Raw genomic sequence first — 72,089 nt, 5'->3', positions numbered from 1 at the left:
TGTTTTAAATAGCTCAAGCTTGAAATGGTGATAGCTCTCTTATAAGGCGTTGGTTGTATGCTCATTGCACCCACAGCCGATTTCAAGGACGCTCCTCATGCGTCACCATGTCGGCTGAGTTCTTGTGTTTGATGCGTATATCGACTGTACTCATTGAGAGTAAGGCTAGTTGCACGTAACTTGTTCCATATATAATTTGTTTTAAAGCTAGCCGGCTGCTTCCACCATATACCAGATGCATGGTGGCTGGGATGAGGCCGGCTGCATTCATAGCAAGGCTGGATGCATATGCAAGACGATACATGTGCTGGCCGGATGCCTTGGTATGGGCTGATCGCAACATTGTAAAATGTACTTGCAGCCGGCTTCATTAATGAAAATCATGCGCCACTCCATGCAGCTTCCTACTTTTATGGATTGGCCGGCTGCTTGCTTACGTTTTAATTCTGCCACCTATGCTAACCCACAGAAGCGTACCCTTATTCATGCAAGGGTCGAAGATTGTTTGGTATGTAAACATCGCATACCAAGCCAATATTGTTGGAGCTTATCGGCTAGGATAGTGCCGGCTGTATTTGGAGTTAGCTTGGCACATAGTTGCCGCTTGTATGCATGGAGGTGGAGGCTTGCTGGTTGCATGGCGCCTCCTCATGCGTAATATTGCCGCCTCCTCATGCATCATAATGTCGGCTCCTCACTCACCATATACTAATGCAAGGAGTTATAGGCATGGATGGTGCCGGATGACACCAATGATTAAGCCAAGGAGCTTGACCGGCTGCATGCTTTGAGTACAAGGCCGGATGTACTGCTTTGAGTACAAGGCCGGCTATACTACATTGAGTACAAGACGGCTGTACTGCTTGAGTACAAGGCCGGATGTACTACTTAGAGTAGAAGGCCGGATGTACTTCTTTGAGTACAAGGTCGGCTGTACTGCTTGAGTACAAGGCCGGATGTACTTCTTTGAGTACAAGACCGGTTGTACTGCTTGAGTACAAGGCCGACTGTACTGCTTGAGTACAAGGCCGGCTGTACTGCTTGAGTACAAGGCCGGCTGTACTGCTTGAGTACAAGGCCGGCTGTACTGCTTGAGTACAAGGCCGGCTGTACTACTTTGAGTACAAGGCCGGCTGTACTACTTTGCTTATTATTTGCTCGAGTAGCTTTCCTCACTCGTGATAAGGGGTGACTATAGCTAGCACATATGCCAACTGGAAGCGGTCGGATGCCCTCCTTAGGAAGGTGCATGGTCTGTTTGTAAGGGAGCTTATGGACGACTGCGTATCAAGCAGCCCCTGCTCACAAACATGGAAAGGCCCTTTGGACTTTAGCATTGAGGCCGTCTGCATATAGCAGGGCTCGAAAGTATTCGAACTTCCTTAAGTCAGCTTAGCTACCTCTTGCATGCCAATAGGCCTGAGCATGCCGGCTGACTAAGAGGCTGCTTGGTGGCATGATGCCGCCTGTATAGTTATGGAGCAAGCTTGACCTTATGACGGCTGCAGCCCCGGACCTTAAGCCTCATGGCGCCTGCTGTGCTTGTCAGCAGGCTCGATGACACCTGTCAGATCACTTGTTCGACTAGCGCTCTCGTAGCAGAAGGTTACTTCCTTGGAGAACATGAGGGTTGTTCAACAAGTTTCCGCAGACAAAGCTGTCTGCCCAGATGTTGGACGCTTTGTGCCGCCTGTCCTCCGAGGAGGGTCGGCTGCACGCTTAGCGCTCCTATAGGCAAGTATGGCTGTTGAGGCACATACAATGCCGGCTGGATAATCTGAGAGCCAGTACGTGCGGTCATGTCGCATGACTGACTCTCTCGGTTTGTTTCCGAATACTTCATTGAAGTATTGCGGGAACTGTCTGGGTTAACCGACGTAATGGCCGACCCAGACATTTAGCGACTTCTCTTCTCCTGGATGAAAATCCGGGAGTCAGAGTAGTCTTTTTTGACCCATCCGGCAGTACTTTGCCGGATGGCCTTCCTTTGCCCTGATTCAGGGAAACGAAGTCTTGGTCCGTGTGGACCTCGGTCTCGGCCATAGGCTGTTTGCCTTCAGCAGGCGGTATAGAGTTAGAAGTCATCTAGGAAGTACTTTCCCCACAGACGGCGCCAAATGTTTCGGGGTTTTTTATGTGTCCTGCGGGAGAGTTACAACACCTAGACTGACCTCCGGCTGTCTGTACCTGCAAAACCACGAAACTCCCGTGGGAGTTCCGCCTCCGACGATCAAGTTAGAACGTGTGTAAGGAGTATATTGCGGAATGTAAATGTGTTTTTTCGGCTGCGTAAGGCAACCTCGAAATCTGAGTGTTTCACTCTCTGATTTGAGGATTGGAGGAGTATTCATCATGAATTCAATGTGAATTCTATGTGAATGAATCACTCTCTAAAAATTTTCGTGATCCCCTTGCAACTCATGCAAATGATTTGTATTTATAGAGTTTTTGGGAGGGGAGCTTGATGGGCTTAGGGACACGTGTCACCTTAGCATTGGCCCATCTGTCAGGGGTATTTTTACCCCTAAACAGGAGTAACATATAAAAATATGTTTGAAAATATCCAATAATTGTAATTTAATCGTTGCTTGTTTATTGCCTTAAAAGTTTAATTGTAAATGATAATTATTTATTGAAAAAAATGATACACAAGAAGATGTCACTTGTCACTATGCCCGATGTGCCTTTTACTGCGTATTTTATTTATAATGTCGAATGTAATAGATTTATCATCTCAATAACATGTTTCAGCAAAAGACAATAATCTAAGATATAAATTTATTTGATTACGTAATAGCAAAAAAGTGACTGACATTTCATATTTTCCTAGAATTAGACATATGATATAGCTGTCGATCATATGTAATACTCCATTAGTCTAAGAAACAAAATATTAGAGGTATTTGAAAAAAAAAATTAAAGTGATGTTTTAAAGTAATTTCTTTAATATCAATTTTATGAATCAATTTTATTATTACTTTAAGGGCAAAATTTCAATATTACTCCGGCTAAAAAATGTGCAGGCGGTAATGATAATATCTTGTATCTGAACCAGTGGCTCACTTTTTCTATAATTAAAAAAGAGTTAGAATAATATTTTAGGTAAATGTGTATGGAAGAATTAAGAACACGAAATAAAAAGAAATATGGAGTACATTTTATGTAAAGATAATATATAAGATTTGGAATATTTTTATAGTTGTATTATACAAATTTTTCAAAAATAAAAGATTTTTTGCTAGCTAAAAGGGGAGGGGGAGTTTTGGAGGGTGAAAGCAGCACCAAGAAGTGACACATATCATTCCTGGTGTCTGTTTTAGTATTATGTTATTGATAATAAAGGTTAATATTAATAAAATATACAATGAGACGTATCTAGTAAGACCTCACGTCTGTTTCAAAAAAAAAAAAATAGTAAGACCTCATGTGACTATTATTTCTTGTTGGTTGATGAGAAACTATGGTCAAATTTTTAATTGTTTGACCCATTAATTTGCAATGGGGCAAAAAAAAAATGAGAACAAAGAGAGTAACAAAAAAAAAAATTTTGCTTATCTAAAGGTATAATTATAAATATTTGCATTTAACTATGGGTAATTTTGAAATTTCAAGCAAAAAAGAGGTTAACGTTGTCAACTTAACAACGTGTAATGAAGGTCTGGCAATGGACGAGTTTCAATGGAGAAACCACGTAGATATCGAACTCATGAATTACATCAATGGGGGAGGACAAAAGTCGTACCATTTTAGGGTTTACCATGCCCTTTATTTCTCTATATTTATTAGGGATTTTTAGCGGTTTCACCACCGGAAACATTGTGGTGGAAATGGTGATTAATGGGGAAGATGCTTCCATGAAGGAGGAAGCTTCAATGGTTCCATTTCTGTGGAGGATGAAGCTTCAATGGAGCTTAAAGCTAAGCTTCGAACATCGTCAAAAATTAGTACTCTAAAGATACGATGTTAGCCATATACCAATTATTTCTAATGACTCACCATATACCTACTTTTATCCCTATCTTATTAAAAGTTTAATCAAACACTTCTGAATAGTATTATACCAATTATATCTCTAAAAATTTCTATTTACATATATACTTTCATTTTTGTATGCATATCACATGTGTGACATTTGTTCCTTTTTATTTTTCCTAATTTTTTACTACATGTGTGGCATAGTTTTTTTTTTCCCCTTTTCTTCCCTACCTTTTAAAAAGATTGAGATAATTTTATAAACAGTGTTTGAACAATTATACTCTTTAAAATGTTTTCTACTTATTTGTCCCCATTAATGTTAGTTGACCCTTGAATTCTTAAAATAGTGTGCAGATAGTTAGCCTAAAATTTTTTGTTTATATATTGGGAATTACTTTAAATAATCCAACCTTTACCCCATCCTCCCAAAATAAATCAACTTTTGAATTATTCCAGAATAATCCAACCTTTATACCCCTTTTACCTAAACAACCGATCATCCCTTTCTCTTTCCTTCCTCCTACCACTTGCCATCATTTTCCTCCATTACCACCACCCAAAAGCTCATCCTGCTGCCCCTCTTATCCATCACCTCCCTGCCACCACACACTAACCCCCTCACAGCTTCCCCTGCTATCACCGCCCAACCCACACACCAACTCCCCTGCTCCACCTCCAAACAACAACAGCGCACATCGCAACAAACAACAGCAGCACCATCCTCACATTGCAGCCACCTAGTAACAACACCACCTGTTGAACCTCTATGTATTTTGATGATAACAATTGCAAAACAAACTTAGACTAATAATGTTTTTGAGTCGTGGTAGATTAAAAGATATTCAGGAAGTTGTTCCGGATTAGGAGCACAATTATTCAAAGTATCGGAGCGCAAGAAATTCAAAGCAAATATCTATAAGCGTTCAAATTGACACAACTCCATGTTAGTTTAATGTATACAGTATTTAGAAGGATTACTGCAAAATAGGAGCTCAGCTTTAAAGTGGTTAAGTTTATTTTACGTTCAAAATAATTTTCAAATGTTTTAATTCAACTTAAAATAATCGGTTTTTATAAAATAAAGAATTAAAACTGTTTTTAGATATTAAAGAAATAATTAGCTAATTTTAAGAAGATAAAATTTATGTTTTTAAATTAAATAATTATTTAAGTAAAATTATATTTTATAATAATTATCTTTTTGATTTAAATAGATTTTGAAAAAGATAAATTTTTAATGTTTTTAATTTTTAAATTAGAAATTAATAAGATAAGCATTGACTTGATCATGCTTTGCCTTAAATGTTTGCTAGTTTTTAGGAAAACGTGTTATACTGTTTTAACTCCACTACATTGATAATTCAGAATATTTCATACGTGATTTAGTGGTGTTAGTGGGAACTCTAGTTGGCAGTTTCTTTTACTCATTACTTAAAGCAGTTTGATTAACGTTTTTCAAACAAGTTTTTAAGAGTCTTAAGTATTTTAACTTCTAAAAAGCTGAGCATACTTTCTTGCATTGTTCTTTCTAAGTACTTTTAGGAATCCTTGTAAATTACTTTGTAATTTAGGATTGGGGGCGAGTGTTTGTAATTAGACTTGTGTGAGTCACAACACTGTATGTAATTCAGAGTAGAATTACTTAGAGTGAAGAGGCTGTGATTGAGGGATCACAGTCAGGGTAGCTCAAGTTCCTAGAGGAACTTGATACTAGGCTATTTTGTAACGTTTCATTTACATAGTGAATAAATTCAGAAAAGCCTACATGTGTGTCTCATTCTTTCTTAGTTTAAATTCCGCAAAAAGTTTACATAGTCGCTACAAATACAATTCACCCCCCCTCTTGTATTCCTTTAAGTAAGACATCGGACTAACAATTGGTATCAGAGCAAGGAACTCGGGAAAGCAGGACACCCTGTCGAGTTTAAGTTCCTGAAGAAACGATGTCTAAAGACGAAAGACTCGCTAAAGGTTATTCCACCCAACGACCTCCACTGTTTAATGGGAAGTACTATGCATACTGAAAGTCTAGGATGGAGATGTTCATTCAGTCAGAAAATTATCAAGTCTGGAGAGTGATCGAGGAAGGTGATTATCAGGTAACTACTAAAGACGCTGAAGGTAAGGTAATTCTTAAACCCATTGCTGATTATGACAAAGCTGACTTTGAGAAAAAAGAGTTAAATGCAACTGCCCGAAAAACTCCTTGTATGGGGATTAGGGCCTGATGAACATACCCGTGTAATGGGATGTAAGTCAGCTAAAGAAATCTGGGACTTACTTGAGATAACTCACGAAGGAACCACTGAAGTTAAGCGTTCTAAAATTGATATTTTATTATCTAAATATGAACGTTTCGAAATGGGTAATAAAGAGACAATTCAAGATATGTTTACACGTTTTAAAAATATTACTAATGAATTAGCTTCTCTTGATAGAATTATACCCATAGATGAACAGGTGAGAAAAATCTTAAGGAGTCTCCCAGAGGATGAGCGATGGAGATCCAAAGTTGCAGCCATCCAGGAATCAAAAGATTTCACCAAATTCAACCTGGAACAACTCGCTGGTTCCCTCATCACACATGAAATTCATTTGACAAGCAAGAATCAGGAAGTTCCCAAGAACAAGGGACTTGCCTTGAAAGCTGACCAATTGAGTGATGAAGCGACGGAATCAGATGAAGAAGAAGTCGCAATGTTGGTCAGAAGATTAAGAAAGCTGTATAGGAACAAGAAGTTCTCTGACCAGAAAAGGAACTTCAGAAAGGGCCAGAGAACAAAAGAAACAGGAGGTTGCCATAAATGCGGAAATAAGGATCACTTCATAAAAGATTGCCCTCTCTGGGAATCAGAAAAGGGAAAAGGTAAGGTTAAGGATCAAAATAAAAATTACAATCCTAACTTTTCAAAATCTAATTACAGGAAGGCTATGATTGCCGCATGGGGAGATCCGAGCTCAGAAGATGAAGAGGAACCTCCAGAAGAAGAAACAGCTAACCTGTGTCTTATGGCAAAGCATTCCGAGTCTACCGACTCTTTTAATGAGGTAACTCTAAAGCCTAGTTATCTAAAATCACTTTCTAAAGACAAATTGATTTCAATACTTATTGAAACACTTGATGATTTTAAGAATATTTGTGATAAATACAATGCAAGTGAAAAAGCTCTAGATGTGTGCAAAGATCACGTTAAGTATTTAAGCTCGACAAAAATTGATGTTCAAGGTAGATTCTTTGAATTACTTGATACTAATACAATGTTAAAAGAATCACTTGAACGAGTCAAAAGCGAAAATTTTTTATTAAATGTAGAACCGACTCAATACAAACTGTTATGCTCTACTATTGATTCTAGCAATTTATCTTCGTTGCCATTGACCTCATTTAACACTGATTTTGAAAAATTAAAAGAAGAGGTCAAGATAACGAAGGATAAAAATGAAAATTTGCAAAAGGAACTTGAAAGAGCTAGAATTAATAGAAGCGCAATACAGATGGGAGTTCCCAAATGGATTCTTGAGGCTAAAACTAAACGTACTGAAGGTTTAGGTTTCAACCACAAGAAAAAGGAGAAAAAGAAAAAATATGTGGATCTTCCAAGCGAGATGGTGTGTTCCTTCTGTGGCAAAGTTGGTCATGTGAGTAGTAATTGCACAAAGAAGGTAACAGTATCTGCTAAAAATGTAAAATATGTATGGCAAAAGAAAAATGATATTACTGTATCAACACAGGAACCCATGGAGGATGAGGTTCCTGAAACTAACGCTTAGTTTCTTTTGCAGGTCGTAGTGAGGGGGAACAACCAGTGGTACCTCGATAGCGGTTGTTCTAAGCACATGACAGGAGATGAATCAAGATTTCTCTCACTCACGGCCTTTCCAGGAGGAACTGTGACCTTTGGTGATAACAAGAAAGGCAACATCGTTGCAATTGGCAAAGTAGGAAGGTCAAGTTCCCACGCAATTGATAATGTTTTCTTAGTCGAGGGTTTGAAACATAGTCTGCTTAGTATCTCACAATTTTGTGATAAAGGAAACTCTGTAAGTTTTTCTTCCGAAAAATGTAAAATCATCAACAATAACACTGGAAAATTAGTATTGGAAGGAACTCGTAAAGGGAACACGTATACTGTGGATCTCAATACAGTTCCAACTTATAATCTGTCGTGTTTGAGTGTTATTGAGGATGATCCACTTTTATGGCACAAACGTTTTGGACATGCTAGTCTTTCACTACTTGACAAGTTAAGGTCAAAGGACTTAGTAATTGGACTACCACTTATCAAGTTCCTAAAAGACAAAACTTGTGAAGCCTGTATTAAAGGAAAGCATGTTCGATCGTCATTTAAATCAAAGAAAATGGTAAGCACCACAAAGCCATTGGAACTAATTCATATGGATTTGTGTGGCCCCGTTAGAATACAAAGTAGAAGTGGAAAAAGGTATGTCTTAGTCCTTGTAGATGATTACTCTAGATTTACGTGGGTCTTATTCTTGCACAGTAAGGATGAAACTTTTGATATGTTTATGACCTTCTTGAAAAAGACACAAAAATCTTTAGGTAATCAACTTATTCATATGAGATCTGACCATGGAACGGAATTTGAAAATTCCAAGTTTGATGAGTTTTGTAGGGAACAGGGAATAAGCCACAATTTCTCGGCACCTAGAACACCACAGCAAAACGGTGTAGTTGAGAGAAAGAATCGCACATTGGAAGAAATGGCAAGAACGATGTTGATAGCAAGTGGGCTTCCAAGGAACTTCTGGGCGGAAGCTGTAAATACAGCATGTTACATCATCAATCGAGCCATGCTTAGACCAATGTTGGACAAGACACCTTATGAATTATTGAAAGGAAGAAAGCCTAATATTTCTCACTTAAGAGCTTTTGGATGCAAATGTTTTGTTCATAATAATGATAAAAGAAATCTAGGAAAATTTGATGAAAGAAGTGATGAAGCAATTTTTCTAGGATATGCATCTAACAGTAAAGCTTATAGAGTATATAATAAAAGGACTATATGTGTAGAAGAAAGTATACATGTTATTTTTGATGAAACTAACAGTAACACTTGTATACAGGAATATGAAGATGGAGATTTTGAGATTGGTCTGGTTCGTTCAACAGATCAAGATGATGAAGTACCCCATAAGCAGCCAACAAGAGTAATCGAAAATCAGGAGGAGGAACTCACTGAGCAAGCTGAAGTTCCCACTCCTGAACCTCAAAACGAGGAACCTGAAGAAGAAAATATTCCAGAAAATAATGACAATGAGGAAGTTGAAGGAACAGAAGAACAGGAGAATCGTGTTGATGCTCAAACCTTCCAACCTAAACCATGGAAGCATCAAAAGTCACATCCCCTTGATAAAATTATAAGTGACTTGAGCAAAGGAACACAAACCAGATCACAAATGAGAAACTTCTGTGCTTTCAAAGCCTTTCTATCAACTCTAGAACCTCGCAATCACAAAGAAGCCTTGGAAGACCCTGACTGGATAATTGCCATGCAAGAGGAACTCAACGAATTCGAAAGAAATCAGGTATGGCATCTTGAACCTAAGCCAGTAGATAAGAAAGTTATAGGTTTAAAGTGGGTCTTTAGAAATAAACTAGATGAGTATGGTACAATCATTAGGAACAAGGCTAGGTTGGTTGTAAAGGGTTATAACCAACAAGAGGGCATTAATTTTGAGGAAACGTTTGCTCCTGTTGCTAGGTTAGAAGCCATTCGTATTTTAATAGCATTTGCTGCTTTTATGGGTTTTAAACTTTATCAAATGGACGTAAAATGTGCGTTTTTAAATGGTTTATTAAAAGAACATGTTTACATTGAACAACCCCCTGGATTTGAAAATCCGAATTTCTCAAACCATGTTTTTAAGCTTGATAAGGCTCTATATGGGCTGAAGCAGGCTCCTAGAGCATGGTATGAAAGATTTTCAAAGTTCCTTCTTGAAAATGATTTTAAACGTGGAAAAATTGACAAAACGTTGTTTTTAAAATCTAAAGGAACTCATCTTTTAGTTGTACAAATATATGTTGATGATATAATTTTTGGTGCAACTAACGAATCTTTGTGTAAGTATTTTGCTGAGTTGATGAGCAGTGAATTTCAAATGAGTATGATGGGGGAACTCAATTTCTTTCTTGGACTGCAAATCAAACAAACTGAAACAGGTATTTTTATACATCAGCAAAAATATGTCAAGGAACTATTGAAGAAATATAGCCTTGAAAACTTAAAGATCAACAATACTCCTATGGGGACAAATGTAAGATTGGATGAAGATTCCCAGGGAGTTAGTATAGATCAGACTAAGTACAGAGGTATGATTGGTTCTTTGCTATATTTAACTGCTAGTAGGCCTGACATTTCTTTCAGTGTAGGTCTTTGTGCAAGGTTCCAATCAAACCCAAAGGAATCTCATCTAACAGCCGTCAAAAGAATATTGAGATATTTAAAGGGAACGGGTGATCTAAGTCTCTACTATCCAAGAAGCGACACTTTTGATCTTAAGGGATTTGCAGACGCTGACTATGCTGGGGATCTGGTAAATCGCAAGAGTACCTCAGGTATGGTTCAATTTTTAGGCTCTTGCTTAGTTTCATGGAGTTCCAAAAAGCAGAATACCGTTGCTTTATCCACAGCAGAAGCTGAGTATGTAGCAGCTGCTGCATGTTGCTCTCAATTGCTATGGATAAAACAACAGTTAAGAGATTTTGGCATAATTCTTGAATGTGTACCTATTTACTGTGATAATAGTAGTGCTATTTGCATATCTAAGGATCCAGTACATCACTCTCGTGTTAAACACATTCACATACGTCACCATTTCCTTAAAGATAATATAATGTTGAAAAAGGCTTGATTAAAATGGACTTTGTTAACACTGAATTTCAAATAGCTGACATTTTGACTAAGCCATTGAGTAGAGATAAATTTGAAAAGATGAGGTTGGAACTTGGTATGATCAAGCTAAATTGAGGTGGGTCTCCTTCACATCCCAAGGTACGTCACTTTCAAACCTACACTGCCATACGTAACTGTAGTGTGCATGGCATAATTTTAAATGATGAAATATGGAAGCATGCAATTCTATTCTACGTGAGATTATGTGATGTTGAAGGAACTGGAAAATTGAGCCATGAAAATTGTTATGCATACTGTACGTTGTTATGTATTTTAATTTTGTTAATTTATTTTCCTTTTCTTTGATTTATTTATTATTATTTTATTTTTCATTATCTTATTAAAAACCAAAAAGATTTTTTATTATCTTATTTTATTTTTTCTTTTAGTATTTTATTTCTTAAAAGATATTTTTTTAATTGAATAAGATCAATTAAGCTTACAATTAATAATTATCTACTTTATACCCAAACCATCAAATCAATTTACTACTTCACTATTCATCCTCCAATTTTAATACTTCTACTATTTACATTTTCTCACTCCAACAAACTCTTCACTCCTTCTTCTTCCCTAAATTCGTCCAACTTCATTCTCTTTCCTTCTCTCAATTTTTTTTTCAAATTGCTTCAAAATTCCTTGAAAATTCTTACTTAAAATCATGGAAAGAACAAATTGGAACACTTCTTCCCTTCCAAAAGCTCCGAAACCAAAGAAAGGGAAATAACCATCCCAAATTGCATTGGTTCTTCCTCCTTCAATGGCGCCCCAAGCTAAGAGGACAGCAAGGTCGCGTTCAACCACGAAAGCTGGATCATCTAAAGGTTCTAAGAAAGGCATGCAAGCAAGGAAATCCACCACAAAGAGCAAGGTACGAAACCCTCTTGAAAGGGAAAATTTCCTTCCTGGCTATGCTCTAAATTTGGACTGGTGTGAATCTGTCAATTTTACTGAGTTATTGGCCTCAATTGAGTTTCAAAGATGGTCTTTATTGTTTGATTCCTTTGCAAAAACTCCTATATACCCGTATTTAATGGATGAATTCATCTCCACCTTCGAATGTGTTAGGGGTATTTGTACTGCCAAAGTAAAAGGAATAAGCTTGCGTTTTGATACCGAAGTACTTGCTACTCTGTTTCAAATTCCAAATGTGGGTAATGACAACTATGTTGAAAATTCCAGAAAAATCGATGTTAATGGAAATTCGGCCATTGACATTATGGGTTATTTTGGGATTACATCAAAGAAAACCACATTCAATCAAGACATTCTCAAACCTTTCCATAAGCTTCTGTTTAATTTTGTGAGAAGGGGCGTGATACCTAGATCCCAAAAGAAGAATCAAGTAAATTTACTTGATGCTTCATTAATCTTCTGCCTTGACAACAAAATATCAATTAACTTTCCTGCTCTCATGATTACTCACCTATCTCATTGCATCCCTAATTTAAAAATCCCATACGCCCCCTTTGTCACTCTTATCATGAAATCTTTTGGGGTAGAAATGGGACATGAACCTCACTACAGCATCAATCCTGCTTTTATTGTTCAGGAGGATTCCTTGAAAAAACTGAATTTGAAAGTTGTAAATGGTTCTCTATGCTTTCTGTCTAAGGCTAAGAATGCTCCTTGTGAAAAGGAGAAAGAAGTACTTAGTGAGGATGAGGAGGATTCTGTTGCGGGGGAAGCTGAGAGTGAGGACTCAGAAAAGGAGAAAGAAGAGGAACAGGATGATTCTGATGAGGGAGAAGAAGAGGAAGAGAAGGAAGTAGATGAGGATGAAACTGAAGAGGGTAATGAAGTGCCAATACAAGCCCAAGTTGATGATGTTGGAACTGAGTCTGAGGACTCTGGCAGTGATGAACAGGAGATAATAATGAAAGATCAGCGCAAGAAAAGAGGGTTGCCTAAGGGTTGGACTTCGGTTCCTGCTAAAGCAAGAAGGAGGAGTACAAAAATAGCCAATATTGCAAAACCACCACCAACCCCTCAAATTCATATTAACCTTGATGAACCATCACCACCTCAAACATCTCACCCACCTTCTCCACCACAAAAATCCCCATCTCCACAACCTGCTCCTTCACCACAGAAAGCTCCTACCACCTCACCTTCACCCTCTATTGGTTTTGCAGCCTTTAGTCATCCTCCTTCCAAACTAGAGTTAGAAGTTCAAGGTGTAACTCAGGGGCTAGTGGACTTAAAAAAGGATGTAGCTGATTTGAAGGAAAAGGTACTGTCATGGGAAGCAAAGATGGAAGACTTACTCAAGAATGTTGTCACCTCTCTTACGGCAGCTGTTGAACAAAGCAATGCAAGAACTCTTGAGTCTGTCAGGGAACTTGGTTTTCAGTATGTAGAAGAGGAAGTTCCAGATTCCTAAAGCCATCCCATCTTCTGCCTATCCAGTGATAACATATTTTGCAAGCTTTTTCTGAATATTATTCGATTTTATTTATATCTTTAAACTTCTCTTTTGCAAGTTTGTATAAGTTATCTTTAAACTATTGGTCTGTATAACTTTGAAAATGGCTCTCTTGATTGGTTTCTATCCTATATTGCATCTTCTCCTTTATTTCTGAATGTGTGCGTGTGCTTCTTATTTTCTGTGCATTTAGAATTTACTATTTCTCTATGGAATAGTGCTATGTATGGCTGTGTTTGTTTGTTTTTGATGATGCCAAAAGGGGGAAAAGGAACCAAACTTGAAATAGCTGAAATCATACAAGTTCTTCACTGAGTTTTTCAAAGAAGTCTTCAATCAAAGGTATAACTTCAAATTCCATTTTCATGAATGATGCAGACTTCTTACTTAACTTAGCTTTGATCTATTTTACTTAGTTTCTCTTCTTAGCTTCTACCTGTATAGTTTCTTTGATTTCTATAGTTTCTAGTTTTGATTTCTGTTTTTATGCATGCTTATAGCTTTAATTTTACTGTCAATATGCTTGAATAGTTTTATTATTTTTTTGTGGTTATTATGTTCTTATGCTTATTAGTTTACTTACTATTTCTACTGTTTTAACTTAAGTAGTCTAATTTGCCTTGATCATCTAATAACGTTATATTGCTAGTATTGAAGTTTACTACTTTCTTAATTAAAATGCCTGAATTAAGTTAAGAATTTAAACTTCCCAATATAACGATGCTTTTAAAGTTATGCCTAGATAATTTTTACTCTACAAGTTTGTTTTGTTTGTCATCATCAAAAAAGGGGGAATATTGTTGAACCTCTATGTATTTTGATGATAAAAATTGCAAAACAAACTTAGACTAATAATGTTTTTGAGTCGTGGTAGATTAAAAGATATTCAGGAAGTTGTTCCGGAGTAGGAGCACAATTATTCAAAGTATCGGAGCGCAAGGAATTCAAAGCAAATATCTATAAGCGTTCAAATTGACACAACTCCATGTTAGTTTAATGTATACAGTATTTAGAAGGATTACTGCAAAATAGGAGCTCAGCTTTAAAGTGGTTAAGTTTATTTTACGTTCAAAATAATTTCCAAATGTTTTAATTCAACTTAAAATAATCGGTTTTTATAAAATAAAGAATTAAAACTGTTTTTAGATATTAAAGAAATAATTAGCTAATTTTAAGAAGATAAAATTTATGTTTTTAAATTAAATAATTATTTAAGTAAAATTATCTTTTATAATAATTATCTTTTTGATTTAAATAGATTTTGAAAAAGATAAATTTTAAATGTTTTTAATTTTTAAATTAGAAATTAATAAGATAAGCATTGACTTGATCATGCTTTGCCTTAAATGTTTGCTAGTTTTTAGGAAAACGTGTTATACTGTTTTAACTCCACTACATTGATAATTCAGAATATTTCATACGTGATTTAGTGGTGTTAGTGGGAACTCTGGTTGGCAGTTTCTTTTACTCATTACTTAAAGCAGTTTGATTAACGTTTTTCAAACAAGTTTTTAAGAGTCTTAAGTATTTTAACTTCTAAAAAGCTGAGCATACTTTCTTGCATTGTTCTTTCTAAGTACTTTTAGGAATCCTTGTAAATTACTTTGTAATTTAGGATTGGGGGCGAGTGTTTGTAATTAGACTTGTGTGAGTCACAACACTGTATGTAATTCAGAGTAGAATTACTTAGAGTGAAGAGGCTGTGATTGAGGGATCACAGTCAGGGTAGCTCAAGTTCCTAGAGGAACTTGATACTAGGCTATTTTGTAACGTTTCATTTACATAGTGAATAAATTCAGAAAAGCCTACATCTGTGTCTCATTCTTTCTTAGTTTAAATTCCGCAAAAAGGTTACATAGTCGCTACAAATACAATTCACCCCCCCTCTTGTATTCCTTTAAGTAAGACATCGGACTAACACCACCTCATGACACCTAGCAAAAGTTGCAACAACCTATCTCACAAACAAACCACAACCAGCCACCTACTCGTATTCCCCCTCACATACCAGCAGCAACCCAATTTCATCCACCAATTGCACCGCCAAACCGCCAACAACACCCTGCTCCGCCGCAACCCAGCGCAATCGTGGTTTTAGTGGTGCTGGTAGTTCGTGGTTTTGATAGGTTTTGGTGGGTGAGTAGTAGTTTGTGGTGGTTGTGGTTCGTGGGTGGTGGGTGGTGTAGTGAGGTCGCGAGGGCAGATGAAGGGTTTTGTGGTGGTTGTGTTTCATGGTGATGTTGGTGTTTTTGTTGGTTGGTAAGAGGGAGGGAAGGTGAGGTGGTAATTGAGGAAGATGGTGGTAATGGAGGAAGGTCATAGAAGGGAAAGGAGAGAGAAAGAAGGATGGTGGTGACTATGGTGGTGATGGGGAAAGAGAGAGAAAGAAGAAAGAATGTGAAGGATGGTTATTTATTATTGTTTTTTTTTAAAAAAAAAAATTTTACAACTCAAAATTTTTTTTTAAAAAAAAAACAAAAAAACCAATCATAAAGTGCCACGTAGCACATATTACCGGTTGTACCGGATAGTGATGTGAATTTTAGTCCTAAAACTAAAACACACAAAGATATGAATCAAGCTTAATTCTATACAGGAAAATCCACCAAGAATTAAACAAGAAACTAGATTAATTAACTAAGAATCCACCTAATTAATCAACCTAAACGAATGTTTTAACTAAAACAAGCAAAACAGCAATTGAAATCCATCAATTAAAACTCAAGTGTTTAAACTCAAAACAATGCAATAATAATCTAATATCTTTTAATTCGTGTGATAACAAGCCTATTTATAAGCTAGACTCTCCTAGGAAGATTAGGATAAGTCCCTAATTCAATCCTAAGCAACCTAGACTTCCAGACCAACTTGGAGAACAAGGAAGCAAACCTTGAACCGCAAGCTAGCATGACACGGCTTACATTGGATAAGATTTCAAACCTTACCAAGCTTGCTCACCAAGCAAGACCACACGCCTAAAATCAGCTTATTAACTAATTAACTAACTAGTTAAAGAAAACCGAACTAACTACTTCCTAACTTAAAGAAACTGATAAAAAAGATTAAAGATCCTAATGCTTGAACCAAGAAAAACCCTTTCGAGTGAAAGATAAAAACTTGTAAGCAAAATCTAAGTAAAGAAAATTAAAGAAAGTAGTTTAGACTCCAAGAAACACAACCAAGCAAACCGTAGCTTTGCTTTGGTATCCAAGAAAGTGTCCATGCAATGCTTAACTTGAATCAATGTTTAGAGACAAGCTATCTTGATGCATGATAAGCAAATCTTCGAAGTTCTCCATGCTTAGACTTGCATCATCCTCCTCTTCTTCGAAAGAATTTGTCCTCAAATCTTGAAGTTCTTCATCAAGAATGTACTTAGCCAAATCACCAACATTGAATGTAGCACTAACTCCATACTCTCCCGGAAGTTCTAACTTATAAGCATTGTCATTGATCTTCTCAACAATCTTGAAAAGGACCTTCACTTCTAGGCATTAGCTTATTCTTGCATTTTCCCGGAAATCTTTCCTTTCTCAAGTGTAACCATACCAAGTCTCCAACATTGTAACTTTGTTGCTTTCTATGCTTGTTTGCCCTTGACTTATACAAGTCATTCACTTTCTCAATTCTTGCACGAACTTGAGCATGTAATTTCAGCATACTTTTCAACTTAGACTCGGCATCTTTATGTATTAATTCACCCTTAGGATTGGAATGAGATCAATAGGAAGTTTTGGATTCACTCCATTAACTACCTCAAAAAGACTATGCTTTGTAGCATAAGTAGGTGATCTATTATAAGCAAACTCTGCATGAGCTAACTTGATGTCCCAATCCTTTTGTGTCTTACTCACTAGTCCACGCAAAAGCACACCAAGAGTACGATTAGTGACCTCGGTTTGTCCATCAGTTTGTGGGTGATAAGAAGCACTAAAAAGTAACTTAGTTCCCACGAGCTTCCATAGAGATTTCCAAAAGAAACTCATGAACTTAGTATCACGATCACTCACAATAGTTTTCGGAATCCCATGTAGTCTAACAATTTCTTTGAAGTATAATTCCGCAACTTTCATAGCATCATCCACTTTGTGGCAAGGAACAAAGTGAGCCATCTTAGAAAATCGATCCACAACAACCATGATTGAATCTTTCCCCCTTTGTGTTCTCGGCAATCCCACTATAAAGTCCATAGATACATCCTCCCATGGTGAACCTGGAACAGGTAAAGCTGTATACAAGCCTTGATGAAAAGTAGCCTTTGCTTTTTGACAAGTTGCACATCTAGATACAACTAATTGTACATCCGCAAGCATCTTAGGCCAATAGAAGTGCTCCTGTAGCATAGTCAAGGTCTTGGTAATGCCAAAGTGACTAGCAATTCCACCACCATGAGCTTCTCTAACTACTAGCTCTCGAATAGAACACTTAGGAAGACAAAGTCGATTTCATTTGAAAAGAAAACCATCTTGCAACATATAAGAACCAACGGCTCCCTTAGAACACCCTTCAATAAGTGTAGAAAAATCATCATCTCCCTTGTAATATTCCTTGATCAATTCAAAACCAAGTATTTTGCTATTAAGAATTCCAAGCAAAGTATATCTTCTAGAGAGTGCATCCGCTACTACATTCGATTTCCCTTCTTTGTACTTAGAAGAAAAATTAAATGATTGTAAAAATTCAACCCACTTAGCATGTCTAGGATTGAGTTTTTGTTGTCCATGTATGTACTTCAATGACGAAGTGATTAGGCCTTAGATAATGACTCCAATGATCTAAAGCTCTCACAATAGCATAGAATTCTTTATCATAAGTAGAATAATTCAAACGAGCTCCACTCAATTTCTCACTAAAATAAGCTATAGGACGCTTCTTTTGCAACAAAACTGCTCCATTCCCAACTCCACTTGCATCGGTTTCAACCTCAAAAGGCATTGTAAAATCAGGTAAAGCAAGTATAGGAGCTTCACAAAGATTCTTTTTAATCAACTCAAATGCACTATGAGCCTCTTTAGTCCACTCGAATCTCCCCTTTTCTTTCTTCAAACATTCGGTCATAGGTGCCACAACACTAGAGAAATTCTTCACAAATCTTCTATAAAATGAAGCTAAACCATGAAAAGATCTTACTTCACTAACATTAGTTGGAATAGGCTAAGTTCTAATAGCCTCCACCTTCGACTTATCCACTGAAACTCCATCTTTAGACACGACATAACCAAGAAAAGTAACACTAGGCACTAAGAAATAGCATTTTTCAAGTTTAGCATAGAGTTTCTTTTCCCTTAATACTTCAAACACACTTCTAAGATGGTTTAGATGATCATTCAAATTTTTAGAGTAAATTAAAATATCATCTAAGTAAACAACAACAAATTTACCAAGGAAAGGTTTGAGTACCTCGTTCATCAATCTCATGAAAGTGCTTGGAGCATTGGTAATACCAAACGGCATCACCAACCATTCATACAATCCAACCTTTGTCTTGAATGCTGTTTTCCACTCATCTCCTTCTCTCATTCGAATTTGATGGTATCCACACATAAGATCAATTTTTGAGAACAATTTCGAGCCATGTAACTCATCAAGTAAGTCATCCAATCTTGGAATAGGAAAACGATACTTGATTGTGATGTTATTCACACTCCTACTATCAATACACATGCGCCAACTTCCATCCTTCTTTGGAACAAGTAGAGTAGGTACGGCACAAGGACTCATGCTCTCCCTAACATAACCTCTTGTCATAAGGTCCTCAATTTGCCTTTGCATCTCCTTGGTTTCTTCCAGATTATTTCTATAAGCTGCTTTGTTAGGCAATGGTGCTCCCGGAATTAAGTCAATTTGATGCTCTATTCCACGAATAGGAGGTAGTCCCGGGGGTAACTCCTTAGGAAATACATCTTGAAACTCTTCCAAAATTGCTTCTAATTCAATTGGTTTCTTCCCTTGTTCTTCCTTGTCAATTCGGACCTCAATAGAAACAAGTATATACACCATGTTATTGTTACCAATTTCTTTCTCCACTTCCCTCTCACTAATCAAATAGGAACCCTTCGAATTAGAGGTAAAAATAGAAGGTTTATTGCTTATCAAAGGTTTCAATGCAACAGGCTTCTCATTTTCTCCTTTCCTCACAACATACACATTAGTCCTTCCATCAAACTTCACAAATCTATCATATTGCCAAGGACGACCTAATAGTATATGACATGCATCCATAGGATAAACATCACACAAAACTTTGTCATGAAATTTACCAATTGAAAAGGATATTAGAGCTTGTTTATCCACCTTGACATCACATGAATTATTGAGCCAATGAAGCTTGTAAGGATTTGGATGCTCGGTAATTGGCCACTATAATTTATCTCCTAAAGTAGAAGACACTACATTGGTGCAACTTCCCATGTCTATGATCATATCACACAACCTATCTTTCACCTTGCATCTTGTGAGAAAGATTTTCTCCCTTTGATTGCCTTCAATAGTCATAGGTTTTGAGTGTAGTACTCTCCTTAGGACCAAACTTTGACCTTGAGTCTCGGGATCAATTTCTTCCATGTGTTCCTCCTCTTCTTCAAAGTTTTCCTCATCCTTTTCAACGTCACTACCTTGCTCACACATAGCCTGCTCTTGTTCCCATTCTTGAGCCGTCATGACCCTTTTAGAAGGACAATCACTTGCAATGTGACCAACACTACCAAACTTAAAGCACTTCCTTCCTTCCACAAACTTCTTGTTAGTTTCGAATTTAGGCTTAGATCCTTTGTAATTTGAACTAGAACTACCCTTTTCCACACTAGCTTTCTCAAAAGGTTTTGAGAATCCTTTTGTAAATGGTTTAGAGAATGAGCTTTTCTTCCCCTTTAATTGTTTTTCAACTTTGATAGCCACTTTACACACATCCTCAAACAAACTAATGTTGTTGTAATTCAACTTTTTCAGCAATATTATCATTCAAACCAGAAATAAAACGAGCAATCTTATGTTCAACAATTTCTTCTAAACCACATAGCATGCATAACTTCTCAAATTCAACAATATAATTCTCAACAGTCATAGAATTTTGTTTAAAAGTTTGCATTTTAAGATAGATATCTTGAATATAATCACTAGGAACGAACCTCTTTTTCATGTGCTTCTTGAGTTGCTCCCAACTTGTGATTTTGTTCCGCCCTTCCTTATTCCTCTTCTTTTTCAAATTATCATACCAAAGACTAGCATAACCAGTGAGCTTCAACTCCGCAATTTTACACTTCTTTCTCTCATCATACTCCTTGTAATCAAAGAGTGTTTCGGCCCTTCTAATCCATTCAAAATACTTCTCTGGTTCATTCATACTCTCATTGAATTCGGGAAGGTCTAACCTAAGGTTTCTATCATCATCTTTTGGTTTATCCCTTCTCCTAGGTCTAGGTGAATCATCACTTGATGAATAATTCTTTCTTGACCTCCTAGGGTTTCTCCTTGGTTGTTCTTCCTTACTTGAACTAGAGTTAGGGTTAGAATCACCCCTCTTTGAAGAAGATCCATCACGAGTATCAAGTCTCTTTAATACCTCCTCCAACCTTGCTGCCAACTCGGTGATTTGTCTATCTCTCCTACGGTTTTGAGCTTATTCTAAGGTTAAACCCCTTGGAACTTGTGGAACCTCTTCATCACTCATTATTCCTACACAAACCAAGTTATTCTATGCAAAAATCTTGATTAAAAGATCAAATCTTGAAGGAATCTTGAAGCAAACAAAAACCAGACTCCCAACCGCAACCAAGTGTAACAACACCAAACGTTTGAGGCTGTACAGAGTTCGTTACTCAACCAAAAGCTACGAAATTTTGTATGGTGATAGCTATACGTTTTTAGAGACTAATTCAAAAAGAATCACTCAAAAATTCCCATCCAAAAATTACCAATTTATTTTCTACCGGAACCTGGAATCTGATACCAAGATGATGTGAATTTTAGTCCTAAAACTAAAACACACAAAGATATGAATCAAGCTTAATTCTATACAGGAAAATCCACCAAGAATTAAACAAGAAACTAGATTAATTAACTAAGAATCCACCTAATTAATCAACCTAAACGAATGTTTTAACTAAAACAAGCAAAACAGCAATTGAAATCCATCAATTAAAACTCAAGTGTTTAAACTCAAAACAATGCAATAATAATCTAATATCTTTTAATTCGTGTGATAACAAGCCTATTTATAAGCTAGACTCTCCTAGGAAGATTAGGATAAGTCCCTAATTCAATCCTAAGCAACCTAGACTTCCAGACCAACTTGGAGAACAAGGAAGCAAACCTTGAACCGCAAGCTAGCATGACACGGCTTACATTGGATAAGATTTCAAACCTTACCAAGCTTGCTCACCAAGCAAGACCACACGCCTAAAATCAGCTTATTAACTAATTAACTAACTAGTTAAAGAAAACCGAACTAACTACTTCCTAACTTAAAGAAACTGATAAAAAAGATTAAAGATCCTAATGCTTGAACCAAGAAAAACCCTTTCGAGTGAAAGATAAAAACTTGTAAGCAAAATCTAAGTAAAGAAAATTAAAGAAAGTAGTTTAGACTCCAAGAAACACAACCAAGCAAACCGTAGCTTTGCTTTGGTATCCAAGAAAGTGTCCATGCAATGCTTAACTTGAATCAATGTTTAGAGACAAGCTATCTTGATGCATGATAAGCAAATCTTCGAAGTTCTCCATGCTTAGACTTGCATCATCCTCCTCTTCTTCGAAAGAATTTGTCCTCAAATCTTGAAGTTCTTCATCAAGAATGTACTTAGCCAAATCACCAACATTGAATGTAGCACTAACTCCATACTCTCCCGGAAGTTCTAACTTATAAGCATTGTCATTGATCTTCTCAACAATCTTGAAAAGGACCTTCACTTCTAGGCATTAGCTTATTCTTGCATTTTCCCGGAAATCTTTCCTTTCTCAAGTGTAACCATACCAAGTCTCCAACATTGTAACTTTGTTGCTTTCTATGCTTGTTTGCCCTTGACTTATACAAGTCATTCACTTTCTCAATTCTTGCACGAACTTGAGCATGTAATTTCAGCATACTTTTCAACTTAGACTCGGCATCTTTATGTATTAATTCACCCTTAGGATTGGAATGAGATCAATAGGAAGTTTTGGATTCACTCCATTAACTACCTCAAAAAGACTATGCTTTGTAGCATAAGTAGGTGATCTATTATAAGCAAACTCTGCATGAGCTAACTTGATGTCCCAATCCTTTTGTGTCTTACTCACTAGTCCACGCAAAAGCACACCAAGAGTACGATTAGTGACCTCGGTTTGTCCATCAGTTTGTGGGTGATAAGAAGCACTAAAAAGTAACTTAGTTCCCACGAGCTTCCATAGAGATTTCCAAAAGAAACTCATGAACTTAGTATCACGATCACTCACAATAGTTTTCGGAATCCCATGTAGTCTAACAATTTCTTTGAATTATAATTCCGCAACTTTCATAGCATCATCCACTTTGTGGCAAGGAACAAAGTGAGCCATCTTAGAAAATCGATCCACAACAACCATGATTGAATCTTTCCCCCTTTGTGTTCTCGGCAATCCCACTATAAAGTCCATAGATACATCCTCCCATGGTGAACCTGGAACAGGTAAAGCTGTATACAAGCCTTGATGAAAAGTAGCCTTTGCTTTTTGACAAGTTGCACATCTAGATCCTATCGTGTCTATGTGTCCGAAAAAAAAAATAGAAAATAAAAAACCAGATCCTATCGTGTCCTACACACGTTTTGACATGCTTCCTAGTTATAGAGAAAGATTAAATTTCATATCTAAAAGAGAAAAGGAAATTACCTTAGATTTCCCACTTGAGTAAAGAAGAAAGAGAACGGAGAAAATGCTTGAGCCTAAGGTGAAGCAAAATTGGTCAGGAGCTAGATCATGCAATGAGTAGAGAAGAGAGAGAGAATTGAGTAATGGATGGATAGGCGTGTAAATGAACCAAGTTGATCAATAAACTACTCGGGTTCAATTATTCGAGCTCAGTTGAAACTCTTTCATGTTCGTTTATTTGATAAATGAGCCGAGCATAAACAGATTTTTAAGCTCGTTTAATAAATAAGCTTGAACATGAACATAGATATGCTAGTTTAGATAAATTCATGAACAACTCGTTTATTTATATTTGCGAACTACTCGTTTATTTATATTCTTAATTATTGATTTATTCACAAATGTTAATTCTTAAGTTATTTAATAATTAAGATTTAATTTTTAGGTTTATAATTAAGATTTAATTATTTTGCTAATATTGAGATTTTTAAATGTCAAAAGTACAAAGCTCGTTTATTAGAGAAGCTCATTAAACGAGCCGTTCACGAAACGTTTGCGAACATATAGTGTACAAAATGAGCTGAGTTTGAACAAATTTTTAAGCTCGCTTGAAAGCTCGGGATCGTTTCAGACTCGCCTAAGTTAATTAACTTGAAATTGAACACGAACAAAGTAGTACTCGACTCGGCTCATTTACACCCCTATGGGTGGAGAACGGTGTAACAGATTCTAAGGTTTTTTTTTCCCTTTTTTATAAAAATTACTATCGAAAATTTAAAGTAAAAGAGAGTTTTCCCACAATTTTAAATTCTTTTTAAAGTATTAGTTGTGGGTGCACATGTGTTAGAAAAATAGTTAGTAAAAACACTTTTAATACATGTTTATTGGGAGTTAATCAATAAGTTTATGATAATTATAATTAACATTTGATACGGTGAACAATTATCTTCAAAGTTGTTTTCTCATTAGCATAAATAGATAGTCCTTGTATTTACAACTTGGAAAAATTGTCCAGAATAATCCGACCTTTACCTCATCCGCCCAAAATGATCTCACCTTTTGATTATTTTTTTAATAATCCGACCTTTATACCCAATTCGCTCAAACTGATCCCGAGTGACCTGTAACCCGGTTGAGTAGATAAATTTTTTTTTTATTAAGTTTAATTTACACGTGTCACAACTTGATTTATCCAAAAAAAAATTAAAAAAAAAATTAATTAAAAAAAAAAGTAAAATCAAATAAAAAAAAACCACCACCACCTAAGCCCACCACCACCCAAACCTAGACCCCGGAACCACCACCCCACCCAGACCCAAATCCATAGCCACCCAGAAACTGACCGCGCCTACCGGAATCCCACCCCAGCCAACCTAACCCCAAAACTCCCTTCGAAAAATCAAAAACCCACTAAACCAGACCCTAGGAAATGGGCTGTGGAGTTCCGCGCAACGGAACCGTGGGAAGGGGAGGTCGGCGCGACCAAAATTGAGGTCAGGGGAGGACGACGCGGTCGGAATGGGGGACAGGGAAGGTCAGCGCGGCCGGAATTGGGGGACGAGGGAGGTCGGCGCGACCGGAAAAGGGATAGGGGACAGGGAGGGGAGCTGGGATCGGGACGGAAAATGGATTTTCAAGGGTAGGGGGATGCCGAGATGGTTTTATAATCACCGGTGCTTTCCGATGCATGGGTTTCCGTGGGGGAGGGAGGGAAGGGGTTGGTGGTTCAGGGGAGGGGGGTCGATCGCGACGCTGGTGCTCGGGTTGGGGGCTGGCTGGCCGAAGCCGCGTGGCAGGGGACTCAGGCGGCGGGGACGAGGTGGCTTAAGCAGCTGGTGGGTGGTTTTTTTATTTTTATTTTTTCTTTGAACAAAAAATTTAACTTTTTTAATAAATTTATTTTATTTTATTTTTTATTTTTTTTACCAATCACAGGCCGCCACGTGTCCAGTAACTTGTTATAACAAATTACATGACCAATTGGGATAATTTTGAGCGGATTGCGTATAAAGGTTGGATTATTAAAAATTTATCAAAAGGTATGATTATTTTGGGCGGATGAGGCAAAAGTCGGATTATTCTGGGCTATTTTTACTTATAACTTTTGTAAATTTATTTTTTTCATGAAATAAGCCAAGCTCTAATAATGTTATTTGTGTAAAAATGCTTAATATCTTCTCCGTTAATCAACTTTAATAATGATATTATAAGCGTGTTTCTTTCTATCGCTTTAACTCTTTTTTTTTACTCCCTTCGTCCCTTAATGATAGTCCTTTTTGGTGAAATTTCACGAGAATTAAGAAAAATAAGTAGTAAAAGTACATTGAAAAAGTAAATTTACATGGGGTATATTAAAAAAATAGAGAGAAAGTAATAAAAGTACTTTGGAAATGCAAAATTTACATGGGAATCTAGTTTTGCACAAATATTATTGCAAATTGGTGGGGATTTTGGTAAAAAATTAATATTAATGGTTGTTGGAAAAAACAAATGAGATGAACATTTTGGGACTAAAATTTGGCCAAAACAGATTATCATTAAGGGACGGAGGGAGTAGTTTTGCAATTCATTCCGCGCAAACTAATTTGGGACAATGAAAAAGGAAAGTGAAAATCATTTTTTTTTTAATGCATAAAAGTGAAAACCATATGTGGAATAGAGTAATATTATTAAGGATCTTGCTAACAAGCGCCCCGGGGCGTTAGATAATTACTTAATGTATTACTTAAAATAGTATTAAGTTCGAAATGCATGACAAAATCATGTGTCAATCAGTGTAATTAATGTTAATTTTACTTTAATATTTCCACATTTAGTTCTTTTATCTGATCCTCCGGGGCGCTCGTTAGCTTTTGCCTATCAGTAATAATGACAATATTAATAATAACTATATTAGGTCCCGTACCATGCACGGTAATTTTCACTATTTATTATTAGTTTAACACTATATTTATTTATAATAATTATCAAATAACAATAAAAATTCATAATTACAAAAATAAAAATAAAAATAAAATTATATCATACTAAAGAAAATAGTGAGAGTATTACATGCACGACTAATCAAATAATTATGGATTACGTCACAAAGTTATATGTAGGAAAATATTATTGCTTAGTATTTTTTATTGCATGGTATTATATAAACAAATAATATTTTGTTGGATGTTTATAAATGGAATATAATAACCAAATAGTAAGGGAAATATTATTGCACGGTATTAAATATTCTCTATGAAGCTTTGGCCAAAAAAAAAAAAAAAAAATTGCGCAAAATTATTTAAAAAGGAGATGACATATGTCATTCTTGCCTTCCTTGTTTCACCTTTATTATACGGAGTAATATATAGTTACAGATATATGTGTTAGAGTCAATTTGATGCAATATAACTTTTTTTTTTAATTTCGTACTATAAATTGAATCCATGTGATTGTAATATATCAAAAAAAAAATAAAAATAAAAAAATAAAACCGCAAATAATATTAATATTAGTAATAAGTATCTTTAATTTCAAGGAAAAATGAAAACTAATAATCCCACATTTACCTTTTCTGCTCAAAACAATCCCACCTTTTCGAAATCCCAGAACAATCCCACCTTTTCGAAATCCCAAAACAATCCCACCTTGTACCCCCTTCTTCTTAAAACAAGCCTTTTTCATTTAATCACCGGTTAAACCAATTTTCCTTTTTTTTTAAGCAGGTAATTCTCCTTATTACCATTGAGCGCCATTAATTCCCAATTGACTCCCCCACTGTTCTTCATCTCTCCGTCTGCAATTTCCTTTAAATGCCCAACCCCCCATTCATTTTTGTTCAACCCTTTCAATCAACTCCCAAAAAAATCCCTTAAGCAAGCTTCTTATTTTAGCAATGGAAAGTCAGCAATCCCATGGCTCTACTTCGATGTCCAAGAAATTAAGGTACCCTCCTTTCCCAGTTTATTGCTATCACGATGAGGTAGCTCCGTTGAGGACGGTGAAGTATGATGGTCCGACCAAAGGAAAGCTTTTTTACGGTTGTTCCTTTTGGCCAGTAAATTCCCTCCTCTATTAAATTTAATTATTTTGTTTGAATGGGTAAATAATTGAATTTTTTTTTTTTAACAGAGGACATGCGGTTTTTTCAAATGGGTTGATGAGGTTGATGATATTCGCGATCTGAAATCTCGCATCGTTGATAAGAACTTAATAATCATGGAGTTGGAGGACAAGCTTGAGCTGGTGAAGGAGAAGGTCAAGAAGTTGAAGGCTAAACAAGAGAAATTGGTTGATGATGTTGCTGAGGTGGGGATTGTCGCAACCGAGACCCTCTTTGAGATGAAGGAGAACAACACTGATAAGAAGCTAAACGTGGCTTTGATCTTATCTTGGGCTTTTTTTGATGTTGTATTCATGATGAAGTGAAGGTTGTAGTGTTGATCATGGTTTTTTTTTTTTTTTTTTTTTTTGTGGTATAATCTAGGTTGGTGGGATAATGTTGTGGGATTGTAAGTCTTTTTTTGGGTCATGGCTGATGATGGTGATGTATGTAGTTGTTTTGATCTAAGTAGTTGTTCAATAATGCAGTAGTAGTAGTACTTTTGTGGGTCTCATGTGTTTAGGTGTTATATGACAGTGTTACATTATGTAGGGGCTTATTGTAAATCTTTTGCACTAAATGTATATGATGATATTTGAAGTATGTATTTAGATTTTCTGATCATGGAACTTATCTTTCATTTGCACACAAAATGGTAAAAAGTACTTAGTTATCATAACAAATAAACAGAGGTTCAATACATTAGCAAGTTGCCATAAGTCATTTCCAAACACATAATTAACTAATTAAAATGGTTGTAAGGGTTACAACCAAAAGCCCAAACTTAACACCTAACTAGATTAAACTTAAACAACAACCAAAAGGGGATCCTTGTCTGAAATGGATGTTGACTGTCCTAGCTTTACTGTCCAGCATTTGCAGATGTTGATCCATGACTGAAGTTGAAAGAGTAGGTGCTGGTGAAGGCACATACATCTTCAGGGGCACTACTTCCTAGTGCTTGCAATAAATAGCAATTAAGATCAGTCATTGGACAAGGGTAAATGAATACAAACCAAAAAAAAAAAAGGAATCTTACATTTATGAAAGATGTTCCATTAGATGTCACAAAAACAACCAAATCCCCTTGGCACAACATTGCTGCCACCCCTTCTACCACCACTTGAACCCCTGCTTCCTCTTCTTCCTCCCCTTTACCCTGATTCACCTGCCCTGCCACCAATTCTTCCTCCCCTTTCACTTGATTCACCTCCCCTGCCACCAGTTCTTTTTCCCCTTTCACTTGATTCACCTCCCCTACCACCAGTTCTCCCACCCCTTTCACCTGATTTAACTTCCCTGCCACCACTTCTTCTTCCCCTAGATCCTCCCCTTGCCCCTCTACTACTACCACCTCTAGTGACAACTCTGCCTCCTCTTCCTAATCTAGAGGGTTCTGCAGTAAGTGTGTGGTGTGCATTAGATTGTGGCAGAGCTTGTTGTTCTTGTGTGACAAAGGTTTTTTTAGGCCTCCCCTTGGTCTCTTTGAAGGTGGTTTAGTTGGGGGGAGTGTGGCAACACCAAGGTTAGGGCAGCCTCTTTTGTTGTGGCATTTTTCCTTGCACAAAGTGCAAGTCATTTCCATGCCATGCTTAGTCAGTTTCCATGGCTTCTTGGGATCTTCAAATGGGTCCTTTCTTCTGTTTTTTCCTTGGTCTTCCTGGCCCCACTTTGATTGGTGGTGGGTCAATGGGAAATTCTTTTAGTGGCCAATGTCTCTCACCTTTAATTGGGGGGATAGAGTTTGCATAAGCTTTTATGTACTCTGATGTTGTATAGGCTGGATCAACAAAATCTTATACATTCTGGTGTTTGAAAAATATTACAGCCACAGCATGACAACAAGGTAGGCTAATCATATCCCACTTCCTACAGGTGCAAGTCCTTACCTTCAAGTCCACTGTCAAAGTGTCCAAGTGGTAATTTACTTGGAACCGAGTTTGTGTAGATGGGAGTACATCACATTTTGCAGCTTCTTCCTTCTTGGCAATCCTAGGGCATAAGGAAGTGGTCCACTTCATCATTTCCTCCCTCTTATTCACTAGTCTCTTCATCAAAGCTGCCCTGATGTCTTCCAACATATAAATCAAGTGCTTTGCCCTAGCATTGATTATGTACCCATTAAATGTCTCAGCCATATTGCTAGTTATAACATCAGCTTCACCTCTGTTTTCAAGAAAGCTCTACAAAACACAGTAGGATTGTATGTAGCAAATGGGTTTACTTTTGTTAACACCTGTAATGCATCATTATAGTCTGCTTGACTATAAGACTTTGCACATGTCCAAAACATTAACTTGAACTCATTTCCCTTGTAGTTTTTATGCAAGTTAGAAAAAATGTGCCTTGTACAATGCCTATGCTCAGCTTTTGGTAGTACCACTGATACCCCCCTTAAGATGGATTGTACTCATAACAATTAACACAAAGGAAAACTACAATTACAAACTGAAACAAAAACAAATAAATTGAGAAATCATAACAGATGCATAACAAGTGCATACCTGGTGTTCATCAGACACAATTACACATCCTGCACCATCCTCAAGTGCAAGGCTTTTCCTTAAGTTCAGGAGGAACCACTCCCAAGATGCACTATTTTCACCTTCCACCACAGCCCAGGCAATGGGATACATCTGGTCATTGCCATCTCTACCTAGTGCTGACATCAACTGCCCCAAGAAAAGTTTTCAGGAAGCATTCATCTATACAGATTATCTTCCTGCATCCTGCTTTCCAACCCTTCCTCAAACCATCAAAGCAGATATAAAGTCTCTGAAAAATTAGGGGCCCTTTGTTGTTTTGTTTGTAAGTCACCAAGTCCACATCAGGACAAAAAGCTTTCAGGGCTCCAAGATACCTACCCAACTTGCCATAGTGCTTTCTCATTGAACCATGCAGCTTCTTGTGAGCATAATACTTCACTTTATATGCAAAACCCTTCTTCACTATCACCCTATAGGCTTTCCTGACAGTCTCAATAATTTCCTTTACAGGCCAATAAGGTCTGGCCTTGAAAACATCCAACAATTGGTCAGCTAATCAGATTTCAGTTGGATGTTCTTCTCCATGTTTCTAATGCAAGTATGCTCATTCATCACTCTCTTAATTACAAATGATCCTCTCCTGGAATCCCAGGATGCATACAACCACAAAGGACAACCCTGACTACACTTTACACCAATCCTCTATTGCCTCCTTTTATTTGCAGCCACTACACACAAGTTCCTGCCTTGATAAATAGCAAACTTAGCCACAGCTTGCTTGAAGTGTTCCCTAGAGGTAAACCTTTGTCCAATTTTCCACTCAAACTTTGAATAATCAGTGTCTCTCCCAACTAGCAGCCCCCTTTTTAGCTCTTCTCTCTTCAGCAATGATGTCCTCATCACTTGGTTTTGGTGTGTGTATCTCATCATCAGTGTCTTCATACTCAGAAACAACATTCCCTTCCCTCACAACTTGTTCCCTCATAACTGACCCCTTTTCCTTTAGGCATTTAGATTACCCTCGGCAGCCTCTACTTGTAGTGTATGTGCTAGTTGAATTATACTACACTTATATCCCTTAACTATATCTCTAGCTACTCTCTGCTCATCATCACTTGTATCTACATCTAAGACTTCGGGTTCCCTCAACTCATCCAGATCTTTTTCCTCAATAGCTTCACCATCAGGCCCAAAACTAGCTTCAAAGATCTGATAGTCAGTTAGCCAATCATCCTTTTTAGTTTCATACTCATTGTAGTCTATATCATGAGCTGCAACATAATCTGGGTCACTTTGTTCACCACTCAAGTTGTGCTTCTCATACTCCTCGCTGTCCCACTCATCCCCACTTAAGTCTGCATCATATAGCAATTGGTCCAAAGGAATGGGGCTCTTAGGTATGGGATCTTCCCAATCATAATCATCAGGAACCTTAGATCTAACAAAGTTATCCTGAGGGTATGAAGTGGTTGCTGGTTTTGTTTGGGTAGTTTGTGTTTAAGTAGGGTTTTCTAGGATAAAAGGGGTGGAAGGGACAAGATTTAAAGCCTCAGAAGAAGCTATCTTTGGTTTTAAGGTTGCTTTTATCTTTTTCTTTTCTGTGGGGACCACTGTGGGGTTTGAATTTTTGGTGTTTTGGGACAGTAAAAGCATGTTGTCTGACACCTCAATAGATTCCTTGGTCAACCTTGAAGACCTTCTTGGAGTCAGTTTTTTGGGTCTAGGGGCCTCAACTGGTTTATACACGAGCTGGGCAATACTTGACCTAGTTTGTGATGTTTTAACGAGGGTCAAAAGTCAGAATCTTTATCATCATGGACAACATACAAGTCAAGGCATCTACTTTGCAAATCTACCTCACCCATTGTTCTGACCTCATTGTCATCATACACGCTCCTCAATCCAGTCTCCAAATCAAGGTCAGGCATCAAATAATACAACTTTAATCCACCACTATAAACACCTCATTTATCAAGTAACTCTTTCAAGTAAAACCAACACAGTTCATCAGGGTCAACAACAAATGTCCTATACAGCCCCCCATAGTACACCCACAAACCATTTTTACCTTTCTTAAACACACCACCATGATAGAATTTTAGACTTACAGTATCCTTATCAATCTGAAATCAAAAAAGGGGTTTATCGCAATTTAGGGTTCATGACAACATTTGTAATGAAAAATGCACAATTCATCAATTAATTCACTTCAATTACCATACACAATCAATTACACATGAACTAACAACAATTTAGTGACTTAAACGACATTACACAAGTTTGGGTTGACGCATTTACATGGAAAACACGAGCGCTTCTATTCTTTTCCCAAATCGCAATTCCACTGCAAAAGCGTCCACCGTCGTTCAATTGTAGCCTGATTTGTCTTGAAAAGTTTAACATTTTAAAACTACTCTTTTTAATCTAATTAAGCAGCCTTGGAAATTGGAGAACAGTTTGTTGAAGAAGAAAGGTTGAAGTGAGAAAAAAGGAGGGAAATAAAAAAGGTTGACCTATTGTTTAGGTAGCCTGTAAAAAGTCTTGTTTTAAGAAGATGGGGGTACAAGGTGATATTGTTTTGGGATTTCAAAAAAGTAGGAATGTTTTGAACAGAAAAGATAAAGGTTGAATTATTAGTTTCCATTTTTCCTAATTTGAATTACAAGATATAAATTAAATAAATACGGAGTATAATTTTATTGACTTAAATAAATTGTCAATCAATAAGATATAAAAAGAAAAATAAAGTAAGAATATATTTATTTTCGAAAAATGGACTTTGGAGGGAAAAAACGACACCAAAAAGCAACTTGTGTTATTTCCGGTGTCTGTTTTAGTATTATGTTATTATTGATGGGAGTTTGAATTAAGCTGAAATGAAATTTTAAATATAAGTCCAAAAAATGTGTAATCCCTGTGAATAAAGGTCTAATTTTAGTTTTGCTTCTTTAGGATGTCAAAGAACTTTCCTTAAGATCCCAATAGGCAATAACCATTCCCTTCCTTTGGAGAGCCAGCAAGAATTTATTTAATTTACAGTAATCACCATTTTCGTTAATCAAAGACGAATATGTACACTTGATCAGATTAATTAATCAACATAACATCTATTTCTAGAAAAAATTAAATTAAATATAAGGATTAACATGAGAAGAATAATCTCTAATTCCAGCACCTTCCCAACCCATCCACTCCTCCCATAATTCCCATTCTGAATCATTGTCTGTTCCTCTAAATCCTTCATCTGGATCATAATATGCTTCCACTGCTTCTTCCTCTTTCGTTTCGCCTCGAAAATTATTCATTACCATCTACATTAACACCAAATTCAAAGTCAGCTTCAAGATGATTGTGTTGTGAATTTTTCAATATTTGAAAATTGAATTAAAAATATTACCAGTAGTAGAAAGAAAGGAATCAGTATTGCTTACATCATAAGCTTCGTTGATTTGGTGAAAATTGATTGTGCAATTATCTCCTCTGCATACATCTGGATGATACTGTAAACACCACATTTTACAAATCCAGTTAGATTTACCATACAAACACTTCAAATTCCACAAAAATCAATATGATCAACAAATTACTGCTGAAATGTCTTAAATTAGATCCAAATTGATGAAATTTCACAAAATCAGAATTCTCCCATAAGATACAGTAAACAATAAAACCAAAACCAAATTTCACAAAACTTTACAGTTAAAAAAATAAATAAATAAAATCAATGGCAAAAAAAAAACCTCAATTTAAAGCAAAAATCGCACCACAAAAAAAAAAAAAAGAGAAAAAACTTGGCAGAAAAGATAATACAGTTGAAATGGCTCAGATTAGACGAAAACCGATTAATTTTCACAATATACCTATCAACAAATCTATAATAAGTTAACAATAAAATAAAATTTCAAATTTTTTAAGAAAAATCAGAGTAAAGCATAGAAATAAAAGGACATTACCTGCAAAGCAAGGCGTCGGAAAGCCTTCTTAACCTCAGATTCAGACGCTCCGCGATGAACGCTAAGAGTCTGGTAAGGATCAGCGTAAGTAGTAGCAACCGAAGCAGAAACAAACGCAACACGATTTCTGCTCGTTTTGTTCTTCCTCTTCTTCATTAATGGAGAAAAAGATGAAATCGAAGAAGATGAACCTTTCATCGCCGAACTCACTGTTGCCGCCATTAACACAAATCGAATTAAGATAATATTTGCAAAATAGATAATTTCGGATAAATTTGAGAAAAAAGGGATTTGGATAAATTGAATAATTGTGGGAAGAAAAAGGGTTGGTAAAGTGGTATATATAGAGAAAAAAAGGGGAACAAGGATGACGTGTAAAGACGTGGATTGTGGAAAAAAGACTGAGTCTCTCTCGTGGTGCTAGATAAGGATCTGCCAATGATCTTATCCGTGTAATAAATTACTCTTTTTTTTTTTTTTTTTTGTTAGCTCGTTTTGATTTTATTATTTTGGATTATAATATTTGATAATGATCTGTTTTGAACGTGTCAGTCTACCGCGGATGACATAATGCCACGTGTTTGAAAGTTGAAGGTTAAATTGTTTGGATAGGGTACTTTTTTGCATTATTAGTTTTATCAACTTCCTAGAGTGGTATTGTCGGTTTGGAAGTTGGAATGAGCCCAATGTTTTGGGCAAAACTGGTTTTTCTTCCCGTATACAAATATGCAAGGAGCTGTGTACAGTTTACTGTGTAGTGTGTGCACAGCAATATATTTAGGATAAGGATTTTTTTTTTTTTTTTACAAAGGTCTACACATAAAAGAAAAAACACAAACTAAAAACGAAAGCAAAGAAGCTGACGACGACGAGCCGAAGTAGCTAGATTATGACGACGACTGACGAGTATTGTGTGAGATAGGAGTCTAGGACATAGGAGCGGTATGGTAAATACATATCAAAATTTGGCAAACAATTTAGGACAAGTTAACATTCCACAAAATGAACGGGACATAGGACATAGGAGTGGTATGGTAAATACATATCAGAAAGTATTGTGTGAGACTGGACCTAGTGTATCAAGTAGTAATAATACTTCCTCTGTTCTATTAATATTACAACAAGTATGAAATTACGCATCTCAAATCACATTTTATATGCTAAATATCTATAATTGTGTAGAGTAAAAATTATAAAAAGTTGATACTGTGAGAGTATTTTATGAGACGAATCCAACAAGATCCCACATGATTATATTTTGCTTAATGTATAAATCATATTATATGGTCAAACAAGAGTGATGAATAGTGCAAAAAGTCCATTGTTGCAATATTAATAGAACGGAGGAAATATCATATTTTGACATTGTAATATTTTATTGGAAAATTTGGTTTTAATAATCTCAACTTTGTTAGATTTTCTTTTAATAATCTCAATTTTGGATTATTTTGGAATAATCTCAACTTTGGGGTCATTTTCTTTCTTCAATCCCTAACTAGTCAATAAAAGTCAATGACTTGTTATAACTTACATGAGGACGTAATTGGTTCAAATAATTTTTTAAAAAACATTAAAAAAATTAAAAATAAAATAAAATAAACAGAAAAAACAAGTCCACCCTCCACCCCACCGGAAAACATTTCCCCATCCCCAACCCCTCCCTCCCCCCCCCCCCCCACCAGAACGAAACATCCCACCTCGCCGCCCGACCCTCTACCCCAGCCAGTTGACCGAAACAAACTCCCTCCTCAGCCCCACCCACAAAACCGCCCATAACCCAAACCCTCGCCCTTGAAACCACCCTAAATCCCCTCCTTGAAACCCTCCCCCACCCGAAACCCTTCCTCCACCCCTCAAAAATCAAACCCTAGCACAACGCCGGTGTATTAGTGCGTGGTTGAGGACCACTCGGTATTTTGATGTGTGAGGAAGGTACGACTGTTGTGAGTTGTTGTTTGAGGGGTTGCTTGCAATGTGGGTGTTGGTGAAGATGGGTATTTTGTTGTCATTAGGATTGAAGGAAGAAAACAACCCTAAAGTTGGGATTATTTAAGAATAATGTAAAGTTGGGATTATTAAAAAAAATCAAGCAAAGTTGGAATCATCTAAACCAATTTTTCCTATTATATTTCATTATTTTTGTATCAGATTTAACATCAGACCATTTAATATCATATTTTGACATTTTATATTAGATTTTGAAATTGGTATATCATATTTTGATTATTTTAAGTCAGATTTTGACATTTTAAAATTAGATTTTAACATTTTTATATTAGATTTTGACATTCTAATATCAAATTTTGATATTCTAATATTAGATTTTGACATTTTTTTTATCATATTTTGATATTTTTTACTACCTCCGTTTCATATTAGTTGCAACTTTGGGGTATTATTTGTGAGATATAAAATATTCCAAAGTTACAGCTAATATGAAATGAAGGTGGTATATCAAATTTTAATACCTAATACCAACCCTTTTAACACCTAATTTAAACCCTTTGATGCCTAATTTCAACTTGTTATTCTCTGATATAAACCATTCCATTAACTTACCTTTTCTTTTCTTATGTTTTATCATCAACTGACCCTTTTCTTATCTTATGTTTTAATTTCAAGGGTTTTCAATCAACAACTTGCCCCCAATTTTAACCCCCAAATCATTTAAAAATCATCAATTAATCATAAAATCTTTTCATAATATCATTCAATTTACTCATATAATCCCTCAAATCAATTTCATCCAATTTCTTAGAACCTAAATAATGTCGACAAGTCAATCGAGAGCGGTGTTAGAAGGCGATTTAGAGATAGTTGCAGTAGAAGATAAGTCGTCATGTAGATCCCAACCACCCAAAAGCCAACATAAGCAACTACAATTTCTTCTTTAAGTAAAGCATTACCTCAAATCAATGGAGGTATGAAGAGGAACCATCACTAACACGAGTTATGGTGCGAGGGAGAAGGGAAAAGAGGAGTTGGGCGGTTATTGTTGATGCTTGTGTGGAGAGTGAGAAAGTTTCATTAACGGAGGGATAGGAAGATTATTCGTGAGAAAAGCAAAGGCATGATGGTGAAGTTTCGGGTTGTGAAATAAATTTGTATCAAGGGGGTTCGACTCACCACCGTGAGTCTGAATCACCCAATACTTTACGAATACATATTGATTCCTGCCTAAGAAAAGGGAAGAAAGAGAAAACTTTGCACATAATAACGATGAAACTATCATGGCATCATAATTTCATGAAAAATAATAACTCATTAGCATCTAGTTTCTTAAAGATTTTAACTATCATTTTATGGCTTAGGTAGGTGGTCATCTTCTTGTTCGAAGTGTTTTTTGGGTGACATTGGAGTTAATGGAAAAAAAATTTGCTTAATTACTATAATAGAATATAAAATGATCTTAATTCACATGATTGTAGAGTGAAATTTATTGTCAACCACTTGTGGAATTTGATATAGCTGATGAACTAGGTTATGGCAATGAATTGTAATTTGATCAAAGAATTTGAATGATATGATCGGTAGAAGTAACAAAATATGTATGAGCGATTTTGAAAGATAGGCATTGTTTTAGAATTTTATGCTCTTTGGTGGGGGATATTGACTTGAAATATACAAAGAATATAAATTTTGAGGAAATGGTTGCAATATTTGTGGACATTATTGCCTACAATGACAAAATTCAAGAAATAAAGTTTGACTTCCAACAATCTCAAAAGACAATAAGTAACTACTTTCATAATATTTTAAAAGCAATTTTAAAGCTTTAGAGAATCGACTTTCGTCGCCATACTTAGAGCATCTCCAATGGTGTATTTTAAGGACACGCTTGCAAATCTGAAAAATATTAAAATTTTTGCTTGACCATTTGAGCACTATTGAAATACCTGCTCTCTGAGTTAAGCAACATTGCTTGGAAAATTTAAGCAAATAAAAATTAATTTCATAAAATGGGGCATGGGGTACATGTTTGGTTTTGTATCAAACATGAGGTACAAATGCTATACAAGATAAGAGCAACATCATTTTTAAACTTTTTCTAAAATATATATATATATATATATATATATATATATATATATATATTATATTCAACCTTATCAATTGACTCATAGCTAAGATGTTGAGGTGTTAATCCTAGATTCCTAGAGTAAGTATACTATTGTAAAGAACCCAAATGTGTTGTACATATCATATGTTTTATTTTTATTTGATATTTAAATTTAAATTTATTTGATTATTTCATATAATAACAAACTAGATTTTTTCAACATAGGATTTTACCAAAACTTTAGCTAACGTAAAGTATTTATGTAACCGTATTTAGCTTTGAGTTATCTATAACTTATGAGCTAATGCATCTATAAATAACATTCTTAAACTTAAGAATACATCTAGTATATATATTATTTCATAGCAATATAATCTATAAATACTTTTATATCTATGGTTAATTCCTCGTAAAAAAATTAGGTGGATGGTACGGATCGGATAATCCATACAGTCAATACTCGGTATATTGGTGATGTGGGAAATTCATAAAACGCTGAAAATTACACCTCCAAAAAATCATACCCTCAAACACACTACCACTCCTGCTGCTTACCCCAATACTACAATGCCTAATTTGCATGACACTATATCAAGCAACTATCTTCAACCTCCACTTTCGAGTTAATTCTATGTGGTTCATGATGCTACAAGAAGAGAAAGTATAGGGGCCTCTAGCATATATGCACCATGAATCTTCACTTAAAGGTCACAAATGGAGTCTGACACTCCTCAAAGTAATAACATACAAGAGGTAATAAATGCACAAGCTACTAGTAGTCGACTGATAAGCTTTCATGGACCCAATACATGGATGAAGATTTATGCATGAGTAAGTTAGATTTCACAACTGATAATCAAAGGCACCAATCAAGTAAGGCAGATTATTGAAAAATATTGTAGACTATTATAACGAGTGAAAAAGGGAAGACCCTTTAATAATCATAGAGCAAGCTATAAATCATTGGTATAATATGAATCATGATTTTAGCAAGTTCAACGTGTGTTATGTTTAGGTTAAAAGTGCTCACCCAAATGGCAATGACGATGACCAAATAATTAGTAATGCCCAAAAGCTTTTTACTAGCCAAAGTGAAAACAAGAGAAGAAAATTATTTCCATATCTTCATTCTTGGAATATTCTTCGAAATGCCCCAAAGGGGAAGGATTATGTTTCTTCACATAGTAGTTTTACAAAAAGAACAAAGACTTCTACTCCCGAGGATTACACTACCTCTTCTCTTAAAAGTAAAAACCACCGCAACCAACGTTACAACACCATAATTGTCTTAAAAGTGACAAAAAAAAAATAAAAAATCAGTAGCAAATCTAAGAAAGTTAGTTCAAATTTTGAAGGAGCAAAAGCAAAGAAGTTAGTTCTAAATCTAAGGGGGAAAAAAATCAAAGAATTAACAACCTCACCATCCACTTCACGACCAACAATTACACTTCTAGATGATGAACAATCACCTACAAAATGGTGAAGTTGTATGAGTGGGTGGCGGTGATTTGGAGATTTCGAGGAGGATGGTGGTAATTTTGAGAAAATATTTTTAGTTGCCATGGAGTAGTAGATCTCAAGGTGTCGAGGAGGTGAGTGGGTGGGGTTTAAGGATTCCAGATGTGGTAGTAGTGGTGTCGGTAAAAATGATGACGATGTCAGTAAAAGTGGTTTGGGGCATCAACGGTGTCGGTTAGAGTGGTGGGGGCATTGATGGTGCCGGTGAGATTGGTGGCCTTGGTGGGGGTGTCGGTGGGGAGTGGTGGGTATAGTGGGGAGGTGGTGGGGATGTTGGTAAAGTTAGTGAAGGTGGGGTGGTAGGTGGTCATGTATTTGGTGGTTGAACTTTGAATATGGGGTAAGGAGAGGTTAAAGGGAGAGAAATATAAGTAACATCAAAAGGGGAATGGGTAATAGATCAAAATTAAGATTGGAATTAGACCTGGTCATTGGGCGGGTCACGTTGGTGCGGGTCGGGTCAAAGATGGAGTGCGCACCCCATTTATATAAGCTTTTACTTTCTCTCTATCGGGAAGCTACTGCAATGTTGTAACAATGGAGTCCGTTGTGATTCCGACACTTGCTCCGGGATACTACTCATTATGCGAGTTTGACGCCTCAACCTAAGGGTGTCGCGCGTCGTGTCGAGTCGACACGCGATACTTTGGGTTGAGGAGAGTGTCGGGGTAACACAGGTCATAAGTAACTTGGTATCAATAATATAAGATTACCAAAGATAATAAGTTTTTTTATCATCAAAGATAAAGATAAAAAATAAAGTGTTAGGCCCTTATTACTTCACCTTTTTTTTGTTGAACCGAAATTTACTGTACTTAAATTATTTTTGCTTAACTAAAATTATTTTTACTGATTCTTTGTTATATTTCCTTAAAGTTACTAATTTATACCTTGTTCACTTCTCTTTATTTTTGTCGAATTGAAATTATTTTTACTGAATTTAAATTATTTTTACCGAACTAAAATTAATTTTATTGAACTGAAATTATTTTAGCCGAATCTATGTTATATTTCTTTTTTAAAGTTATTGATTTTTACTCACTAAAATATTTTTACTGAACTATTTTATTTTTACTGTATTGGACTTATTTTTGCCGGAGTGAAATTATTTATACTTAATATTATTTTTGTAAGTTGAAGTGAATAGGTCCGTATACTTAAGTAGCTGAAATTTTTTGTAGTGAACTATACTTTTTTTTTGCTGAAATGAAATTATTTTTACTTAACTGAAATTAAATTCTATTTCATACTATTTTTGTAAGGTGAAGTAAACAAGACCTTACCAAAGAGAATTTCCTAAATACTTATGTGTTATTTTAATTTTGTAATGTTTTGCACTGTTTACACTATTCATACACAAATATTGTGATTTAATTACATGGAAAAATATAGTCATATGGGGTCGTATTAGATTTGACTCGGTATATACAAAAGTCACCTTTTATAATTTTACTGTTATATAATAAAGATCATGTCTTGTTGCAATATTGAATAAGAGGAGGGAGTTACTCCTCTCTTTTTTATTTATTTTTATTTTATTCAGTTTCATCTTAGACCATTCTTATTTATTCCACTCACTTTTTTTTATTCAAAATTTAGCCTATCCCTTTTACCATCTTACCCGTATAACCCCACAATAGTATTCTCACTCTCTCTTACTTTGTTCACCTTTTTCTTACACAAACCCACCTTTTTACATTCTCTCTCTTACTTTACCCTACTTTATCTTTCATTCTCGTATTGTTCAATATTTTCTTAAATTGCGTACAATGTAGAACATAAAAGAACAACAGGGGGAGGTTTGATACAAACAAATCCAGCTCATTTTTTGTGTCTATTTACTCATCTTTGCAGAATGGATGAAATGATTCGTACAAACAAAAAATGGAGAGAATTAATTTGGGATGATAGAGAAAAAGATGATGGGATTGATGATGAATTGTTTCTCATGAGTGGTGAAAATGAGGCTGAAACTGATGCAGTTTCAAATGAGGTAAGTACATTGTTTCGGACAAACTAGAACATGGTCTTTTTTCTATCAGATTTAACTTGACCAAATTATGATGCTATGAGTTGGCACGTAATTTTGCTTGTCGACTGTTGCTTATTGGTTGATAGCTTTTCTGCGGCTAGTAAAACTTTAGATGCCATCGATGTTTCTTATAAAGGTAAAGCTTGCTTCTCTGTGATGATCACCAACTATTTGTTTTAATTAGTTATTTCTTTCAAGCTTATCCTGAAAACCTTTTTGAAGAACCTTCGTTGATCATGCTGCTGACCTGTTTTAGATATTGTTATACTCACTCTGTCCCTATTTTTTTGCCCCATTTGTCTGTGCACGGTCTCCAAGACGTGTATTAAAATGTCTATATCTTTATTTTCATACACGTAAAAATTATAAAAACGTGATATTAGTAAAATATACAATGAAACGAATCTAACAGGACCACTCATGACTAAATTATCTTTTATAGATTAACGGTAATTTATGGTCAAAGTTTTCAAAGTTTGACCCAAAAATGACAATGGGGCAAAAATAAAGGGACGGAGGGAGTATCTCTCAAGTTACGACCTCATCTATTTGCCAAATTTTATGAATATGATTTTGGTTCTTTGACTCCCATTTTTACTGATACACCAACCAGGAGTCTGATTCTGATTTGGAGGAACCAACATCTGGTTGCACGGCATGTGCTTTGATAATTCAAGATGACAAGTTAGTCGTTGCTAATGCTGGTGACTCTCGTTGTGTGATGTCCAAGTGTGGTCAAGTAATCCTCTCTCTTCCCCTCCCCTTCCTCTTTCAATCCCTTCTCCTCTTTACCCCACACCCCAGTGTAGCAATAAAAAGAAGAGTAAATATGTTTCTTTTCAATGCATGCTGTATTTGCGATAAAAAAAAAAAAAAAAAAACCTCATTGTTGATAAGCCTGGTTATTGAGCAGGTTGCTAGAAGGGTAAGTCAGAAGATCACCATTCAAAATTGTTAGTGGGTCAAGATATGGTCTGGGTCTGGGTCTATGCCAATTGTAAAAAGGTCATTAGTGGGTCACCTAACTGATGAAGAATTGTTTACTTTGATAAGAAAAATATAATGTAGTCATGGTTAAAAACTCTATTTATGTATTAGCATATACGAAGTATCAATTAAATTTACTTGCAGTATGATTAATACCAGAAATCTGAACTTGAGTGGTGTTTAGTAAATTCTAGTGACTACTTTAGGTTCCATTTTATAACAAAGAAGATGGTTAAACCCATATATTTCTCTCAAGGAAGGTGAAGAAAGGGGAGAGATAAACCAAAGGCAGACTAAGGAACTGCTTCTATATGGCGAGCTTAAAATTAGGTCATCCAATAATCAAGTAGATGGAATCCAATATTACCTCATAACTGTCTCAAGTGAATCGCCTAAGGAAATTTTTAAGCACAGAGGAAAGAGAGAGTACTGTGAAGAGGCACAAATGTATGCTACCACAAAAGAGAGAGGAGAGAGAAGTAAAGAGTGTCTTCGACCCTATTTGAGTTTATTGGCATGGCCACCACAATATTTAATATTAATGGGTTGTCACTAAAACCCTATAATGACCCTATTTTGCCTCTATTTAACAAAGAGTAGAAGGGTGAAAGCCCTTAATATGTGGCCTGTGCCCGGCCCGTTTTCTATTTGACAACCCTGTCCTTGTTGACAAAGCATTTATCTTTTCAGGGAAAAGATTGGGGAAATGACAGGGTATACTAGGTTCATTGCTTAAATTTCTCGCATATTTGAGAAATGATTGATGCTTCTTGTTATTCATTTTTTAAATAGGAATGTCCCATCACTACTTATATGCTCCACTAAGGATGTAAGATAATTATCCCAGTAACTAGTTTTTCCTGCATCTACGATGCTGATATTTTTGTACAGGCTTATGAATTATCCAAGGATCACAAACCTGAACTTGAGGCTGAGCAAGATAGAATCCTGAAAGCTGGTGGTTTTATCCATGGTGGACGGATAAATGGATCCTTAAACTTGACAAGAGCAATTGGTGATATACCTGTTGGAGCTATTTGTCCATTAGAAAGCTGTCAGTGTTTTTGTTGCTTTCCTCGCCTCTTGGGGCATTCAAAGTAAAACCTATTGTGTGCAGGAGACATGGAATTCAAGCGTAATGATGTATTGCCAGCCGAAGAGCAAATAGTTACTGCAAATCCTGACGTAAACACTGTATGTACGATGTTGCATGGACACATCTAATAGATCGTAAATAATATAGATGTTGCATATAGTTTTGTAGCAAAGTAATCTAGAGTTCTTCTGTCAAGAACTGTTGTCATGGACAAGTTTCTATTGCAACAGTGGGTTTGTGGCTCGCTTCTTGTGACCAGTTATGTTTCACCTACTGTAAAATGACAATTTATCACACTTACGTAATCATTATTATGCCTCTTCAGGTTGATCTTTCAGAAGATATAGAGTTCATTGTGCTCGCATGTGATGGAATTTGGTATGCCTTTTGCTTGATCTATTGCAGAACTTAACGATCACTTTTTGCAGAAGTTGGCATTGTTGGTTATTCTATTAGTTCATTGAACTTTATGTGTTCTTGTTTAGATAAATTTGAAAAGTTACCCATGCACATGAAATACTTAACGTGATATTTTGTTCATTGCTCAGTTAATAGGATTTTTTTTTTTTTGAATTATTTTGATCCTACAGTAGCCAACAATTGTGAGTAGCTTACAATTAAAGAGTTTATTGTGCTCACACGTTATGGAATTTGGTATTTCTTGTAGACTTTAACAATTACTCTTTGCTAAAGTTGGAATTCTTGGTTCTATTAGTTGATTCAACGTTATATATTTTGATAATTTTTTAAAGTTACCCATGCAAATGAAATGCTAAAATGCCATATTTTGTTTAGTGCTCAGTTCATAGATTTTTTTTTTAAATAGTTTACCTGAAGTAGCCAACAAACAGGGTAGCTTACTATCTCCTATATTTCTATCTTCTTGGATGCACATACATATGGTGTATATTTTGTCAAATGTCTATGTGGATAAACCAGTTTGTAGCAAAATTTTTCTGTAAAACAGCAACAATGATGACAATGATCACATTGAATGATATCATGGATAAAACTATATTTATTTTTCCTAGTTTGTTATTTCATGGTTTTGCTGCTGCTTCTCTCTCTCCCTTTTTTTTTTTTTTTTTTTAAATAATGATTTATGTCTTATTTTATTGCTCAGGGACTGCATGTCAAGCCAAGAAGTAGTAGACTTTGTACATCAACAATTGAAATCGGTAACTCTTAATTTGCTCTCAGGTAGACTTTGCAATAATGTCCGTCTTGTTCAGTATTTAACTGCAAGTGCTTTGTACTCTGCAGCAAACTAAACTTTCTGTCATAAGTGAACGGGTACTGGACAAATGCTTGGCACCTTCTGTTGGTGCTGAAGGTTGTGATAATATGTCCATTATTTTGGTTCAGTTGAAGAAATCTGCAACCTCCAGTTCCGGTGCTGAGACTGAACATCCTTTTGATGAAAAGTTACATGTAAAAAGTTGATTTTTTTTTTTTTTTTAATTTTTTATAAAATGATATACCAGATTTTCTTTTCCATTGACGATGTACTCTGTACATAAAAGGATAGTGTTTGCTTATTTGTTCATGTTTTTGGTGTCAAACAAATTGTGGAAGGGTTGCTAATTGAAGATGTAGTATAAGCAAAAAGACCGTTCACATCTCAGGTGAGCTCACTCAGTTGAAATAGCTTGATACAATGTTACAATGACAGTACATCCAACTACGCGTATTTTGTTCATTTGATTTTCGTTCTTTTTGAAATGGGATATGGGTTTTGTGACAATATAGTTCGAAGTTATTTTCTTTTGACATTTTTCTGAAGAAACATACACAATTATTAATGGTTTCGCTCTCATAAGGGAATGTTTCATACAATGGTTACGGTTTCCTATCTCTAAAAAACCAAAAACCGAAAGTACCAAAAACAAAACACAAAAGGAAAAAACTACATATGAAATGAAAAGTAAATGCAATAGAGAAAATCAAGCCTTCTCCTTAGGGATTGCAATGGATTGGAGGTGGGTCGAGGGATGCTTCATCTGCCTCCATCCACCAACGATCTATCCGTCACCCAATCCATCCATCACCTAATTTACCTTCATTCACATTCGATCCATCCATCATTCATGGATGAATTAGGTGGATTGGATGATAAGTCGGGTGAAATAAAATATATAAATACAATTTTGTACTTTCATAAATAAAATAAAGAATTGAAAAAAAAGTGATTAATTAGTTAAAACCATACATCTTTGTAATACTTACTCTTTTTTACTACATTAAAACACATATCAATTCCTAACATTGCAAAAATTATTAAAAAAGATATATATGTTTATATTTACATATATAAAGTTAACGGGTGGATGGATGGGTTGGGTGATGAGTTGGTTGTCTCATCACCCGAATCCGACCCGATTCGTCACCTGACTCATCCATCATCCATCCGTCACCCGCTTAAGTTTGGGTTTTTATCCATATAAGTAATGAACTAATGTTTTTTTAATAACTAATCGAACCTACGACCACGTATTTTCAATATTATATATCAATATATGTCATTAGTTTATTCCTTATCGTCTCACAATTGTAGGTATGATAAGTCATCGATAATTCATTTTTTATTTGGCTTAAAGATAAAATTAACACAAAAACTAATCTTATCAGAAAACTAATATTCGGTAAGTGTTTATGACATAATATGAAATGTGATGCATAAACGAATGACTTGATAGTGACTCAATAATAAGGTAATAACTCAATACTACTTAAAAAATGACCTCATTTTTTGAATATAAATAGTATTTGGTCATCCCAACCCAAATTCAGCCAACATGAAAAAGGATCTAAATTGGAATTGGCCAAATATGTACGGAATCAATGTTATCCTAATCCAATTGAACCAAACTCAACCGAACCGTGATCAACTCGACCCAAAATCATCCGACCTCAAACTAACCCGTTCAAACCTTTTTGGTACCCGATACAAATTAATCCGAATCGAATATAAATCGATCTCGAACCGAGGCTGGTTAAATGGGTAACCTTAACCCGAACAAGCCCAACTCGAATAGACTCAACCCGATGTGGGTCAATCTAAACTCCATCCTGTTACCTAAATTGACATCCCTAACTCCATCGTATGAAAGTATTATCGTCTAAAACTTAAAATTTTTGCCTTAGCAAATAAATTACTTATAGAACTACATATTCTTAAATTTTTACCAATAATAAGAAAGTAGTAATGGTTTGAATAAAATACTCCTATTTTAAATCACAAGATTTACAAAAGGAATATTCTGTTGTAATAATGTGAACAAAACGAGATATAGCATGTGTTCACTGCTTAGCTACCTGAATTCTGATTAAGACCTGATCCCGAACTACTCGCTGGCCAGATTTGAAGAAGGAAAGTGTAGAGGTACTTCTTCGTACTCTATTGAAAACAATAATGAGTACTCCGTTGTTGAGAGTTAAAGAGTTAGATACCATGCCTGGTTGCACCAAACTAATATAAAAACACATTAAAAAATAATTTTGGCACACTTATTATAAGAGCATATATTTTAATGATCTTCTCACATAAAAGTGTGTCAAAATTAATTTTAGGTGTGCCTAAATCATCCCCCTTAATTACATCATCCCTCTTTTTCTTACCATATAAATATTAAAAATAAAATGTTTAAAAAATTACCTAATTGCACCAAAATATACTTCGTAGTAGTATTAGAATATAGTTTTAGATTTTAAAATATAAACTAGTTATTGGTTTGGCCGTCCTAGTATTGTCTCGATTATTGTATGTATTTTGAATATACTGATTTTGTATTGATTTTATTTTACATATTAAAATTAGGTAGATAGTTTTTGAGATTAATGCTCCCTCGGCTCAGGTTTTATTAAATGCAACACTTTGACCAATACAGTGTTTTATGCGGTTGTTTTAAAATTATTAAAATATTATGTAAGTGGGAGTGAGTGAATATTTTATATGTAAAAGTAACAGATGCGTGTGATTGAATTAATTTAAAAGAAAAAAGTGCGTGTGTGGTATGAGTGGGGAGCATGTGATCAGAGAAATATAATAAAATAGTGATTAATATTTTCATTTAAAAAAGTGTTCAATTTTTTTTTAAAAAAAAGCCCTTTATAAAAAGTGTTGCAACTTTTATAAAAATACAGAGGATGTATTTAAAACAAAAAAAAAAAAAATTATTTCGCTAACTAATTCTATCCATTTAACATTGTATTCTTATTAAGTATAGTGCAGACAAAATTTGAAAGAAATAAATTACCTTTCTCAGTATTTAAATGGTGAATAAAATAAAACATGAAATCTAATCTATATTATAAGCCAAGACTCAAGATGAGAGATTGTGGAGTCCCCTGAAATTACCTTAGTACCCCTCTTGACTTATTGCATTGCAATAGTATAATAAGGGTAAAAAAAAATAGTGGAAAAATTGAAAAGAATAGTTCCACTTTTACTCATTCGATCGACTCAAAACAATCCCATCTTACCTATAGGATGAGTAGGTGATGCTGATTTTTTTTTATTTTTTTTTTGTTATTAAAAAAAGAACTAATTGAAAGGTGACACGTGACAAGTCAACTTCTTCAACCGGTTACCAACTTAATAAACCGGTCAAGGGATCGTTTAGAGAAAATTGGGGTTCAAGGTGGGATTTTTCTAGATTTCGCAAAAGTGATATAGATTGTTTTTAGCAGAATGAGCAAAAGTAGGATTATTATTTTCAATTTTTCTTTATTTTTTTTGTCTAGTTTTATACACAACATTGCACTATTACTATCTTGGTGCATAAAATGCAATAAACCTTCCTTGACTCAATCTCATAAAAATGATTGAATAAATACTAGCTAACTACTACTTGACTCAACACTATTAAATTATATGGGTGGGAAATATCATGAATCATGCTCAATAATTCTAACTTTAACCCCTTTTAATAAATATAAGTCTTACTTAAAAAATTCATGCCTTCTTCATACTCAATAATAATTGATACTAACATGATTCAATTACTTTCAACATGTATCACAACATTATCATTACTTCAACTAGTTCACATGCTTACATATAAGACATGAATAATCAAATAAACATTCAAGCATCATAATAACCTATCATGATACTAATCTCATACTTTTTACACAATATAAACTTCTAATATGATTTTACGCGTAATTAAACCAATCCTACGTGCATATATACCTTGAATAGTGCCTCAAATTGGCCACACTCACTAAAAGTCACCTGGCAGATTAAAGTCTTCTACCATAAAGGATGATAAAACATAATTAATCTCTTGTTAACACAAATTTTCAGCAACATACAAACATTCTAAACCTCTCCAAAATATTGAAATTTTGGTTTAAAACCCTTGAATCACTTTCTTTAAGTGAGTTATTAAAACCCTAAAGTAAAAACACAATTTCAATGCTTATACAAAAATTCAAGCATACTTTTTAAGTTTTAAACCTTTTGAATAAATATGAAAATTTCATTAAAACCATTATATAATTCTCTTTCTATAGGTAAGCAATCCCTATTCATCAAAACTCAAAAGTAGTGCTTATATAAAAATTTCAGCAATATAATTTCAATAAAAACTCATTAAAACTTCATAAAAACATAATCTTTAATCTCGATTTATCATTAAAGTCATTGGATCTACAAAACCCCCAAATTTATTTCAAATAAAACCCTAAAAATCAATACTTTAACAATTTAAAACCATAACTTATAAACAATATGAAAATTAAACCATATATGAAATCTAAAATTATAATTACCATACCATGAAAGCTTTATGTAAACTAATTAATCATATGTTAAACTAGTAAATCAAAACCATATACAAAACAAAAAAATATGCTCTAATATATATATAATGACCAGGTTACAATGAGAACCTCTCCTATAATGGGAACTAGGAACTCATTTCAACCATCAGATTAAAACAAAGTGGATGGCTGCGATTGTGTTATGATTAAATCAGAAAATTAGCCAAAAAAGAAAAAAACTTGTGTTTCTCTCTCCTCTTTCTCGCTGACAACATTTTCTCTCTCCTCTAGCGTTTTTCAAGATTTCTCACCTCAATCATCAGCTCAAAAGTCATGAATTTTGCTATAATTTAAACACTTCTTCAATAATTTGCTGAACTAATTGCACAATTTCTCAACTATAGAGGTAATTATTGTAAATTTGGTATAATTCGATTTTTAGGGTTAAATTTTTTTATTCTACGTTTATCGGATAATATATCCTATCAATTTGGAGCATTCATTTGTAATTTCGTTAACAATTTGTTTTGCTTCATTAAAGCTAATGATCTGTATTCTCCATTAAAGGGAATTTCGAGCTTTTTCGAGCTTTTGATACTCCATTGAAGCAGCTTCTGAGGTAAGATGTTTTATGTCTTTTTTTAAATAGCTGAATTAAATTTCAATTTTAATATTTCTTGTTTTTCTTCAATTTTAAATCAAATTGCAATTCAATTTGATTAAGATGTGTTAAAGTAAACTAAAATTGTGCAAAAGTAAACTATATATCTCTTAAAGTATAATAGATATTTTGATGCTCACCAAATGTTTGACAAAATGCTACAATGTAGCATACTTCGAATAATTTAGAAATAGCATTATTTGAGTGAAGGATTTTGAATAGTGTGAAATTTGACACATTTGAGCTACAAATAAGTTAAAATAATTCTTTGTTCCCCAACTCACTCTTAATCTGTTGTTTTGATCAAATAATTCTATGCTAAATTATATTTTCTTGATGGAAGGGGCATATATAAGAAGAATCATGCTGTTTTGAGGGCATATAGAAGAACTGCCAAGTTGTGAGTTAGTGAAAACAATTTGTGTTTCTCAATAATAATTCACTACTCAAAGAAGCATCAGTTTCACCAACTGGTAAATCTTTATTCATTTTACTAATTTGTTCTTCTTTGTGTCTTGATAAAATCTGAAATTTTTTTATAATATTTGACGTTTCCTACATTATATGGTAATGGCTTGATTATTCTAATATGCTTGGTGAGTGCTATACTAACCCTGACTTGGAGGAAATAATAGAGAAGGGGGGAAGATAAATGCTTGTGGGTTGTTGTGTGCTGGTATTGTGGTATGGTGTAGGTTTTGTTAGGGCTAGGATGTAGGATAAGCTGACAGCAAGATTGAGGAGAGGAGAGTGTGAAGTGTAAACTTGTAGCAATTAGCTGATATGGCTATTGTACACCAGTCAATCACTAGCTAGAAGTCAGGTGAGGTCAAGAAAGTGGGGAGCAGCGATGGCTGCGGCTCCACGTTATTGGCTCACAGTGGCTTCCAAATGTGGCTGGCAAAAAATAGTGGTAGAATGCAATGTAATTGCTATGGTTATGCAGAAATTGGGAAGGTTGCAGGCACTTTCCAAATTTTCATCCTCTACAATGATATTATAAGAATTGGTCTTTCTTTCTCCTTTATTCCAAGTGAAATGTGGTCATTGTTAGTTGAATAAATCGTGAATTGTTGCCCTTAGAGCCTATTAGCTCAAATGTTAGAGCACTATGCAAATGCATAGACGGTGCAGGTTCGATTCCCACATAGGTTGTCTCTAAATGTAACTAAAAAAAACTCAAAAGTAAATCGAAATATCTCAAAAGTAAATCTTAAGAGATCAAAAGTAGAACACTCTAAAGTTATTAAGATACCTCAAAAAGTAAATCAAAATGACTAAAAAGTAAATCAAATAAGCTCTATTGTATATGAACAATTATTTGGCTTTGAAAGCCCCGTTTCATCATATATATATATAAACTATACATAATTATTTGGCTGGGGAGAATCAAAATGCTGCAGAGAATAGGGTACAAGAAGATGACAGGGAACTATAGGCAACTATTTGGTGCAAGAACAAACAACCAAAACAAAATCATTTTGTGTGGAAAGCCTGCAGAGGTAGCCTTGCCGTGAAAGAGCTGTTGTTTTATCGCCATATGTTGCTCCCGATGATGTGTGTGGTGGGTGTGGGGTAGAGGTTGAGTCTGTTAACCACGTATTCTTTGATTGCCATATTGCAAGAAAGGTATGGTCCTGCAACAAATTTGTTCAGCTTCTAGATGATGCACCATTTACCTCTTTCAAGGTAAGGCTCTTGTGGCTTGTAGTAAAATTGACAAGGATAATTTGGGGCGTTTGCTAGCAATGGCGTGGGCCATCTGGCTGTGTAGAAACAAAGCTCTCTTTGAGCACACTGAGCTTGATCCGGTTCTGAATGCCAGCAACTTTGTGAATCTGCAATGGAGTACAAATCATATACTCGCAAGGTGTTTGATAGAACTCCCAACCAAAATAACTCAAAAGTAAATCAAATCAACCCTACCTTCCGGACAAGTGTGCAATCTGTGTATAGCCCTTTTCCTATGTCGCTTAATGTCTCTTCATGAACTATAAGGTAAGATTCTTCGTCATCCTTATTACGTCCAGAAGTGTTTCTCAATTCCCGAGTTTGACTGTCAATAAACAGATGATTTCTAAAATCCATCTGAGCACGGCCATGCATTTTCACTGTCTCGCTCTTCGAGAGGCCTTGTAAACAACAAAGACATGTTCCCTACTGTTAATAGGGGGACATTCCCAGTCTTGTACTTGTAAGCTTCTCTTACTAAGAGGACCTAGTCGCCTGAGTGTTGCCGTTATAATCCCCAGTTACGGCAGACGTTTGACAACATCAAAACGGCTAGTACTCAAACAAGAGAACTTGCAATACTCATGGTCGAGGAAAATGGTTCCGATAGCTATAATGAGAAATGTACTTATGACGATTTGATGTCTCTTAAAGTATTCTCATAGGTCTATCCGGTACAGTTCTAAATTAGTACCCGTGCAAATGATTTACGACTATCATGTCCTTGTAGCACAAGAAACAGTGCTATAAATCATACTACACACTAATCTCAAGCTGTCATTAATCGTCCATCGTTTAAATGACCTCGATTAGGGATTATTTTTGATTGAATATTCAATGTTCACTTAACAGGTGTTCCTTTATCCAAGACATGGTCTTGATACCCTGTTTTGAATATTCTCATGAATCGAATGTACTCATTATTTAATTCTAAACCACAATTAAATAGATATGGAGTAATCATAAATTTGCATAAAATTTAATTGCTCCAATAATGAATGGTTCACCATAGTGTTTTACATTAAGACATCCAGTTTTAATTAAAACATCTATACAGGGAAATCAAAGCCAATTTCCAATGTGCTTGATTCCCATTGCCTCAACGTGCTTGTTATGCTTCACTTGAGGCAAAGGTTTAGTCAGAGGATCGGCTACATTGTCGTCCGTACCGATCTTACAAATTCTAATTTCACCCTCGGATTTCCATTCCCTTATCATGTGAAATCGCCGCTTGACATGTTTAACCTTCTGATGTTCCCTTGGCTCTCTGGCCTGAGCAATAGCCCCATTGTTGTCACAATAGAGATCTATTGGACCCTTTATTGAGGGTACAACACCAAGTTCACCAATGAACTTGCGAATCCAAACTGCCTCCTTAGCTGCTTCCGAAGCTGCCAAGTATTCGACTTCAGTTGTAGAATCTGCAGTGGTGCTTTGCTTAGCACTCTTCCAACTAAACGCTCCTCCATTAAGGCAGAAAACGTACCCCTACTGCGACTTGGATTCGTCTCTGTCAGTCTGGAAGCTTGCGTCAGTGTAACCTTCAACAACCAACTCATTACATCCACCATAGACCAGGAATTTATCCTTGTTCCTTTTCAGGTACTTCAGGATATTCTTGGCCGCAGTCCAACGCGCCTTTCCTGGGTCTGATTGGTATCGGCTCGTAGCACTCAAGGCATACGATACATCCGGCCTAGTACATATCATGGCATACATGATCGATCCAAGAAGCGAAGCATATGGAATCTGACTCATTCTCTCTCGCTCATTAGGTGTTTGAGGACACTGTTTCTTGCTGAGAGTTATGCCGTGGGACATGGGTAGGTGCCCTCTTTTGGCCCCTTCCATGTTGAATCGTGCCAGTATCTTATCAATAGAAGTGATTTGGCTCAATCCAATCATTTTCTTAGATCTATCTCTATAGATCTTGATCCCTAATATGTACTGTGCCTCTCCCAAGTCCTTCATTGAAAAACACTTTCCCAACCAGCCCTTTACGGACTCTAACAGTTTTGTGTTGTTTCCAATGAGTAATATGTCATCGACATATAGGACTAGGAATGCGATGTCACTCCCACTGACCTTCTTGTAAACACAAGACTCATCTGGATTCTTGACGAAGCCAGCGAAGCCAAACTTGCTGATAGCTTCATCGAATCACAGATTCCAACTTCTGCTCGCTTCCTTCAGTCCATAAATGGACTTCTTAAGCTTGCATACCTTTCCAGCATTGCTTGGATCAATAAAACCTTCCGGCTGTGTCATGTACACAGTTTCTTCCAAAATCCCATTTAGGAAGGCGGTTTTGACATCCATTTGCCATATTTCATAATCGTAATAGGCAGCAATTGCTAGGATGATCCGGACGGACTTAAGCATTGCAACTGGAGAAAAGGTTTCATCATAATCAACTCCGTGAATTTTCCTGTAACCTTTTGCTACCAGTCTAGCTTTGTATACAGATACATTTCCATCTTTGTCTGTTTTCAATTTGAAAATCCATTTGCAACCGATAGGTATGTAACCTTCTGGCAAATTAACTAAGTCTCAGACTTGATTTTCAGACATGGAGTCCATCTCGGATTGCATGGCTTCTTGCCATTTAGCAGAGTCGGGGCTCGTCATAGCTTGCTTGTATGTCGCTGGCTCATCACCATCCATGACTAGGATGTCTTGATCCTCGGTTAAGATAATACCAAGGTATCTGTCTGGTTGAGATCTTGGCCGTTGCGACCTACGCAGGGTAATAGGTTGAGCGTTTACATTGTCGTTTTGACTCTGACCAATCTCATTAGTTGCTTCCAAAGCACTTTGATTTTCAGTTTTGTCAGGTTGACTTTGTTGCTCGACCTCTCGAACTTCGTCGAGTTCGATTTTCCTCCCACTCGTCATTTTGGAAAGGTGTTCCTTCTCCAAAAAGACACCATCACGAGCACATTCGGTGGCGTTTATCTTCATGTTTGAGAGTGACCTAGTCAAGTCAAACACGAGTCCATCATAGTTGCCATTGTCACTCTTGGTGACTCTTACGTTGACAACATCCTCCAATGATTTGAGGAAAATGTCCGAAAAATAGAAGGAGAGCTTTTCCTTCCAATCTTCCGGGATGGAATTGACCATTAGATGTGAGACCCTCTTGCGGTCGGAAGACCACTTGTCATGAGCCTCATCGCTCATGATGCCTTTAGAGAAGAAGCTTGGAATGGGAGTATCAAGAGTGTACTCCAAGGAACAACTACAAAGAGTTTTCCTGAGTTCCTCCTCCCATTCCTTGAAGTTGACCAAGTTAAGGCTAAAAGCCAACTTGTCGGGGAGTTCCAGGCACATAGAGTTGTTGTTTGAGTTACTTGCAGACATGATTTCTACAATTGAAAGAATTTGAGATGAAAAACCATTCATAATCCAATAAGTTTGAAATCTAAAGCGTTCATGCAATTTTCAATCTTATTGAGCATTTTATCCACGCATTAACATTTGTCCCTTTTTAGGCGAGAATAAAATGATTCTGAGATCCCAAAAATCAGAAAGTGATTAAGCATGCTTTGGCTTGTCTTAACACTTAATATTCTAGGGTAAGCACTCTAATTGTTAATAGCTCCAAGCTACTCTCGGTTCGATAAAATGTCGCATCTAATGTATATCCTTCGCTCATTCCTTAATTCTCCTTCCTTCATTCTCCTTCCTGGATTCTCCTTCCTTAATTCTCCTTCCTTCATTCTCCTTCCTTCATTCTGGATTTCTCATTCTCCTCTCCTTCGCTCTCTTTCTCTTCTCCTTCCCCTATTCCCCCTGTTTCTCTGAATCTCCCTAACCTCTTTGAATCTCTTTCTCTTCTTCTTCCCCTTCTGTTTCTCCTTCCCCTTATTTCTCGTCTTTCTCGCCTCCTTCTTCTCTCATCTTCTTTCCCCTCCTTCTCACACCGACGTTGAACAACATCAACATCAACATCAACAACGGCCGAATTCGACCATCATCAACATCAATATAACGGGTGGTTTTATTAGGCCAAATTCGACCATTAAAAGCCTAGATCTAGACTTTTCATGGCCGAATTTGGCCTTGTTAAACCGTTTTCGTGGTGAAATACGGAGCCCATTTCAATTTAAGGTATGTTTTTTCCTGAATTTTTCGTTTTTCTGAGTATTTGTTCTTTGTTTTTTTTTTTTTTTTTTTTTTTTAACACTCTGAGTTGTGTGTGCGTGTGTGATGTGTGGGCTGGTGGTGGGTGGAGATGTGTGAATTTTTGGGTGGTTTCGTGGGGTTTGGAGGCGTGGGTTAGGGTTAGGGTTTTGGTGGTTTCGTGTTGGTCGTGGTGGGTTAGGGGTGGGTTTACGGTGGTACTATTCTGGTGGGTGGGGGTGGTGGGTTAAGGGGTGGAAGGGGAGTGGGGTTATATATGGTTAGGGTAGGTGTTTGAGGGTAAGGGTGGGTATTTCAGGAATTCGGGTCGGGGTGGGTGGTTCTGGGTGGGTTTTCATGAATGGGTTGGTGGCGAAAGTGGGGCGGTTTTGGTGGTGGGTGCTGGCGATGGGAGTGGCTGTGGGGGTTATTTTGGTGTGGCTAGGGTGGTTTTGGTGAGGTGGAGGCGATGGTGGGGTTGGTCACTTGGTTGGGTTTCGTGGGTTGTGGGTAGTGGTGGTTAGAGGGGTTTTGGCGGTGGTGGTCTGAGGTTGAGGGTAGAGGGGTGGGCTGGTGGGTGGCCAGTTTGGGGTGGTTTTTTTTTTTATTTTTTTTATTTATTAACTATTTCGATGGATTTGGCAACAGTTAACCGTTGCCAACTCAAGCAATTGGCAACGGTTAACCGTTGCCAATTTTTTTTTTTTTTTTTTTAAAAAAAGGGCGCCATGGTCAATGGCAGCGGTTAACCGTTGCCAATTGCTTGAGTTGGCAACGGTTTTGAACCGTTGCCAATTATTTTGGGATTTGGCAACCCTCAAATACTCAACGGTTCAAAACCGTTGCCTTTGGGAGGGTTTGAACCGTTGCAAATTTGCTCTTTTCGTGTAGTGTTTAATCATCGCAACATTGGAAATCCTAAAGATGCATCTAACATTATCATTTGCAAATATATATAAGAACAATTATATATTGAAAACATGAAATAAGATGCATTTGGCAACTAGCATGACCCCTTGAAACATTCAAATCTTCAAGGGTCTTCATTTTGGCTCGTCTTCATAGAAAACACCGTCTTGAGACATTTCCGCCAAAATAAAATAACTAGTTACTATGACTAGGATTAATCTAAATATTAAGGTACAAAAATACTCAACGGTACGCAGACCGTATTTAGATTACAAAAATACATAACAGATCGCAGTCCGTATTTAGTATCCTAGTCAGGTCCCACTAGTTGCCATTTTCACGAAACCTGTGAAACATTTAACTTCCATTCATCCATTCACTATCTGTGAATGACCCATGCATTTTACAACGAAAAACAAGTAATAATGCATAACACGCGCGCGAACTAGCAACTAATTAGGTGGTTAATCCGATTAACGTGCCTAATTAAAACTAGTCAAAGTTGTTTAACATTTTAAGTGATTAAGACGCAATTTGTTCATGCATTTTAAACGAAGCTCCCACTAAATTCTGCATCCAACTTAATTAATCCAATTAATTAAGCCGGCAAACCCAAATTTTGTCAAAATAAAATATTTTGCAAGAGCCGGAAAAATCGAGGCTTGGCCTCGTTAAAATAATTAAAAATTTTAAAACAGCGAAAAATTTGCAAAATAATGATAGCCCATGCATCAAAATCAAGCACACTCAAAACCGGGTGCCTAACATCCTAGCCATGGGCCTAGGCAAGCTAGGCACCATGCCTTCGCAAGAGGCTGCCAAGGGGCACAGGCAGCACGCCTAGCCAGGCAGTGCTGCCCCTTGCCAGCACAAGCACGCAGCAAGCACAACATGTTGCGCATCCCAGCATGCGTGCTGGCAGGGCTGGCTGGCGAGCTTGCTGCCTTGCTGCCCAGCAGCAATGCGATGCTCCTAGCTGCCTGGCCATGCACCCTCGCAGCACCACACGCACCTTGATGCCCTTCACACAGCAGCACGCACAGAAGAGGCACCACCACCAAGCGCACTAAGGCAGCATTGGTGGTGTCGGGGTGTTTTTGCCTCGATTTGCGTACCATTAATTCGGGATTTTAATTCCGATTTTTGTGTGACTTTAAAATTAATTCTAAATTTATTTTAGAATCAACTTAGAGCAAAATGGAAAAATTAAATAAGTCTAACTTAATTAATTTAAGTAGTGCACAAGCCTAAACTTTCAAGAACCATTCTTTAATCAATTTAGGTCTATTTTGATGCTACTAAAATAAAGGGCTTCTCTCATAATTAATTTAATCAATTGTAAAATAATAATGAGATTTGACAAAATTAAGAGAGTTGGAAAAATAATCCCTTTCATCCAATGAAAAATTTTCCAACTAAAAACTTGTGTAAAATTGAAAAGATTATATCTTCCAATATGAAGACTAATCAAAATACAATCACAAGCTTTGAACTTTAAAGGACTTTAATCAACACAAAATGATTAAATCCAACATTAGTTCAACATGGAATTTAGTACTCAAAATTCCAACCAAATAAACAATTAAAGATTGGATTTTGTAATATAAAGGGGCTTCAAAATGCAAATTCACCATAAACTTTCACACTAAGAGCAATTTATTTGCTACAATGTGAAAAATCAAGTTTATGTGAAAAATGAACATACCAAGTTAAGCACCAATTATGACTTCATAAACATGCTTAATGAGGTTTATAATTGCAGTAGATTAGGAATGCAACCATGCATTTAATCTAGCTTCAACATGCAATAATTAATCAAGGTTAAACGATTTAAAATTTTTCGTCAAAAACGAAAAACCCCTGGAAAAACATATTTCCGGGTGGATTTTGGCTTATGGACAACCCTAATTAAAAGGGTCAGAAACGATTTAGAACGTTGATTCCACTCAAAAATTACTATTTTTGAGTCAAAATCTGGGTTCATCAGCCAAAATTAGAAAAATACGAGATTAACAAATAATCAATACGAGCTTCTAATCTAATTAGAAGACACAACCAGAAATTTAAATCCATTTTAAATCATCTTAATTAATTATTAGTTACAAAAATTAAAGTGAGCGCGACTCCGATACCGCTGTTGGGTTTCGTAGAGTCCGACTCTACGCGGAAGAGAAACCCGCCCAAGACCCGCCCACTAATTTAGGCAACTAAGCATGCAATCACTAATTAAACAACAAATTAAAGAGAGAAAGAAAAGACATTCTTACCCTTGACGCGTGCTTCGCTCGTTTCCCGAGCTCTTACTTGAACCCTGCAAATGCAAAGTCTCCGACGGCTCGTACCCACGAACCCGACCCGATCGGTCCAAGTCTCGAAGGTTAGTCGAGACCCGACCAAGAAAACTAGAGTTTTACAAACTTAGGGTTTTCTCACTTATCCAAGGAGATGCCTTTTTAGCTCCACTCAAGTGTGCTTCCCAAATGCCAAAATCTTGGTATTTATAGGGAATTGAACCCTTGCACTCCCACTCTTGATCAATGTGGGAGAATTTCATTTTGTGCAAATCAATCATAAAGCAACAAGTGGCATGAGGAAGAAGAGGGAAAATGAGGACCACCCCAAGGGGGGGACCAACTCATTTTTCCTTCTAACTAACCAACCAAAGAGGGGGGGGGGACCATTTGCAATCCCTCCCTCTAAGGCAACAAGCAAGTGGTCCCCACCATCCTAGCAAAAGGGTGGCTGGGACAGCTGGCTGCTGGCCAGTCGTGGCTGCCTAGGCAGCCTTGCTGGCCCCTAGCATCATGGTTGTGCTAGCAAGCCAGCCAGCATGCGCACATGCCCAGCCAGCAAGCCACGCACATGATGCGGGCTGCTGCTAGCATGATGCGAGTGCTGGGCGCTGCCTAGCACTGCCTCGCATTGATGCTAGTGCTGGGCGCAGCAAGTGCTAGGCGTTGCTAGCCTTGCTGGGCGTATCACCTAGCTTCCACGCACAGCACGCAAGGCAAGGCCCCAGGCACAGCGATGCTACGAGCATGCGAAGGGCTGGGCACCATGCGCGCCATGGCTTGAGCTTGGTGCTTGGTGCTCGGCCCCCTAGCATGCTAGCAAGCACGCAAGGCATGCCAGCTAGCACATATGCACAGCCACACACGCACGCACGCCTAGCGATGCTGCGTGGTGCTGTGTTTCTAGGAGCTGGCCCATGACTGCGTGCTAGCACGCACATGCCCAGCACGCTGCCAGCAAGCTGCGATGCTTGGGCTGTGCGAGGGCTAGCGAAGGCTTGGTGCCAGCTAGCCAGCAAGCACGCATGGTGCGATGCTTGCGGTCAGCACATGCTGGGCGCCACGCCTAGCGATGGGCGATGGCAGGCTGCTAGGCCAGCCAGCCCAACCACGCACACACAGCAGCCCCTTATGTGCATGGACCATGCCTAGCCTAGCACTCACATGGCTAAGCCAATGCGAGGCTACGTCTAGGGTTTGAACTTGTTGCTAGATTGATTTCACGTCTCGACGAATTCTAAATTCGTCTCGACTTGCGACGCTCGGTCTCGACGCCCTAGGCTCGATATTCGACGTCTTTGTTCGTAAAACTCCGACGACTTATTAAATCCTTCGGATTGATTCGTCGTCTCGGATCGGTTGTTCGATTGGGTTCGACCCGAAGGGTTCAGTTAAGATTAAGCTGTAATATAAATATTACTGATCGGAAGCGGCCTCCACCTAGGCATTCCAATCACTTGACCTTACTGAAGAATTAGCTCTCTGATAATTCTGAACCCTCTATCGGAATAATACACTTGTTGGAAGGACACCATTCCTTTCAGATTGAATTTCATCAGTATTAGACACCTAATTAGCGTCACAATATCCTTCTAAGACATGAGGTGTCCTTTGGTAATGTAGACCCCAATTGATTGTCCCTTTCAAATATTTCAATAATCTAATCAAAGTACCCTAATGCTCACGATTAGGATTATGGGTGCATCTACTCAATCTACTAATAGCATATGCTATATAAGCTTCGTATAGTTCATTAAAAATATGACACTTTCGATAATCTTGGCATATTCCTCTTGAGAAACACTGTTACCTTTGTTCTTTTTCAAATGTATACTAGGATCATATGGGGTTTTGAAAGGTGAACACTCAAATTGATTAAATTTCTTCAAAATTATCTCAATGTAGTGTGATTGATTTAGACACAACCCATTTGAAGTCCTAGTAATTTTTATGCCAAGTATTACATAAGCTTCTCCTAAGTCTTTCATGTCAAAACTGGAGCTTAAAAAAGTTTTTGTTGCATTAACTATATCTATGTTGGATCCAAAAATAAGCATATCATCGACATATAGACATATTATAACACAACCATACTCATCAGATTTTGAATAACCACACGCATCAGAGTCGTTTACCTGAAAACCATTAGAGATAATGGTTTGATCAAAATTTTCATACCACCGTTTTGGTGCTTGTTTTAGTCCATATAATGATCTAATTAGCCTGCACACCTTTCTTTCTTGTCATGGTACTACACATCCTTCAGGTTGCCTCATATATATTTCTTCTTGCAAATCACCATTAAGAAAAGCTGTTTTTACATCCATTTGATGTACAACAAGATTATGAATAGATGCAAGAGCTATAAGTACTCTAATAGTGGCAACTTTAGTAACAGGAGAGTAAGTATCAAAGAAATCTAGCCCCTTCTTTTGGTGGTTTCCACAAACTACTAATCTAGCTTTGTATTTGTTTATTGAACCATCGGGCTTTAGTTTCTTTTTAAACACCCACTTGCTACTTAAAGGCTTAGAGCCCCTAGTAAGGTCAGTCAAGATCCAAGTGTTATTGCTCATAATGGACTCTATTTCACTGTTTATGGCCTCTAACCAAAAACTAGAGTCAATGGAACTCATGGCCTCTTTATAGGTCCTAGGGTCATCTTCTAGTACAAAAGCATTCACAACTTCCTCATCTATTAGAGCTTGTTCAGCTAGAAAGGTTGTAACAAAGTCAGGACCAAAGCTTTTCTCAATTCTAGCTCTCTTACTCTTTCTAGGTTCCACATGCTCACTAGAAGATGCAAAGTCATGTTGAGAAATGTTAGAAGATGATGCAACAGGTAAAGATGGATAATCATGCATTTTCATAGGAAAAATATGTTCAAAAAACTCAACACCTCTGGATTCCTTTATAGGTCTAAATCCAGAACCATCTTTAAGAATTAATCTGTAAGCAACACTGTTAGAAGCATAACCAATAAAAATACCGTCAACAGTTTTAGGACCAATCTTAGACTTTTGAAATACAAGCAAACCGATTTTCCCCAAACACCCCCATACTTTGAAATAATTAAGGTTAGGCTTGTAACCTTTCCACAATTCATAAGGAGTCTTGTCTATTTTTTTATGGGGAACACGGTTTAAAACATGACAAGCAGAAATAAGAGCTTCCCCCCACATGTTAGTAGGCATACCAGAACTTATCAGCATAGCATTCATCATTTCCTTTAAAGTCCGATTTTTCCTTTCAGCTATTCCATTTTGTTCAGGGGTATAGGGGGCCGAAAGTTCATGAATAATCCCATTTTCTTCACAAAACTTCTAAGGAGATTCCCATAATATTCCCCTCCTCGGTCTGATCTTACCCTTTTTATTTTAAGGTCTAATTGATTTTGAACTTCAGCTTTAAAAATTAAAAACTTAGCTTCAGCCTCATCCTTAGTACTTAACAAAAAGACCTTGGTAAAACGGAAAAAATCATCAACAAAAGTGATATAGTAATGTTTCCCTCTCTGGCTCATTGTATTCTTAAAGTCACCTAAGTCTGTGTGAATCAACTCTAGTAGAGAAGAAGACTTATTAAAAAGTTTCTTTGGGTGTTTAGCTTCAACACAGATTTGACATTTATCAAACTCTATAGAACTGAAGTTAGGAATCAAATTATGTTGTTTTAACCTCTTAATAGAGGCAAAAGTAACATGTCCTAACCTGGAGTGCCACAAAGAAATAGACTCAGCAATATAAACAGAACCAACAGAGTTATTATTATCAACGACAACATCAACATCAAGAATAAAAAACCCCCCATTATTGAAACCCTTTCCCACAAAATCACCATTTCTGGTGAGTACAAGTTTATCAGATTCAAAAGTTAACTTAATGCCCGCTTTATTAAGCAAAGCTCCAGAAATAAGGTTCCTGCGAATATCAGGCACATGTAAAACATTTTGTAAAGCAATCATTTTTCCAGAAGTAAGTTTCAACATAACTTTTCCTTTTCCACGGATACTCACAGAACTTGAGTTGCCATGAAAACACATTCACCATCTCCAACCTGTTCATAAGCCAGAACAAGTTGTTTGTTAGAGCAAATATGACGAGTTGCTCCTGTATATGTTGGAATATATAGAGTGTATGTAGGGAGTCGGGATGCCGCGCTCGCGGGTCTGGGGAGAGCCCTCTCCCAGGGCGCGGCCCGACATCTCCAGAAAGTTGGGAGTGAACCATGTTCACCCTATCCGCACCCGATGGTTCACTCTGTCTGTGCCCGCAGGTTGGGCTGTCGCGCCCACGGCCCTCTAGAAGTTGCGGTTTTTTGATCTTTTATTAAAAAGATGTGATTGAGAGATGAAGAGGCATTCAATTTTTTCCTCTTGTTCTTCCTCTCCAAGACAATAAATCTTCACATTTTCATTGAGAAATCTTGCAATCTTCTCATTGAAAACTCTTGAAATTTAGCCAAATTTGTGAAATTGTTCATTGTATTTCGATTCTAGTGCTAAGAACGAAATTTGCTGTCAATTGTATCTCAAAGAGGATTTCCGGTTTAACCCAAGCACCGTGTGGGGGAAATAAACCTCTTTAGGAAAGTGTATACACGCTTTTGACAATGTATCAAGGTTTGAGTCTTACGGGACATTATTATTCTCATGTTCATGCTTGTTGTCATCGGCTTGGAGGAAAGGCAAGTTTGATCTTTTCACACTAGTGTAATCTTTGTAAATTTTTTGAAATTTCTTAGAGTTTGACAATACTTGATTAAAATACATTGTCTTGTATTTGATATTTACAATTTATATTGTAATCATATAATTTAGGATTTGTTCCCACACATATTTTAAGTGTTTTCTTTATTGAAATCACTGTAATCCTAGCAATCTAAAGAGGTTTAGTTATCAAGTATGTCTAGTGTGAAGGAATTGACTATTAACTTTGTCAAAGTTAAAAAGTTTGATGGTGTTCAATTTCGAAGATGGAAGAAGAAAATGTATTTTTGAATGTTGCCTATGTGATAAGTACTCCAAGGCCGGATGAACATGAGAATGAAACCTTGGAATCCTTTCGGGAGAGGTAGAAGTGGGACAATGACGATTTCATATGTCGTGGTCACATATTGAACGGGATGAAGGATGAAATTTTTGACGTCTACCAAAATGTAGAATCGGCTAAGGATCTTTGGGAGTCCTTGGAGAGTAAATACATGGCAGAAGACGCTTTAAGTAAGAAATTTTTAGTTAGCAATTTCAATAACTTTAAATTTGTAGATGGTCGGTCCATAATGGACTAATTTCATGAATTGTAACGTATTTATGGTAGCTTGGAACAACATGGAATAGCCATGAATGAGTTATTTGTTGTTTCAAGTATTATAGATAAGTTACCCCTTAGTTGGAAGAATGTTAAGCATGATTTGAAACATAAGAAGGGGGACATGACATTGTCCGGTTTGGCCACCCATCTTCAAATTGAAGAAGGGATTCGTGCCATGGAAAGTGCTAAGGATGGAAATCCTAGCACATCTACCGTTAATATGGTAGATGAAGGAAAATATAGTGCATCTACTAGTGGTAAAAGGAAGAATAATAATTCTTCCAAAGGAACGTCCAAAAAGAAAATGACAAGTAACAAGTTTACTTGTTGGGAATGCGGTAAAGTTGGTCAATGCAAGAAGGACTGTTTTTCTTTTAAGAAAATAATGGAAAAACCCAAGGAGGGTCGTGCTACCGAAAGCAAGGACCCACTCACCAAAGGTATCCATTTCATGAGGTTGAATTTAATTCCGTTTTGGATTTAAATGCAACGGATCCTAACATTTTTATGGCGCAGGATGATGACTCATGGTGGATTGATTCGGGGGCTTCAAGGCACGTGTGCAAGAGTAAACATTGGTTCAAAACCTTTCAAAAGGTTGTTAATGGAGAAGACCTCTTCATGGGGAACAACTCTACCATCAAGGTTCTTGGAAGAGGACAAGTTGAGCTTGTGTTTAGTTCGGGGACTGCAATTATTCTTAGGAATGTTTTGTATGCTCCGGAATTTAGTAGGAATCTTGTATCTGGGCCTACCTTGAATAGTCTTGGCTATAAACTTGAATTTGAAGCTAATAGATGCATAATTGCTAGGGGTGTAACATTTATAGGTCATTGTTATTTGGATAATGGTTTGTTTAAACTCTCATTGAAAGAGAGTGGTGTATTGGATAATTTGTGTTTGAATGTTGATGTCAATGATAATCTTGTTGATTTGAATATGTTTGACTTATGGCATTCTAGTTTAGGACATGTGAATTATTATAAAATGCTTTTCATGTCAAAGCAAGAATTGATACTTTCTTGTGATATTTCTCCTAATAAATGTTCTACTTGCATGTTGAACAAGATCACTAGTACTCCTTTTAAGAGAGTTGAGAGAAGTTCTAATATTTTAGAATTGATCCATAGCGACTTGTGTGATTTTCATAGTACTCCTTCTTTGGGGAATAAAAGATACATGATTACGTTTATAAATGATTATTCTAGGTTTTGTTATGTGTATCTGTTACACTCCAAAGATGAAGCTTTGGTAAAGTTTGATATTCATAAAAGGGAAGTAGAACTGCAAGTAGAATCATTAATTAAGAGAATAAGAACTGATAAGGGAGGAGAATATTATGATCCAGCTTATTTCCAATCTTTAGATATAATTCATAAGACGACAGCAGGTTATGCACCACAATCAAATGGTGTAGCTGAAAGGAAAAACAGAACTCTTGAAGAAATGGTTAATTCCATGTTATCTTACTTTGGTTTGAGTGAAGGGTTCTGGGGTGAAGCAATGTTGACAGCTTGTCACATTCTTAACCGGGTTCCCACTAAGGGAAAAAAATCTACTCCTTATGAACTTTGGTACAAAAGAAAGCCAAACTTGAAGTATCTCAAGGTTTGGGGTTGTAGGGCAATCGTAAGAGTGCTCGGTAACAAAAAGAGAAAGCTTGGTGAAAGGGGCCTGGATTACATTTTTATAGGTTATGCTGAGCATAGCAAAACCTATAGGTTCTATGTAATAGAACAAAATGACTATATATCGATTCATTCGGTTATTGAGTCAAGAGATGCAATTTTTAATGAAAATCGATTTTCATCAATGAGTAGACCGAAAGATTTACAAATCAGTGCCAACAATAGGGAGTTAGTAGAGTTGAATGATCAACTTGAACCTCATGAAGATACATTCGATAATGAGAATGTTGAAACTCCTCAAGTTAGGAGAAATACTAGGGAAAGAAGACCTAAGAACCCTCTTGATGACTTTATAATTTATTTAGTTGAAGGTTTCTGAGGATGTCCTTAGTTCTACTATTCCATATTGTTTTAATGTGGATAGTGATCCAAAGAGTTATAGCGAGGCCATATCTTCTCAAGATAGTGCATTTTGGAAGGAAGCTATAAATGATGAGATGGATTCCATCATGGGAAATATTGGATCTTAGAGGATTTACCTCCCGGTTGCAAGCCTCTTGGTTGTAAGTGGATTTTCACTAGGAAAAGAAGATCGGATGGCTCCATAGTGAAATTTAAAGCCAGATTGGTTATCCAAGGCTTTAGGTAAAAGCATGGTTTGATTATTTCGATATCTATGCACCGGTTGCAAGAATCACTTTCATAAGGTTATTGATTGCAATGGCTTCAGTATATAATCTAGTGATTCATTAAATGGATGTCAAGATGACATTTCCTTATGAAGATCTAGAGGAAGAAGTGTATATGAAACAGCGCGAAGGGTTTGTTTTGGAAGGATAGGAAAATAAGGTGTGTAACTTGGTTAAGTCATTGTATGGACTTAAACAAGCACCAAAGCAGTGACATCAGAAATTTGATGACACAATATTGTCCTTTGGATTCAAAGTGAATTAAGCTGATAAGTGTATATATAGAAAATTTGATGACAAAGGTCATGGTGTCATCATTTGTCTATATGTTGATGATATGCTTATCTTTGGTACAAGTCTACAACAAGTAGAATTGACCAAGGAATTATTATCCTCATCTTTTCAGATGAAGGATTTGGGGGAGGCGGATGTCATTTTGGGCATCAAGGTTATTAGGGACAATAGAAGATTCATTTTGAGTCAATCTCATTATATTGAGAAGATGATCAAACAGTTTAATATGTTTGATAAGAGTCCTGTAAATACCCCCATGGAACCTAATGTTAAATTAGTTAAGAATTCAGGGAAAACAGTTTCCCAATTGGAATATTCAAGGATAATTGGATCCTTGATGTATGACATGACGAGTACAAGACCAGATATTGCATTGGCTATAGGGAAACTTAGTAGGTTTACTAGTAACCCGGGTGTACAACATTGGTTTGCAATTCGGAGGGTCTTGAGATACCTTAAGGGTACGTTAGACTATGGTCTAACTTATAGTGGATTTCCTTCGGTTTTAGAAGGGTATTCTGATGCTAGTTGGATCACTTCCAAAGAGGATGACTCTTCTATTAGTGGTTGGGTATTCATGTTTGGGAGAGGTGCCATTTCATGGTCTTCTAAGAAACAAACTTGCATTGCGGATTCTACCATGGCACCGGAGTTTATTGCTCTTGCTTCAGCTAGTAAGGAAGCTGAGTGGTTGAGGAATCTCATGATAGAATTGCCTTTATTACCAAAGCTAATGCCACCGGTGGCAATCCATTGTGATTCTAATTCGGCGTTGATCAAGGCCTATAGTCAAGTGTACAATGGTAAGTCTCGACATATTTCATTAAGGCATAGCCTAGTGAAAGAGCTTATCAACGATGGAGTCATAAGTCTTGACTATGTTCTTACAAATTTTAATTTGGCAGATTGCTTTACAAAGGCAATGCCAAGACGTTCAATCATATTTGCTATGAATGGAATGAGTATATGTCCAAAAATACAAATTTGTGAAACCCAATCTAACGGTTGAAGAGACATCAAGTCTTAGATTCAATGTGGTTCATTTTTGATGTTTGATAGCAATGTTTGTGACTCATATTGCTATGATACTTGTGATGTGTAAGGTAGCGTCTATTTAAAGTTCTCAAAGATTTAGAGTTGAGAAGCTCTAAATGAAGGTGTCTTATCACAAGGGCACTATTACGTATATGAGAACCTACCTATATGAGTTCGAAGTTTAGCGGCTTCAAGAAGTCTAGATGGACATATAGACTTTGATGAATTTATGAAAGATACGGACACATGGCTGTTAAAAGTGTCAAGTGATGATTAATTCGATTTGTCTTGTGTGTACTTCACCTTCGAATGGTTGGATATATTCGTGTGATTCAATCCATATGGAAATCATGGAATATGATCATTGTTAAGTGTGTTGTACTAGGTGTTAATTCAATCCGTAGGGACATTGGCATTGATGCATGAGATGTGGCTAAATTGATAGTTGTGGAGAAAGTTTACAGGTATACACTCTATATGGGGGAGGATTGTTGGAATTTATAGTGTATGTGGGGAGCCGAGATGCCGCGCCCGCGGGTCTGGGGAGAGCCCTCTCCCGGGGCGCGGCCTGACATCTCCAGAAAGTTGGGAATGAACCATGTTCACCCTGTCCGCACCCGATGGTTCACTCTGTCCGCGCCCGCGGGTTGGGCTGCCGCGTTCGCGGCCCTAGATGCCGCGTTCGCGGCCCTCTGGCAGTTGCGGTTTTACGATCTTTTATTAAAAAGATGTGATTGAGAGATGGAGAGGCATTCGGTTTTTTCCTCTTGTTCTTCCTCTCCAAGAAAAATAAATCTTCACATTTTTATTGAGAAATCTTGCAAACTTCTCATTGAAAACTCTTGAAATTTTGCCAAATTTGTGAATTGTTCATTGTATTTCGATTCTAGTGCTAAGAACGAAATTTGCTCTCAATTGTATCTCAAAGAGGATTTCCGGTTTAACCCAAGCACCGTGTGGGGGAAATAAACCTCTTTAGGAAAGTGTATACACGCCTTTGACAGTGTATCAAGGTTTGAGTCTTACGGGACATTATTATTCTCATGTTCATGCTTGTTGTTATCGGCTTGGAGGAAAGGCAAGTTTGATCTTTTCACACTAGTGTAATCTTTGTAAATTTTCTGTAATTTCTTAGGGGTTTGACAATACTTGATTAAAATACATTGTGTTGTATTTGATATTTACAATTTATTTTGTAATCATATAATTTAGGATTTGTTTCCACATAAATTTTAAGTGTTTTCTTTATTAAAATCACTGTAATCCTAACAGTATCAACAATCCATTCAGACACATTACTAACTAAATTAACTTCAGAGACAACTGCAGCAATAATATCTTCAGTTTGGTTAACCTGTGATTTGGAGCTATTATTGTTACCGTTATTTTTCGAACCCGGTCCATGTCCCTTAGGAAAAAATCTGGAAGTATGACCAGATTCACCACAAGTGTAGCACTTTCCATTGAAAGTACCACTGCCCTTAATTTTTGAAAACATGTTAAGCCTTTTGCCGTGAACCTGATTAGGTCCATTCCCTTTAAATCCTTTATTTTTTCCTGCAGACTTAGATTCAACCAGGTTAGCAGAAGAGGAAGAATGATCACGAGATTTAGATTTCACCTGAATTCGGTTCTGTTCCTCAATTAGAAATTAATTCCTGTGGGTGAAATCTTTCTGCTTATGCTTCATGGAATGAACGTAGGATTCCCAAGATGGCGGCAGTTTTTCAAGAAGACAATTTGACTGAAATGTCTCACAAATTTTCATTCCTTCGGAAATAATGTCGGCACATAAAGTTTCATACTCATGAACCTGATCAAGCACATATTTACCATCAGCCATATGGAAATTTAACCAATGACTACAAGCATATTTTTTTAGTCCCAAAGTCATTGGTTCCATATTTAGGTTTCAGAGCATCTCAAATTTCTTTAGCATTCTTATATTTGCTATAGATTAAAAACAAAGGTCGAGTCATGTAATGTAAAAGCATTCCACGGCAGGTTTTGTTATCCTTAGCAAAATCTCTAACAGAATTGGGAGGGGCAGAATCAATATCAAGAGCATAATCTACACCAATTTGACCAAGGAAAAATTCCATTTTATCGGACCGTATTTTATAATTTTTTCCGTCAAAAGGATTCGTCTTAGACATATCAGGAATAAAAGCATTAACCATGGCAGAATTCAACGGCACATCAGTATGAATTTCAGAATCAGCCAAAATATGAGTATATATATATATTAAAAAAAATTCGACTTTAGATTGTAGGAAATTAAGCTAACAACGAAATAAAACTTATCTCAAAAGCAAAGAGTATTGTCGTGACGTGATAGAAATCATTGCCCTAAAGTCGAATTTGCCCCGCACTCGTACACACGAACCCAAGGCAATGGACCCCCCGGGTTACATGACTTAATCCAAACTGTGTACTTCGTAAGGATGAATTGAAAACTCAGTAATATAATGGCCGAATAGTGTTTTGAATATTTTTCTCAAGGAGCTTAATAATCAAAGGAGAAAAACTCGGTAATTAGTCAAAGAAAACGGTAAAATGAAGATATAATTTGGGGAAGGTAATCAGTCAAATAATTGATTGGCATAATTACGGAGTAAATCAAGGGTTAAATCTTTGACTAAATCCACGTAATAACGGTTACAATATCAACGAAGATATTGTGACCGTTATCCGAAAGTTTACATAAAAAATTAGAATCATGTGTAAAATCCGACCACACCCGCACCCACGCATGTGTCATGAAAACACGAACCGGACCGGGCGGCGGCGTGCGAGGGGTTACCCATATCTAGCCTACACAAGTTACTCAAGTATAATCACGAGTGATGAAAGATATAAAGAAGGTAAAACCTCTTTACCTCACCAATGTGGGACTTTGTTCTTTTATTTTGAAGCAACAAAGGAGACTATTTAACAATATCTCCAACAATGGATTCCACAAGAGCAGTCTGCAACACTTCTAAAATGAAAATGTATACTAATTGCTACTTCATATCATCTTATATATGTTTTTTATCCTTCACATACCGTATTTACTGCCCTATACACTTCCATGGATAATAAACGATTTTTTTTTTCAAGGAATTATTGCTTTTCCTTACATTCTCCACCTTCCTATTGGTTTTAATGGCAATGTTAGGATATTTGACGTTTGGATCTAAAGTTGAGTCACACAAATAACTTTGAACCTACTAACTAATAAATTAGCCTCGAAATTTTCTATATATGCCACGATGATCACTCCATGTATAAAATATAGGCTAATGTTGAAACCCGTGTGCCGTGGTTATTATCACTATAGAAATAGGCTTCCAAACAAGTATAGAATTTTATGTCTAGTATTTTAAGATTATCGTCATATTGTCCTTGGTTGCTACACAAGTTATGGTAGTAGCCTTAGCTACTCCATTCTTTGGACACCTTATGGCAACTATTGGAGCATTGCTAGATGTTTTCTAATATTTCTATGTGTATTCTAACTAAAGATTTCAAATAATACCAATACTTATGTAAGAATAGTTGAGTGTATCTTCATTTGGGCTATTATATATACTCTAGTTTATTCATTATGGTATCTGGTACATACACCTCTTTGCATTAACATTTTTGTAAGTCATTTCTAGAATGTAATGATGATTTTCACATAAAATAAGCCAATCCTTTTTTTAGGTAGTATAAACCCATGTTTACAAATCTTATGTTTAATTTTATATAATTTAATTGTACGGTAAGTAATTAGGAAGGCTTTTCAATTGCTACAAAATAATTGTAACCACTATATTTGTTTATATCATAACCATTCATATTTTGTTGTTCAATCCTGATTATTAGTCAAATTTTTTACTAAAAAAAAAAAAAATCATATTTTAAAAATCTCTTCCGCGAGTGATCATGGTGGGCATCGAGGCAGTCCTTAGAGTAGGAAGCACCTCTTTCTTGAAGACTTTATTCAATGCCACCAACACATTAGTAGGGTTAACTATTGTTTTTATCCTGGCATCTAATATATTTCATACAAAGTACATGATGAATTTAAACACACAGACGATAAATTTTGTTTATTTTTTAAAAAAATTCAAGCCCTGATTCCACACCTTACGGAAAAAATTTGAAAGTTAATTTAATGAAATGCGTATATATAAACCAAGGATTGAAATAAAACTTTAAATTTTTGATAATCTTAAATTTTGAGAGTTTGTGATATCATGATTAACTTAGAGAAATTGGCAAAAAAATGTTAAAATTGTAATTAATGTTGATTAATTGATCGAACAT

At 36.3% G+C, this 72,089-nt stretch overlaps 3 protein-coding genes and 1 pseudogene across 6 annotated transcripts; 2 read left to right on the top strand and 2 right to left on the bottom strand.

Annotated features, from left to right (window-relative positions):
- Nucleotides 1-16,547: 16,547 nt before the first annotated feature.
- LOC110702845 lies at nt 16,548-26,805 on the bottom strand (annotated as a pseudogene).
- LOC110702869 lies at nt 26,716-27,826 on the top strand. The gene is made up of 2 exons (XM_021880616.1): nt 26,716-27,161; nt 27,253-27,826. The coding sequence occupies exons 1-2, from the start codon at nt 27,129-27,131 to the stop codon at nt 27,547-27,549; spliced, it is 330 nt and encodes a 109-aa protein (XP_021736308.1). The 5' UTR covers nt 26,716-27,128; the 3' UTR covers nt 27,550-27,826.
- Nucleotides 27,827-32,575: 4,749 nt separating this feature from the next.
- On the bottom strand, nt 32,576-33,989 carry LOC110702868 (chaperone protein dnaJ 8, chloroplastic-like). Of its 2 annotated transcripts, none has more exons than XM_021880614.1 (3): nt 33,663-33,987; nt 33,141-33,209; nt 32,576-33,020 (listed from the first exon to the last, which is right to left on the bottom strand). In XM_021880614.1, the coding sequence occupies exons 1-3, from the start codon at nt 33,882-33,884 to the stop codon at nt 32,838-32,840; spliced, it is 474 nt and encodes a 157-aa protein (XP_021736306.1). In that variant the 5' UTR covers nt 33,885-33,987; the 3' UTR covers nt 32,576-32,837. The 2 variants fall into 2 exon arrangements, with proteins under 2 accessions (XP_021736306.1, XP_021736307.1); XM_021880615.1 differs by having other exon boundaries at nt 32,881-33,020; nt 33,107-33,209; nt 33,663-33,989.
- Nucleotides 33,990-40,646: 6,657 nt separating this feature from the next.
- On the top strand, nt 40,647-45,054 carry LOC110702867 (probable protein phosphatase 2C 21). 3 transcript variants are annotated; one of them, XM_021880613.1, is made up of 8 exons: nt 41,145-41,233; nt 41,359-41,408; nt 41,886-42,011; nt 43,151-43,274; nt 43,377-43,453; nt 43,681-43,733; nt 44,479-44,533; nt 44,619-45,054. In XM_021880613.1, exons 2-8 carry the CDS (start codon nt 41,385-41,387, stop codon nt 44,796-44,798), a joined length of 639 nt encoding a protein of 212 aa, XP_021736305.1. In that variant the 5' UTR covers nt 41,145-41,233; nt 41,359-41,384; the 3' UTR covers nt 44,799-45,054. The 3 variants fall into 3 exon arrangements, with proteins under 3 accessions (XP_021736302.1, XP_021736303.1, XP_021736305.1); XM_021880610.1 differs by lacking the exon at nt 41,359-41,408 and having other exon boundaries at nt 40,647-41,233; XM_021880611.1 differs by having other exon boundaries at nt 41,092-41,408.
- The last annotated feature ends 27,035 nt before the right edge of the window (nt 45,055-72,089 follow it).

The sequence above is a fragment of the Chenopodium quinoa genome, unplaced genomic scaffold (genome assembly GCF_001683475.1).
Source record: "Chenopodium quinoa cultivar QQ74 unplaced genomic scaffold, ASM168347v1, whole genome shotgun sequence".
NCBI lineage: Eukaryota > Viridiplantae > Streptophyta > Magnoliopsida > Caryophyllales > Amaranthaceae > Chenopodium > Chenopodium quinoa.
This window is presented reverse-complemented; position numbering and strand designations above follow the sequence as displayed.

Excerpts from the sequence above, each read along its gene's own strand:
- LOC110702868 (XM_021880614.1), bottom strand. The coding sequence starts at position 33,884 with ATGGCGGCAACAGTGAGTTCGGCGATGAAAGGTTCATCTTCTTCGATT. Across the intron at positions 33,210-33,662 it reads TCCGACGCCTTGCTTTGCAG|TATCATCCAGATGTATGCAG; the intron begins GTAATGTCCTTT and ends TGGTGTTTACAG. Across the intron at positions 33,021-33,140 it reads AAATCAACGAAGCTTATGAT|ATGGTAATGAATAATTTTCG; the intron begins GTAAGCAATACT and ends GTGTTAATGTAG.
- LOC110702869 (XM_021880616.1), top strand. The coding sequence starts at position 27,129 with ATGATGGTCCGACCAAAGGAAAGCTTTTTTACG. Across the intron at positions 27,162-27,252 it reads CAAAGGAAAGCTTTTTTACG|AGGACATGCGGTTTTTTCAA; the intron begins GTTGTTCCTTTT and ends TTTTTTTAACAG.
- LOC110702867 (XM_021880610.1), top strand. The coding sequence starts at position 41,096 with ATGGATGAAATGATTCGTACAAACAAAAAATGGAGAGAATTAATTTGG. Across the intron at positions 42,012-43,150 it reads TGATGTCCAAGTGTGGTCAA|GCTTATGAATTATCCAAGGA; the intron begins GTAATCCTCTCT and ends ATTTTTGTACAG. Across the intron at positions 43,734-44,478 it reads CTCGCATGTGATGGAATTTG|GGACTGCATGTCAAGCCAAG; the intron begins GTATGCCTTTTG and ends TTTATTGCTCAG.